General features: G+C 45.4%; 1 protein-coding gene across 1 annotated transcript; it reads right to left on the bottom strand.

Annotated features, from left to right (window-relative positions):
- Positions 1-14,906: 14,906 nt before the first annotated feature.
- On the bottom strand, positions 14,907-43,652 carry LOC141133683 (uncharacterized). The gene is made up of 6 exons (XM_073623181.1): positions 43,458-43,652; positions 29,894-30,582; positions 25,704-25,814; positions 24,249-24,303; positions 21,727-21,885; positions 14,907-15,305 (listed from the first exon to the last, which is right to left on the bottom strand). The coding sequence occupies exons 1-6, from the start codon at positions 43,501-43,503 to the stop codon at positions 15,157-15,159; spliced, it is 1,209 nt and encodes a 402-aa protein (XP_073479282.1). The 5' UTR covers positions 43,504-43,652; the 3' UTR covers positions 14,907-15,156.
- Positions 43,653-72,089: the final 28,437 nt, after the last annotated feature.

Genomic DNA, 72,089 nt, shown 5'->3' with positions numbered 1-72,089 from the left:
GTTGGGAATCTCCCCAATGAGGACACAGTCAGCAATGATATCCTGAGCAAGGTTCTAAATCTTCCCCACTCTACTAAAAACCTGCTTTTATTGCTTTTTACTTCCTGTTTTGGTAAATAGGAAGGATGCCATGATAAATAAGGACATGGGCTGCAAAAAAAGAGAGTTGGCAAAAGTTATATCCAAAAAGAACAATTTTGGCTGGAGTTAAAGTGATAAAAGGGCCATAAAAACAACAAATCTGTCAGAGCTGTTTGCAAAATTGTTGTGGCCGACAATCCAAAACTGAAGGTGCAAGTGTTGGAAACACACACAGGTCTCTCACAGATCTTTTGCTCCAGTGTAAATGAATTAGGTTTTTGCTATGTAAGTGTCTGATTCTGTTTCTGTCCCCTTCTATCCCTTCTATGTTGCCCTACGCCTATGTGACAGCACTGAGGCTTGTCGACAGGTGTGCACTGTGTCTCGTTTCACCCCTTACCCAGAAGCAGAGCTTTTTTTCAGCTGGAACTCAGTTCCACCACCTCTAGCCCCTGAACTCTGTGCAGCGCTCTGTGTGTAACGCACCCCTGAACTCTGCGCTCTGTGTGTAGCACACCCCTGAACTCTGCGCTCTGTGTGTAGCACACCCCTGAACTCTGCGCTCTGTGTAGCGTACCCCTGAACTCTGCGCTCTGTGTGTAGCTCACCCCTGAACTCCGTGCTCTGTGTAGCACATCCCTGAACTCTGCACTCTGTGTGTAGCGCACCCCTGAACGCTGCACTCTGTGTGTAGCGTACCCCTGAGCACTGCGCTCTGCGTGTAGCATACCCCTGAACTCTGCACTCTGTGTGTAGCGCACCCTTGAACTCTGCGCTCTGTGTGTAGCACACCCTTGAACTTTGCGCTCTGTGTGTAGCACACCCAGGAACTCTGCGCTCTGTGTGTAGGGCACCCCAGAACTCTGCGCTCTGTGTGTAGCGCACCCCAGAACTCTGCGCTCTGTGTGTAGCACACCCAGGAACTCTGCGCTCTGTGTGTAGGGCACCCCAGAACTCTGCGCTCTGTGTGTAGCGCATCCCAGAACTCTGCGCTCTGTGTGTAGCGCATCCCAGAACTCTGCGCTCTGTGTAGCACACCCCTGAACTCTGCGCTCTGTGTGTAGTACACCCCTGAACTCTGCGCTCTGTATGTAGTGCACCCCTGAACTCTGCGATCTGTGTGTAGAACACCCCTAAGCACTGCACTCTGTGTGTAGCACACCCCTGAACTCTGCACTCTGTGTGTAGCGCACCCCTGAACTCCGCGCTCTGTGTGTAGCACACCCCTGAACTCTGCGCTCTGTGTGTAGCACGCCCCTGAACTCTGCGCTCTGTATGTAGTGCACCCCTGAACGCTGCACTCTGTGTGTAGCGCACCCCTGAGCACTGCGCTCTGCGTGTAACATACCCCTGAACTCTGCACTCTGTGTGTAGTGCACCCTTGAACTCTGCGCTCTGTGTGTAGCACACCCTTGAACTCTGCGCTCTGTGTGTAGCACACCCAGGAACTCTGCGCTTTGTGTGTAGGGCACCCCAGAACTCTGCGCTCTGTGTGTAGCGCACCCCAGAACTCTGCGCTCTGTGTGTAGCACACCCAGGAACTCTGCGCTCTGTGTGTAGGGCACCCCAGAATTCTGCGCTCTGTGTGTAGCGCATCCCAGAACTCTGCGCTCTGTGTAGCACACCCCTGAACTCTGCGCTCTGTGTGTAGTACACCCCTGAACTCTGCGCTCTGTATGTAGTGCACCCCTGAACTCTGCGATCTGTGTGTAGAACACCCCTAAGCACTGCACTCTGTGTGTAGCACACCCCTGAACTCTGCACTCTGTGTGTAGCGCACCCCTGAACTCCGCGCTCTGTGTGTAGCACACCCCTGAACTCTGCGTTCTGTGTGTAGCACACCCCTGAACTCTGCGCTCTGTATGTAGTGCACCCCTGAACTCTGCGATCTGTGTGTAGCACACCCCTAAGCACTGCACTCTGTGTGTAGCATACCCTTGAACTCTGCGCTCTGTGTGTAGCACACCCCTGAACTCTGCGCTGTGTGTGTAGCGCACCCCTGAACTCTGCGCTCTCTGTGTAGCGCACCCCTGAACTCTGCGCTCTCTGTGTAGAGCACCCCTGAACTCTGCGATCTGTGTGTAGTACACCACTGAACTCTGCGCTCTGTATGTAGCACACCTAGGAACTCTGCACTCTGTGTGTAGCACACCCAGAAGTCAGCGCTCTGTGTGTAGCACACCCCTGAACTCCACGCTCTGTGTGTAGCACAACCCAGAACTCTTCGCTCTGTGTGTAGCGCACCCCAGAACTCTGCGCTCTGTGTGTAGGGCACCCCTGAGCACTGCGCTCTGTATGTAGCACACCCCTGAACTCTGCGCTCTATGCGTAGCACACCTCTGAACTCCACGCTCTGTGGGTAGTGCACCCCTGAACTCCATTCTCTGTGTGTAGCGCACCCCTGAACTCTGCGCTCTGTGTGTAGCGCACCCCTGAACTCTGCGCTCTGTGTGTAGCGCACCCCTGAACTCTGCACTCTGTGTGTAGCGCACCCCTGAACTCTGCACTCTGTGTGTAGCGCACCCCTGAACTCTGCACTCTGTGTGTAGCGCACCCCTGAACTTTGCGCTCTGTGTGTAGCGCACCCCTGAACTCCATGCTCTGTGTATAGCGCACCCCTGAACTCCATGCTCTGTGTGTAGTGCACCCCTGAACTCTGAGCTCTGTGTGTAGTGCACCCCAGAATTCTGCATTCTGTGTGTAGCGCACCCTTGAACTCTGCGCCCTGGACTTAATGCACTTCCGGTGTTTAATGCCCCTTTAAGACCCTCCTACTGTTAGTGAAATTTAGCCATACCTACTATTTGATGCCATTTGGTGGGAGGGTGTGTGTGTGGGGGGGGCATGGTTCAGTTCCTGCACCTATTCGCTGAGAAAAAAAAGCCCTGCCATGAAGTAAGGGGTACTGTCAGAAAGCAGGGAGCACACAGGGTGTTGAAAAGACTATAAAGTCCATCCTTGAAAGCAGGGGTCTCCAAACTTTCTAATGGAAGGGTCAGCTTACGGTCCTTCAGACTTTAGGAGGGCCAGACTATGGCTATGTGGAATTTGAAATTGTACTGGCATCAGTGGGTGTAGACAGTGTGTAGGGTATGAGTGGAGGCATACCGGAAGTGACGTGATTGTGGAACGAGCTCGGAGCTATGAGTGCACTGTATGATGTTATTATTTTAATAAATTCATTCTAAGTTACTACACTACGAGAGCGCTCTTCTTCCTTTATATATACCCCTTTGAGAGGACATTAGAGGGAACCCCCTGGGAGAAAACAGAGACACAACATACGTGAGAGCAGATTATCGGAACCAACTATAGAGGACCCCAAGAGGTGACTACATGTCAGTACACCGTCTGAGGAACCATAGGCTATGCTGATCTAATACTCACCTGAGGTGAGAGGCTAGAGAGCACGGAGGTGATGTGGGAGCAAGATTGTCACCTATATTACGAATAATCACCCCTAAGGGTGTACGGATATTGTGCACTACCACACAAAAAGGACTTTTTATGTACAGACTTGTATCAATGGACATGCACCATTAATTTGTTGTTTAGATTTGTGTGTTAGGAGTCCAGCCTTGAGACACAAGTTATTATTTATGCCCTAGGATCACTTTTTTTTTACATGTTTTGGATCATTATTTATATTGCATGTTTCTACACCTATTTTTTATTGCTGCTGATTTAACACAGTGTGAAGAGTGTGGCGATCGCTGGATGATTAGGGGCATCAAAGAGTGATTGCTTTTAGCCTTGAGGTTACACCCATTAACGTCCAATTGGTTTATGCACTAAAGTCACTTTATATTTATATTTATTTTGATGGTTATCTATTAGGAATGATTAACTAGGTTTACCTACCACAAGTGTTCACGTCACATATTGGGTTAGATTGAGTTAACTGTCAGTGCCTCTCTACTCTAACAATTTATTTATGAATAGTCAAGGATAAGCTATGTAAGTGAAGGCGTGAAGGCTTGCTATACATTTTTTTACCCCACACAGAGTGGTAGCGTGAGAGTAACACATAACAAATATCACGGGAGTAAGCAGTGCGCCATCGTTGGTGTCAGTGGGAGGAATAGTGCCCCATTGTTGGTGTCAGTGGGAGGAATCGTGCCACATTTTTGGTGTCAGTGCGAAAAATAGTGCCCCATTGTTGGTGTCGGTGGGAGGAATAGTGCCACATTTTTGGTGTCAGTGGGAAAAATAGTGCCCCATTGTTGGTGTCAGTGGGAGGAATATTGCCCCATTGTTGGTGTCAGTGGGAGGAATAGTGCCCCATTGTTGGCGTCAGTGGGGGAATAGTGCCCCATTGTTGGTGTCAGTGGGAGGAATAGTGCCCCATTGTTGGCGTCAGTGGGAGGAATAGTGCCCCATTGTTGGTGTCAGTGGGAGGAATAGTGCCCCATTGTTGGTGTCAGTGGGAGGAATAGTGCCCCACTGCTGGCGTCAGTGAAAGGAATAGTGCCCCATTGTTGGTGTCAGTGGAAGGAATTGTGCCCCATTTTTGGCATCAGTAGGAGGAATAGCACCCCATTGTTCGCGTTAGTGGAAGGAATAGTGTATTGCATCAGTGGCAGGAAACGTGCCCCAAGGGCCGGATAAAGGCAAGCAAAGGGCCACATCTGGCCCCTGGGCCATAGTTTGGAGACCACTGCTTTAAAGTGAACCTGATATTTTGTCAGGTGAGATGAGAATTTCCGTGGACACAGACGGAAATAATATCTTGACAGAGGTTCTAGATCTTCTTCATTCCACTAGAAAATGTAAAGTCTCTGTTGTGAAGTGAACCTGTTATTTGCCTAACAATGTTGGTCATTACCTTAGTTGGCGAGTGAAACAGGTATTCGATTTACAGATACGATGGGCTGATGTAACTTCTGGCTTTGAGCCATAGATATGAATGATGGGCCATAGATATGATGGGTCATAGATATGATGGGCCATAGATATGATGAGCCATAGATATGATGAGCCATAGATATGATGGGCCATAGATATGATGGGCCATAGATATGATGAGCCATAGATATGATGGGCCATAGATATGATGGGCCATAGATATGATGAGCCATAGATATGATGGGCCATAGATATGATGGGCCATAGATATGATGGGCCATAGATATGATGAGCCATAGATATGATGGGTCATAGATATGATGGGCCATAGATATGATGAGCCATAGATATGATGAGCCATAGATATGATGGGCCATAGATATGATGGGCCATAGATATGATGAGCCATAGATATGATGGGCCATAGATATGATGGGCCATAGATATGATGAGCCATAGATATGATGGGCCATAGATATGATGAGCCATAGATATGATGGGTTGAAGTACCCACTAGTTTGAAGCTTAGATCTGATGGACTGACGTACCCGCTGGCTTTGAGAATTGACCTGATGACTAGGTCAGATAGGTAAGGTAGGCCACTACGGTACTAAGTTAGTAGGTAGGTAAGGCCACTAATAAATGTATCTGAGCCATAGATATGATGGGCTGATTTACCTGCTGGCTTTGAGCCATAGCTATTACTGTACCATGCAATCTGGTGCAGGCAAATGCAATGCCTTTGTGACCTACGTTTGGGGTGTTAAGTTAACATTGACACCTGCTGCAGATCGTAACTGCAGTGCGGGGAACTAGCATGGAATGCGGGTTTCCCACAGCCTGTTATGGTGTGACCGGGCCTTTAGTTCAGATTTGCAAGATTTTGTTCATATCTGGGGAAGGTCCCACCAAAACTAAGACAGTTGGGAAATAATGATTTACATTAGAAGGAGAGGGTCTGTACTGGGAGGGGGGATTTGGGTGGGAGTATTTGTGATACAAATGTGGGGGATTTGTTGTGCTGGGTAGTGGAATTGGGGGGGGGGTGGATTTGTGCTGGGAGGGTTTGGAAAGGGGGAATTGGGTGGGAGTGCATTACACATTCCTGTCCCCTGCATTCTGTGCATAACAATTCTGTTCCCTGCATTCTGTGCATGACACTCCTGCATACCTCTCAACCGTCCCGTATTCCGGCGGGGCCGTCCCGCAATTTGAAGTCCTGTGGATCCGGACTCTCACACACAGCACCAAGTGAGGATTCCTAGGAGAAGATCTGGCTGGCAATCTGTGCTCCCCCCCCCTCAATGCAGTCACTGGATGTTAGGACCATTGGCATCCTCAGCTCCGTCTTCGGCTCACAATGCCTCTCAGCGGCCCCCGATCCTGTCTGCCAGCGGCCCCAGTTTCATCTGCCAGTGTCTCCGATCTGCCTCTCAGTGGCTAGTGAAAGGTAAGAGGATATATTTCTCACACAGAAGCGCTCCACCTGCTTCTGTGTGTTAGTGCCAGGCACCCAGTCCTGACACTCTGAGCTGTCAGCAGCACTGTGCTTAAAAAAAGCACCTAGCATTCTGCATTTGCGAGAGAGCTGGGGGGTATTAGTGAGAGAGGAGGGGGCATTGGTGAGAGAGGAGGGGGCATTAGTAAGATGGGGATTAGTAAGAGAGGGGGGCATTGGTGAGGGAGTTGGGGGACATTGGTGAGAGAGCTGGTGGGGCATTAGTAGGAGAGGGGGGATTAGTAAGAGAAAGCGGCATTGGCGAGAGAGGAGGGGGCATTAGTAAGAGAGGAGGGGGCATTAGTAAGAAAGGGGGGCATTGGTGAGAGGTGAGGGGGCATTAGAAAGAGAGTAGGGGGAATTGGTGAGAGAGGAGAGGGCATTAGTAAGAGAGGAGGGGGGCATTAGTAAGAGAGTAGGGGGCATTGGTGAGAGAGGAGAGGGGCATTGCTGAGAAAGCTGGGGGGGCATTGGTGAGAGCTGGGGGGCATTAGTAAGAGAGGAGGGGGAATTGGTGAGAGAGCGGGGGGGGCATTAGTAAGAGGAGGGGCATTGGTGAAAGAGCTGTGGGGGCATTGGTGAGAGCTGGGGGGCATTAGTAAGAGAAGAGGGTGCATTGGTGAGAGAGCTCGCAGAGCATTAGTAAGAGAGGAGGGGGGGCATTGGTGAGAAAGCTGGGGAGGCATTGCTCAGAGAGCTGGGGGGCAGTGCTGAGAAAGCTAGGGTGGGGGCACTGGTGAGAGAGCTGGGGGGGGCATTGGTGAGAGAGCTGGGTTTAGTTTAACCACACCCCTTAAGCCTCTCCCACCATTAAGACTTTGGCCACCCCCACATTTTGCCGGTATGTGCCGCAGCTCACTTACTCCCTCAATTGTCGCTCATTCTGAAGTTTAAAAGTTGGGAGGTATGATTCTATGCGCTGCATTCTGTGCATAACACTTCTGTTCCCTGCATTCTGTGGATTACACTCCTGTCCCCTGCATTCTGTGCATAACACTCCTGTCCCGTGCATTCTGTGCATAACACTCCTGCCCCCTGCATTCTGTGCATAACACTCCTGTCCCCTGCATTCTGTGCATAACACTCCTGTCTTCTGTATTCTGTGCATAACACTTCTGTTCCCTGCTTTCTGTGGATTACACTCCTGTCCCCTGCATTCTGTGCATAACACTTCTGTTCCCTGCATTCTGTGGATTACACTCCTGTCCCCTGCATTCTGTGCATAACACTCCTGTCCCGTGCATTCTGTGCATAACTATCATACCCCCTGCATTTTGTGCATAACACTTCTGTTCCCTGTATTCTGTGGATTACACTCCTGTCCCCTGCATTCTGTGCATAACATTCCTGTCCCGTGCATTCTGTGCATAACACTCCTGACCCTGCATTCTGTGCATAACACTCCTGTCCCCTGTATTCTGTGCATAACACTCCTGTCCCCTGCATTCTGTGCATAACACTCCTGTCCCCTGCATTCTGTGCATAACACTCCTGCCCCCTGCATTCTGTGCATAACACTCCTACCCCCTGCATTCTGTGCATAACACTTCTGTTGCCTGCATTCTGTGGATTACACTCCTGCCCTCTGCATTCTGTGCATAACACTTCTGTTCCCTGCTTTCTGTGGATTACACTCCTGTCCCCTGCATTCTGTGCATAACACTTCTGTTCCCTGCATTCTGTGGATTACACTCCTGTCCTCTGTATTCTGTGCATTACATATTCCTGTTTCCTGCATTCTGTGCATGACATACTCCTGTCCCCTGCATTCTGTGCATGACATACTCCTGTCCCCTGCATTCTGTGCATTATATACTCCTGATCCTTGAACACACCCTTCACCCCTGCAGCCTGCGGTATGTTTCCTAAACGCGACACTGACTGCAGCGCTTTGTGCTCTGCCTTACACGCTCTTGCACTATATACAATATACAATACTGTACATTATATACTTCTCTCCAAAGTCTTCATTGTCTCAACAGTTTCCGGTTGCTCTGCAGTCCCTGACTATTTTAATGAAGTTCTTCTTTAACCTCTCGGCGCCAGCCGCACGCAAATATGTAGCCTCTCAGCGGGTGGACCTTGGTACTGAGTGACCGCATATTTGCGTGCACTAATGCAAAAACAGGTGAGCCAAGAGCGTGCTCCCTGCGTGCTCTCGACACAGTTACCGGCGGCTAATGGAAAGCTTACAGCCAATCACTGTGGTCACATAATCATAAACCCGCCTCCCATAATCCTAAACCCCGTAAAGAGCCGGGGAGGTGCCGACTCCAAGGGGTTAAGGTAGGCTCAGACAAAGCATTCTGAAGCATATTTTATAGGTACAAGAAAGCCCGGGTTTTGTTTAACCAAGCACCTTAAGCCCCTCCCACTGTTAAGAGTTTGGCCACACTCACACCCCCTCATTCTGAAGTTCGAAAGTTGGGAGGTAGGTATTCATATCAAACATCTTAGGAGGCTTCAGGTCCCTAAGTACTGACATTTTTCAGGATTCCGCACCTGTGAAGAAGTTAGCTATAAAGGTGCAAAATCTCACAATACTTCGGCCCTGGCCAAGCCATCCTCCTCCTGAGATAGGTTTTTCCATCTGCCTTGAAGTTTTTGTCCTGCCTGCAGCCCATTGTAATTTCTTTTCCATTTCAAAGCTGAAAGTTACAAACATCTGGAATCTTCAATCGTTGCCGAGTTCAGGAAACGCAACCTTAAACTTCCTCTATGGAGTGCCGCATGATGGATTTTGTAACTGTTGTTGCAAAACGGGGTCAGGACCACCGAAAAAGGGAAATCGTTTTCAAGAGATAAGAATTCACGCGGATACCTAAATTGTCCACTAATTGATGAAGCTACAGTGGAACTTAAACCCTTCATATTTTCTTTTTTAGCTAGTCTTTTTTCATAGCTGAGGTCCTCCATGATCCATATTCATGTGGGTGGCCTTTTCTGCACTTTCTCCAGTTCTCCAATATCTTTTTTGTGAACTGGTGACAAAAACTGGGCTTCGTAAGTAGGCGGGTGCAGTCTACTATCTCCACTGCAGGTGATGCTCTTCTGCAGCGGCACCGCAGCTGAAGAGGAAAAGGAATACAGTTCCTCTATAGTTTCCTGGGTCACTGGGGAAGCACCCAATTGGATGCTGCTGCCCAGTGTGACTCTGGCAGCCATCTGGGGTCAGGCAGAGCCTATTTAACCACGTGGTTCGGTTATCCTGACTGGACGTCATATGGCATCTTTCAGGATAACTGCTGGTGCGCGCCCATGGAGGTGCGCAGCGCAGCGATCGGTGGTGCGGTGTGTCAGTCTGACACACCGCTCTCTGTAAAGAGCCTCCGATGGAGGCTCTTTACCACGTGACCAGCCGTGTCCAATCACGGCTGATCACGGTGTAAACAGGAAGAGCCATATATCGACTTTTCTTCACATGGGTCTGACAGACGTAAGTAGAGGAGAGCCGATCAGCTGCTCTCCTGACAGCACACACTGGACCACAAGAGATGCCGCCAGGACCACCAGGGATAACCACAACGGATGGATAACCAGGGATGCCACCCATGGCCACCAGGGGTGCCCAAAAGATGCCAGTAAGTGCCCACACATCTTGCCAGTCAGTGCCAACTATTATTGCTTGCCAGATGTCTCCTCATCAGTGATTCCCAGCAGTGCCACCTATCAGTGCCATCTATCAGTGCCACCCATAAGTACCCATCAGTGCAGCCCTTCAGTGCCCAACAGTGCTGTCTGAGTGCCCATCAGTGCTGCCTATCAATGCCCATCAGTGCTGCATACCAGTGCCGCCTATCAGTGCCAATCAATGCCACCTATCAATGCCCATCAGTGCTGCATACCAGTGCCGCCTATCAGTGCCCATCAGTGCCACCTATCAATGCCCATCAGTGCTGCATACCAGTGCCACCGATCAGTGCCGCCTATCAATGCCCATTAGTGCTGCATACCAGTGCCGCCTATCAGTGCCCATCATTGCCGCCTATCAGTGCCACCTCATTGGTGCCACCTCATCAGTGCCGCCTCATCAGTGCCCGTTGGTGAAGGAGAAAACTTACTTATTTATAAAATGTTATAACATAAGAAAAACTTTTATTTTTCAAAATTTTTGGTCTTTTTTTTATTTCTTGCTCAAAAAATAAAAACCCCAGCAGTGATCAAATACCACCAAAAGAAATTTCTATTTGTGGGAACAAAATGATAAAAATATTGTTTGGGCAAAGTGTAGCATGACCGCGCAATTGTCATTCAAAGTGCCACAGCGCTGGAAGCTGAAAATTGGCCTGGGCAGGAAGGGGCGAAAGTGCCCGGTATTGAATTAGTTAAAGTGGTTGTAAAGGCAGAAGGTTTTTTTATCTTAAAGCGGAGTTCCACCCAAAAGTGGAACTTGTGCTCATTTGTCTCCCCCCCCCCCCCCCCTCCCTCCAGTTTCACATTTGGCACCTTTTGGGGTGGGAGCGGATACCTGTCTTTTAACAGGTATCCTGTTCTCACTTCTGGGAGTCACTGCCATGGGTATTAACGTCACCGCTTGGCTCTCTCCTCATTCCCCGTCCGCCGGGCCAGTAGGAGAGAGGAGCTTCCCTGTGTGAAGCCATAAGGCTACACTGCCGGGTTCCCTCACCGGCAATGGCGGCGGCACCACCCGACAGCTGATGGAAACATCAACTGCGGTGCCGACATCGCTGAACTCCAGGACAGGTGAGTGTCCGATTATTAAAAGCCAGCAGCTGCAGTATGTGTACAGTATGTGTAGCTGCTGGCTTTTAATTTTTGCAGCGGTGGGCGGGCCTCCACTTTAATACATTCTATGCATTAAGATAAAACGCCTTCTGCGTGCAGCAGTCCCCCCTCAGCCCCTTAATGCTTACCTGCGTTCGATCTATATCCAGCAATGTTGCAGGACTGTCCCTGCTGCCCGGGACTCCCCTTCTCATTGGCTGAGACACCAGCACCATGCCATTGGCTCCAGCTACTGTCAATCAAAGTCAGTCAGCCAATGAGGAGAGAAAGGGGGCGGGGCCGGGCTGTGGCTTTGTGTCCATTAGGGAGCTGTGACTTGGCTTGGGTGCCCCCCATAGCAAGCTGCTTCCTGTGGGGGGGGACCCAACAGGAGGGAGGAGCCAGAAGCACTAAAGAGGGACCTGAGAAGAGGAGGATCTGAGGATCTGAGCTGCTCTGTGCAAAACCATTACACAGAGGAGGTAAGCTTCGTTATTTTTAACGAGAAAAAAAACTAGACTTGAATATCACTTTAAGTCCCTGGCTCCCAGGTTTGGCACACTTTATGCCAGTCAGTAGTGTAGGGAAAGGTATCTCACCTGTTCGGGACAGTACTAGCAGTAGGGAAAGGTTCCTGACGAGGAGGGAAAGCGTAGGGTCCCAACTCCTTTGGACATCTTCCTGCTTTGGGCACGAAATGACCAGGTCGCTTTTCCGCACTCTTAACAGATGCTGTGAATCCAGCTGATACTGATCATCTTCACATCATTGGAAACCGTGCGTGTACCAGGCTGGGCAGGCATCTCTCTCGGTTGTTGTGAACTGTCGCTGCATTACTTCAATACAAGCTTTCTATTGCACCTGTCTGTGTTAATTATTGCCACCACACCACGCTGCACTCCCACCTACGCATAATTCAGATGATAATGTGTACAGGGCTGGATTAACGTAGGGGCTATTGGAGCTGCAGCTCCAGGCCCCTACCATAATAGAGGCCCAGCCACCCAAAAAGAACACACTGCTCATGAAAAGCAACGGGCCAACAGATTTCTCCCCTGACGGGCCTTGCATTCCGCATGCACCTCCTGAGCAGGGTGGTGGGATTGATAATGGGCGCCGCGTGAGCAGTCCTAACAGAAGCCTGGGGCACGCCAATGCAAGGCTCTTGCAGAATTCTGGGGCTTCCATAGTGTTAGGCCTGCTCGGCTGCACTCATTCAGCTCAGAGTGCACGCCAATGCATGGCCCTTACGGCAACCTGGCAAATCAAATGCCAGGCATCCCTAGTTGGAATGCGCCCTTTAGAGTTTGGGCGCATGCCAACACAGGCTCTTAGAAACACAGAAGGGTGCCCAGTAAAAGGTCCACCAAAATCCTCAGCACCAAGCACATGATGCTCTTAATCCGACCCTGAATGTGTAGCACCCTCCTAGATACCCTGTTTCCCCAAAAATAAGACCTAGGCGTGATTGTCAGTGATGGCTGCAATCTAAGCCCTATCCCCCAAATAAGCCCTACCCTATTTTCCCAGAAAATAAGCCATAACCTGAAAATAAGACCTACAAGGACTTTAACTAGGGCTTATTTGGGGGGTAGGGCTTATATTGCAGCCATCACTGACAATCACGCTAGGTCTTATTTTCGGGGAAACAGGGTAGGTGCTAGGGTTTAAGTCAATTTAGTGGGCTGGGATAGTCAAATCTATAGTATGAATATTTATGTGGTCTCAGCCAATCCCCGGGAGAAGAAGAATCTTTAAGAGGAAGAGTGGGGGGTCCTCAAGTTACAACTATCACACAGTTACCCTGAATCTATCCAAGTCCAAGTTTTGCAATAAAGCATAAAAAAAAAAATACCCCTAGACTGATCATTGAGCCAGAAGAGTGACTCAGACTTGGTGCTCTTATTGCGGAAAGGAACCTTGAAACCAAACCAGAGGGCCCTTTTGGGGGAGAGTGCTACAGATCCTTTGCATAGGACATTTTCTCTCTCTATCTCTCTCTCTCTAGAGTTTATATCTCTTACTGGTATTGCATGCTATTATTAGGTCTATGATCTACCAGGACATCCACATCCTTCTCCACAATTGATCCAAATGCACAATTTCCCAACTCACATGTTTTTGAAGAGATGGTTGTGTGTAAGTGGGTGCTGCAGAGACCACCAGCTGGAACCCGAGGATAGTCAGAGCAAGAGAATGTCACCAGCACACCATGGGTCTTCCAGAATATGTCCAAAGATTTATTCAGCGATCACATTGTCACATCAGAAGCAAGGTTTTCGGAGCCACGCAGGACCCCTTCATCGGCCATGTGATGTCACAATGTGATCGCTGAATAAAACTTTGGACATATTCTGGAAGATCCATGGTGTGCTGGTGACATTCTCTTGTTCTTCACCACTGACTTCCCCAGTTGTACTTCCCCTACATTATATGACAGAGGTCTCCAAACTGCGGACCTTTGCTTGCCTTTATCCGGCCCTTGAGGGACTATCCCTCCCACTGATACAAGACACTATTCTGCCACCTGACACCACTGATGGGGCACTATTCCTTCCTATGATACCACTAATGGGGCACTATTCCTTCCTATGATACCACTAATGGGACACTATTCCTTCCTATGATACCACTAATGGGGCACTATTTTTGAAAATTCAAAGTTTTGTAATTTTGGAAACCCGGAATTTTGGAAAACCGGAATTTTGGAAATTCTGAATTTTAGAAATTCGGAAATTCGAAATTTCAGAGATTTCGAATTTCCGAATTTACAAATTTTGAATTTCCATATTTTCAAATTTTCGAAAATTCTAAGTTTTGGAATTTCGGAAATTCAACATTTCGGAAATTGGAAAATTCGAAATTTCAGAATTTGAAATTTCGAAAATTCAAAATTTGAAAATTTGAAAATCCAAAAATAAGAATGAAAATTCAAAAGAATGAAAATCTGAAAATTCGAAAAACTTAAATTCTGAAATAATAACTAACTAATAATAAACCTTAAATTATAGGTATTGGAATTTCCTTTCAAATTTGGCTGCTAGTGAACGTAACGAGCACAAATTTATCCGAAGTTACGAATTATCTGAAATAACGAATGGAACGTAACAATCTAATAATAATAAATAATAATAAAAAGGTTTTATTATTATTATTGTCATTATTTATTATTCATTTGTTCTATTCCGTTTGTTTAGACGCGGCATTCGTTATTTCGGATAATACGTAACTTCAGATAAATTTGTATTCGTTACATTCACAAACAGCCAAATTTGAAAAGTAATTCCAATACCTATAATTTAATATTTATTATTAGTTAGTTATTATTTCAAATTTTACTGATTTTCTTTTTTTTTTTCAGATTTTTGGATTTTCGAATGTCTGAATTTCCGAATTCCGAAAATCCGAGAATTCGGAAATTCGGAATTGGAAAATTCGAAAATTCCGAAATTTGAAAATCCGAATTTTCGTATTTAGGGATTTTCAAGTTTTCGAATTTCCGAAAAAAAGCAAAAAAACGAATAAACGAAAACGAACACATTTTTTGTCAGTGCACATGTCTAATACTAGGAACATTTCCACTCCTGCTGGCCAAAGTCTGTGATATGGTGTATGAATGTTTTTACCCCCCCCCACGTTCAGAACTTTTTATAATTTATCAACATTAAACCTCATTTGCCAGGAAGTTGCCCAATCAGTCAGTGCATCCAAGACATCGTACATGGATTGTAATTTACTACATCAATGAGTGAACATCGTCGTTGGTTTCCCTTTATTTTAAATAACAAACATAAATAACCTACAGCTTTTCTAAATCACTCACAAATAAACAGGCCAGTTGATCGTTTGAGATTGGAAAAAAGGGTTGAAAAATATACAAAAAGTAAAAAAAAGACACAAATGGAAACTGTTTAAAAAAAACACATAACAGGAAAAGTTATCTTTTTTTTTTTTTTTTGAAATTGTGGAGCTCAGATCTATGTTGGTTTGTCCTCCCAAAAAAGGTGTTACAGAGGTTGGTATCCGTCAGATCTGTGGCGTAATTTACGAGCAATCAGGTACGCAGCCACCACAACGATGATCAGCACCAGAAGGATGACCCCCACCACGATCGGCACCGTCTTACTGTGAGAGGAGGAAGAGGAGCAGTTCATCTCTGCAAAGGAGAAAGAGACGTACTACTGTTACATCTTTTCACAACTTTGTAACATTCGTCATCGCTCCATAATACAGTGGGGGGGGGGGGGATAACGATTTGACCCCCTGCAGATTTAGTAAATTTGCCCACTTACAGAGAAATGAAGGATCTATAATTTTTTTTTTATCATAGATGTATTTTAAATGATAGAGGCAGAATATCAACCAAAAATCCAGAAAAAAAAAAAACACATAAAGCAAATGCTATAAATTAAGTTGCAGTTCAGTGAGTAAAATAAGTATTTGATCCCCAAGCAAAGCATGACTTAGTAGTTGGTGGAGAAACCCTTGTTGGCAAGCACAGAGGTAGGACGTTTCTTGTAATAATGAGCCGAGCACCCCCCGGTTCGGTTTGCACCAGAACTTCCAGATTCTGATAAGTCCCCCGCCCTCAGACCCCCACAACCACCGGGCAAGGGTTGTGGGGAAGAGGCCCATGTCCTGATGGGCCTGGTATGGATTTTAGGGGGGACCCCCACGCCATTTAAAAAAAAAAATTTGCAGCAGGATTTCCCTTTAATATCCATACTAGACCCAAAGGGCCTGGTAATGGACTGGGGGGGGGGAGACACCCATGCCATTTTTTTTCAATGATTTTTATCTATATTGTCAGGCATTGACACTACATCACAGCTGCGAGCAGTTTTAAATGCCATTTTTCCCTTACAAATGTCATTTTGCTGTTCTCATTCATAAAACTTAGTACAGCCCCTATGTAAGCAGCCCAACATAGTGTGGGGCGTGGACTCAGCCCCCTGAGCCATGATTGGCCAAAGGCATCCTGCCTTTGGCCAATCATGGCTCTCACAGCAGAGCACGCTGTGATTGGCCAAAGCATGCAGGTCAGGTGCATGCTTTGGCCAATCAGCAGTCGTCAATGCACTGCGATCTCACAGTGCATTGATGGTCTCACCTTTCATTATGGGGCGCTCAAATTTCCCACGAACGCCCCCATAATGTCCTAGATTCGACTCGAACATCGGGCTCATCCCTAGTGACCAGGTTTGCACACATCTCAGGAGGGATTTTGGTCCACTCTTCTTTACAGATCTTCTCTAAATCCTTAGAGTTTCTTGGTCGTCTCTTGGCAACTCGAAGTTTCAGTTCCCTCAATACGTTTTCTATAGGATTAAGGTCTGCAGACTGACTAGGCTAATCCATGACCTTAATGTGCCTCTTCTTGAGCCACTCCTTTGTTGCCTTGGCGGTATGTTTTGGGTCATTGTCATGCTGGAAGACCCATCCACGACCCATTTTCAGTGTTCTGGCTGAGGGAAGAAGATTCTCATCCAAGATTTTACAATACATGGCCCCATGCATTGGCCCCTCAACAAGGTGGATATAAATTCCGATTTTTTTTTAATTTAAATCAGATTTTGTTTATTTTTATTAAATGTATTTTAATAAAATGCTTTTGGAGTAAAAATCTATCTAAATCTATCTTTAAGATACATTAATAATTTCGTTTTTTTAAAATGAAGTGGAGCTTAGTTATGTAGCACGAGGCTGTATATTCTGCAATATTTACATTCTTGGTAAATTTTGGTAACATTTTTGGTAAAAGCTGAGATAACATGTACTGCATTGATGCATTCCCACAATTCCACAGTAACCATGAGATAAAACAAAGTTCAGGAATATTCCTTTATCCCATTGTTTTGCAAATCTATGTACACTACAAACTGTATGATTGAATAGGTTTTGATATCGCTGTTTTACTAACATGCCAGATTATTATTCTAAATAGGAAACCTTCATTTTGTTTGCAAATATTAAAGAGTCTAACTACCAGCAAGAACGAGTCCTTACATTTAAAGAGCACCTGTCATTTCAGATCCATCATGGCAGCGCCTGTTAGCGGGAATCCACTCACCTGCTGCCGCCACGTCTCTCACCTTGTTGTGTCACCGCCACATCACCAGCCGTCCCATTAAAGTGAATAGGACTGTCGGTGAGTCAACAGCGAGTCAGAGGAGGAGCCGCTGCGGGACAGAGATGACAGTTGCGCTTTAAAAGTTATGATATAAATCAAGTTGATTTAAATCAAGCTATTTTACTAGTGATTTAAATCATGATTTAAATTGTGATTTAAATCGACTTGATTTAAATCAAATCCACCCTGCCCCTCAATGCGGCAAAGTCGGCCTGTACCTTTAGCAGAGAAACAGCCCCAAAGCATAATGTTTCCACCTCTGTACTTGACTGTAGTGATGGTGTTCTTTGGGTCATAGTCAGCACTTTTCTTCCTCCAAACACAGCGAGTCGGGTTAATGCCAAAGAGCTCAATTTTGGTCTCTTCTGACCACAGAACTTTCTCCTAATCATTCTCTGAATCATTTAGATGTTCATTGGCATGACTGTACCTCCTTGAAGAGGGAGACTCGACGTGTTTGGAAGAAAAATTCTGGCCATTACCCTAAGAGCACCATCCCTACAGTCAAGCACGGAGATGGAAACATAATTCTTTGGGGCTGTTTCTCTGCTGACGGTAGAGACCGACTTTGCTGCATTGAGGGGCCAATGGACGGGGGCCATGTATTGTAAAATCTTGGATGAGAATCTTCGCCCTCAGCCAGAACACTGAACATGGGTCATGGATGGTTCTTTCCGCATGACAATGACCCAAAACACACCGCCAAGGCAACAAAGGAGTGGCTCAAGAAGTAGCACAATAAGGTCATGAAGTGGCCTAGCCAGTCTCCAGACCTTCATCCTATAGAAAATTTATGGAGGGAGCTGAAACTTCGAGTTGCCAAGCGACAGCCAAGAAACCTTAAGGATTTAGAGAACATCTGTAAAGAAGAGTGGACCAAAATCCCTCCTGAGATGTGTACAAACCTGGTCACCAACTACAAGAAACGTCTGACCTCTGTGATTGCCAACAAGGGTTTCTCCACCAAGTACTAAGTCATGTTTTACTTGGGAATCAAATACTTATTTTACTCACTGAACTGCAGCTCAATTTATAGCATTTGTATCATGTATTTTTTCTGGATTTTTGGTTGATATTCTGTCTCTATCATTTAAAATACACCTATGATAAAAATAACAGACCCTCCACTTATTTGTAAGTGGACAAACTTACAAACTCTGCAGGGGATCAAATAATTATTTCCCCCACTGTACGTATTGCAAAATTGGCAGTTCTGAGTAATATGAGTGAATGAAAAATGGCATTTTCTATTTCAATTTAATTAAACTAATTTAGCATATACCACAAAAAGAGAAGAGGGGAAACTTCCAATAGGGACACATGTTCAGGTGACAACTGTCCAAGAGGTGATTTCCACTCACTTCATAGAGCTCTCACTAGAGGGGTCACCGGCAGAAAGAAGGAGGTCCGGTTTCCTCTATATAGATCTTTATATCACTAGAAGGGTCACCAGCAGGAGGAAGGAGGTCCCGATTCTTCTTTTTAGATTTTTATATCAATAGAGGGGTAACTAACAGGAGCAAAGAGATTCTGATTCCTCTATATAGATCTTAATATCACTAGAGGGGTCACCAGCAGGAGGAAGGAGGACCTGATTCCTATATATAGATCATTATATCACTAGAGGGGTCACCAGCAGGATGAAGGAGGTCCCGATTCCTCTATATAGATCTTTATATCCCTAGAGGGGTCACCAGTGGGAAAAATGAGGTCCTGATTCCTCTATATAGATCTTTATATCACTAGAGGGGTCACCAGCAGGAGGAAGGAGGTCCCGATTCCTCTATATAGATCTTTATATCACTAGAGGGATCACCAGTGGGAAAAATGAGGTTCTGATTCTTCTATATAGATCTTTATATCACTAAAGAGATCACCAGCATGAAGAAGGAGGTCCTGCTTCCTCTATATAGATCTTTATATCACTAGAGGGATCACCAGCAGGAGGAAGGAGGTCCTGATTCCTCTATATAGATCTTTATATCACTAGAGGGGTCACCAGCAGAAGGAAGGAGGTTCTGATTCTTCTTTTTATATTTTTATATCACTAGAGGGGCAGCCAACAGGAGGAAAGAGATTCTGATTCCTCTATATAGATCTTTATATCACTAGCGGGATCACTAGAAGGAGGAAGGAGGTCCCGATTCCTCTATATAGATCTTTATATCACTAGAAGGATCATCATCAGGAGGAAGGAGGTCTCGATTCCTCTATATAGATTTATATCACTAGAGAGGTCACCAGCAGGAGGAAGGAGGTCCTGATTCCTCTATATAGATCTTTATATCACTAGAGGGATCACCAGCAGGAGGAAGGAGGTCCTGATTCCTCTATATAGATCTTTATCTTTCAATAGAGAAGCGAGCAATGTATAATCTACCTCTGGTCCATAAATAGCAACGGAAGCACACCGTGTTGGTGACCATGGTCCATTGAGAATATGCTAGTTCCCTTTTCTATAGGTAGAAGAGGAAATGTGTGGTGAGAGGAAAGAACTATTCTAATTACAAACCATTGTGAGCAGTAGTGCAGGTTGTTCTCTCTCTCTCTCTCTCTTTCACATTTAAATTAAATTCAAATAGGCTTTATATCTCTGAACGAAGTCTTGTCTTTGTAGCCAAGCAATACACTGAGACAGAAGCTGGTGCATCCCAAAGATCCAACACTCAAACACAAGCAAAGTAACTTGGTATATGCAGTTCAGTGTGGTGAAGAATGTAAAGACCTGCTCATTGGAGAGAAACAACCGCCAAACAAAGAGATGGCCCAACATAAAAGGGTAAATTCTACAGGACAGAATTTAGCAGTCTTCCTACACCTTAAAGAGACCCCATCACCAGACAATTCAAAAATCTTTCCATAATATTCTATGTGCATTTAACATATTCATGTGTTTTGCCTGTAAATCCGACTTTGTATGGACATCCAAAAGCCCTGAGACCCTGTTGGGTGCCGCCATCTTAGATGTGATATCAGCAGCCCCAGAAGACTCAGGGTTGTTACTGGAGTGACACTCTAGTTCCCCTTTGCTTCTCCCTTAGTAGCTGCATAAAAGGTTATGTAGGGAAGTGAAGGGAGGGGCAGAGGAACTGGGCTAAGATAGACAGTAATTATACACATTTGTTGAAATGGAGAGGGCTATGACATGCAAGGAGGGTGGGGGATGTGCTAGAGAATTGACTCTTCCTGGGGTAGTCACATTTTCCAGCACATTTTCTGTCTTTAACCAATTTTTTTTTTTTTTGACGGTGACAAGGTCTCTTTAAGAAGAAGGGTCATTCTTTCGAGGACAGTGAGGTCCGGTCACAGTAACCCCGGCTCTGGAAGGGGTTGGGGGGGGGCAAATAAACATTTTCACTGCCACTATTTCACCTTAAAGCTGGCCATACACTACAATATCCTACTCAAAGCACTAGAACAGTGTCCTAGGAGAAAATCGAATGAGGGCAATGGGGCAGTGCCTAAGAAAATCTGCTCAGTGTACTGAGACAGTGCCTAAGAGAGAATGTACTCAGTGTAGTGGGACAGTGCCTAAGAAAATCCACTCAGTGTACTGGGACAGCGCCTTAGAAAATCCACTCAGTGTACTGGGACAGCACCTAAGAGAGAATCTACTCAGTGTACTGGGACAGCGCCTAAGAGAGAATCTACTCAGTGTACTGGGGCAGTGCCTAAGAAAATCGACTCAGTGTACTGGGACAGTGCCTAAGAGAGAATCTACTCAGTGTACTGAGACAGCACCTAAGGGAAAATCTACTACTGGTTCCATAGCTGCAGTCTTACCTGTTGTGCCACGGGGGAGCTCTGGAGTTGTTGCAATGTTCTCCCAGCTTGATGCATTGCCTTGGACTCACTAGCCCCACCTGCTGCCAGCTGCAGACAACGTACAATCAAGGAGCCCATAAATAGCAGCACTTCCCGTTACTCAGTGCCTGTTTGTGTGGACTAGCTCCCTGTGTGTATTGATAGCTCTGCGATTCTGATTACCATGTACCATGTATGGACTTCTGCCTGAATCTACTCAGTGTACTGGAACAGTGCCTAAGGGAAAATATACTCTGTGTCCTCAGACAGCACTTAAACCAACTGTGAAGTACAAGGGCCAGCCAGGCAAACAGTATTTTTTAAGTGGAAAGGTCAGAAGTTGTAGGCCATGTTGTTCTCTTAGAACGAGTTTCATCTGGATTGTTTGGACAATGAGGGGGAGAAGGTTAGGATAAGGCAAGAGAGCCGGGGCACAAACACTGTATCAGAAAATGCTGTACCCCAACATGGGTGTATCATTATAAAGCAAACTTGTTAATACATTTTGAAAACTGTTACAAGCAACTTGATGGGACGATTTGGCAGAGTTTGTTGATCCTGCCTGCACTAGCGATTTTAGATTGTCATTAGCTAAACATGCAGATAACACACTTATCAATATTATCTCCCCAGCATAACTTACCTGGTCCAAAATTGCCCCCTTTCAGTTCAATGGCCTGAGCCTGGACATCCTTTAATGCAAGTTTCACACTGGAAGAAACCTCAAAGTCCACCTCTTTACAGGTAAAAGAATGCCCAAGTGGGGTAGATATTCCATCTAGAGATACTTTAGAGATCCCCTCTGTGAAGGAAAAAAAGAGAGCGTATGTCTAAGTATGACTGTACAGGTTAGGAAGGCAAATGATGTTGGGGGGCTGGTATCCAAGGTTGGACATGGCTAAAACTAGTAGACAAAGTGAACAGTACTACTGTGTATACCTGCCTAGACTGATATAAAGAGAGTACAGTGACCATCACCCATATCATAACCCACTAGACTTTTCCATCATGATCAATAACACAACTATCAGTCCCTCTCGTAATGCCAGGATGCTAGGTGTAACCCTAGACCCTGACCTCTCCTTCCGACCCCACATCCAACCATTGTCAAAATCTTGCCACTTTGACCTCCGTAACATTTCCAAAACAAAATGCCCCTTCTTTGCCAATGATACCACCAAGCAACTAATTCAGCCCCTTTTTGTCTATTGCAACTCCCTCCTCTTTGGAATACCTCTACATAGGCTATGTCCCCTTCAGCCTCTCATGAATGCCACTACTAGACTTACCCACCTTACCAACCGCTCGTTGTCCATTACACCTCCCTGCCAGTCCCTCCACTGGCTTCCAATCACCCAACAAATAAAATTCAAACCACTAACAACATACAAAGGCATTCATAACCCTGTCCCGAGCTACATCACTAACCTTATCTCAAAATATCACTCAAATCTTCTTTGCTCCTCAGAGGACCCCCTGCTTCCTAGGTCCTTCTTCACTTTCTCCCAAGCTTGCCCCTCCAGGACTTCTCCAGAACCTTTTCCCTCCTCTGGAACGCCCTACTCCAATCTGTCCGGCTATCTCCCACTCTGTCCACCTTTAGGCAATCCCTGAAAGCTCAGAGAAACCTATCCCACCTCTACCTAGCAACTGAAGTTTTACCTTCTCCATAAACTTAACTCCACACAGTTAACACCTGCCTGTATAACTAATTTGTCCCTTTTAGATTGTAAACTCTCACAATCAGGGCCTTCCTAACCCTCATGTCTTGATGTTTGTGTTAATTTTACTGACTCCTTTTATATATAAATCCTATATAATAATATTATTAATAATAAAACACAAGTAGGGCAACAAGGAAATGAGTCGTAATCCAGCCTAGACTAATGCATGGAAAAGAAGGGCCATTACACCAGAAGCCAAACACCAGGACTAGTAAAACCAGAGAAAGACCAGGACTATGACTGAATACAATATTGTTGGGCTAAGGGGGTTGCTGTGTCTAGAGCAGTGTTTCTCAACTCCAGTCCTCAAGGCACCCCAACGGGTCATGTTTTCAGGATTTCCATTATTTTGCACAGGTGATTTGATCAGTTTCACTGCCTTAGGATTTACCACAGCCGTTTCATCTGAGGGAAATCATGAAAACATGACCTGTTGGGGCGCCTTGAGGACTGGAGTTGAGAATCACTGGTCTAGAGTGAGTACTGGTTGTAGCCAGGTCCAGCATACAAAGATGGTCATAGGTAATAATGGGCCACAACTATACAGTGCAGAGCAGAAACTATACTAGGACACAAGGGGGTTGATTTACTAAAACTGTACACTGCAAAATCTGGTGCAGCTGTGCATGGAAGACAATTAGCTTCTAATTTCAGCTTGTTCAGTTAAGCTTTGACCAAAAACAAAACTGGAAGCGGATTGGTTTCTATGCAGAGCTGCACCAGATTTTGCACTCTCCAGCTTTAGTAAATCAACTGCAAGGATATAATGGTGAGCAAGGGTTAGGATGAGTAAGCAATGAACTAGTGCTACACAAGGGTAAATCCTGTAGTTGTGCAGGAATTATTGGTATTAGCTAGGGCAACTATACAAGTCAACAACTGTGAAAGTTACTCTGGGTGTTAAGAGAACATACAATACTGAACATAACTAGAACAAGTACAGAACTATACCGTGATGAGCTTAAATGGTCAGTTCACCCAAAAATGATACAGATGGAGCCTGGTGGGAAAAGTTATCATCTGGCTTCTTATATGTCTTGGACACTCTAGTGGCGAGATCTCCCTCCCATATTTCTCAACTCCTCTTCTGTCCTCCTGGGAGTTTTGGGTGTTCCTGTGCTATGTTGTGTGGTCTAGCTTCTCCTCTTCTATTGTAGGTAATGTCAAATAAAAAAATTAAAAAACTAGCAAGGATGGTGAGAGCTCCTCATAATAGCCCTAGCAGAGTCAGGAACTCACCACAGAGATCTCACCAACAAAGTCCCCCAAAAAATAGAAGAAACCATCAAAAGAGGCCAACTTTCCAGCATCTCCCAGTCATTAAAATATCAGTTTTGGAAGGTGTAACCTTTAAAATAACACATTTGCATACAGTGCTAACCAAGGTTTGATTTTGTTGCTATCATATTCTAGAAGTTTGAAGTTGTTTTTGGTGTATTACCTCCAGATACGGTAACATTGATGATCGCCAAATAAAACGAACTTTTCTTCGTGTCCTTCAAAAAGAGTGAAAAATATTCCATAAATATAATTTTTACTGCAGAATACAAAACACCAAACTGTCCACCTTATCCTTTCTGATAGCCACTCTCTTATTAGAAAAGGCTTCCCGTGATAGCTACAACAGGCTACCTGCTGGATAGCCTGTGACTCCTCACCTTCATGTCCCATATACCAATGTAGCGGTACCCCCTGCTGAGTGATATGGCCCACCTTTCAACCTGCCATTCACTTCCAGACATTCCAAGACAATGAACAAGTCCATCAACTTTGTTTTTTTTGTATTTTTTGAGGGATTAGAACTTGGATGGGGTTAAGGAATTCATGGGATGCCCAGGAAAAAGATTCTTGCATGGTATGGGACAATTCAGATATCCTCCTTCTGCACAACACTTGCTGCAGACTATCTCTCCTTCTCCCTCCAGCACAATTCTTCAGGCACAACTAGCACATGGTTAGGCCTGACACTGGTTTCAGCCAGACCTTAGCAGAAGTGCCTTATTACAGGCAGGGACCGCGGGCCCCTATTGTGTAGCAAATGAAAGTTCTGATGCTAGCTGCCCTCTTTGGTGGACTACTGCTCCCAGTCAGTCCTCTTCAGACCCTGACAGTTCTCCTGGCCACAGCTGCCTGCTTCTACTGCCCATGACACCACAGTCCTTACTGGCTCTACATAAATCTCAGATTGCATCCTCCCAATCTGCTCCAGCATGCCTCCCCAGTGTTCCTGGCTGTGTGTCACTCACCAACACCTGGTGGATCCCTCCTGGAGACTTGCCCGGCAGTGTTCCCCACTGTCCTCTCCTGCTCCTGTTCAGGACACCCCTTAGGTTGTGTGGGGTTCCTGTTCAGCTCCGAGCCCCTGGCCCAAGGTCACCCTCCCCCCCCAGGGTGCTTCCTCAAAGACCCAGATAAACTAATACTCCACCTCCAGTTCTTCCAACCGAACAACTCCTCCCCAGCTGGGCTGAGTCTAGGTATTTAAGAAGGCCTGCCCCCTGCCAATCCAGGTTGGGGATTGGTCAGAGCTCCTTAGAACACCCCAGACAGCTCCACCCTTCTTCCCCACCTTCCTTCTAGAGGTTTCTAGAAGCAGAATGGAGTTAACCGAAAGGTGAAGCTAGGTGTGAGTCACCAGCCTACTCTAGGCCACTCCCAGCCCACAGATCAAAACAAACAGCCCTAGCTTTTGGCTAGGCCTGCTTCAATTTACCTGCATGACAAAGAAAAATCTTAATCTAGCACCTACCTAAGGTAGAGGGTGTTACACCTGTTATAACTCACCACCCAATAGACTCAGTTCAATGGGTACTCTCGTGTTTATGTATCTTTATTGCAATACTCCAAGGATTAAAAGCATTTACAAGTCTAACCATCCAATCTGCATCCTCCATACCTTTTTGAATGTCAGGGCAAGACTTCCTTTTGGAAAGGCCAATATCAGCTCTGCTGTGTCAGGACTACAACTCCCACTGGCCTTTGTGGTCGGAGGTGATGGGATGGTATACTGAAGAACAGAAGAAACACAAGGATCAGTGCAAGTTAAACTAACTGGCTTCCTGAAACCCAAGATTAACACATACATTCAGCAAAATTGTGATGTCTATTGATGGAATGTTTTAGTATTTGGTAGGACCCTTTATTATAGCTATGACTATGATAACTATGATAACTATAACTATGCATGGCCGTAGATAATTTTTTTTTCCTGGGGGGAGGGGGGGTTCAGCCTTGGGTACCCAGGTGACATAACATACTGAAGAGGCAGTGGGTAGTGGCGCTGCCCCCCCCCCGCCTCCTCAGTCAATGGGAAGCTTAAGTTCTCTCAAATCTCCCTCCCTCTTGACATCATCTCTGAAGAACTCAGGCTGTCCGACTCTCACAGCTGAAAGGCTACACTAGCCTAGCTGCTGGATAGTTGATGGATGCTCCGGGGCGGGGTTCGACCCCTTTGACTCCCCCCTTATCTACGCCCCTGTAACTATGAGATGATTAGAGCTTGGGAAGCATAATTCTTTCAACCAATTATATTATCAGGCCGTTTTAAGATACAGTATATGGTGTTGCCCTTTGTTGACAGCCCTGGATGTGACTATGGGATGTCATATAGTTGATTTGGTAATCACGGGTCTTGCCAGGACAAGCTAAATCAATCATCTTTGGCTTTCAAGGACTCTATTTGATCCACTGACTCTCATAGCAGATGATAGCAGAAAAAGACCATCTGGTCCTATAAATCCTTGCCTTCTATTGGTGGTCATGTGACTGCTCATGTCCCTCTTCTTCCCCCAGCTCTGAGGGTGGGAGTCGGAGAAAAGACACTTGGGGGGCTACCACCAATGTCATAGGTCCAAAAAATCTTTCACTCCATGGGGGCCAGTGAAGTATCTTCCAGTAGCAAACTGAATTCAGAACTACAGACATATTGAGCATCGCAATGGCATCCCATAGGTCCGAAATATGAGGAAAGGACACAAATTGATCATGCCAGGACTTATCTGCTCCTCTGCCTAGCATGGTCAGTTACAGTACAAACATGAAGGGGTTCCTTCAGAGGAAGACTGCAAGGATCAACAGGTATTGTATTTTCTGACTTTTACAGCTCTTAGCAACGTTACGGAGAATGCAATGGGCTTAAAAAGAGGCCGAAGTATGATATGCCTTTGGTTCCAAATACAGATTACTACTGGAGGACACTCGAATCCTCAACTTTGATTTTAAGGTTCAGATACACTTTACCTTCACTTACTGTTAACTGACTCACTGCCTCTGCTGGAAGTCTATTCCAAGCATCAACTATTCTTTCTGTAGAATAATACTCTCTGAGGTTAATTTTAAACTTTCCTCCTGCTAGTTTGAGGTCATTTCCCCGTTTTCTTGATCTTATCTTCATACTGAATGCCCTTTTTTCCCACAAATAGAGCTTTCTTTTTGTGGTATTCGATCACCTCTGCGTTTTTTATTTTTTGCGCTATAAACAAAAAAAAAAAGACCGAAAATTTTGAAAAAAACCCCAAAAAAAACAATATTTTTTACTTTCTGCTGTAAAACAGATCTACTAAAAAAAAAAAAAAAAAAATCAAATTTCTTCATAAATGTAGGCCAACATTTTTAGTAAAAAATCCCAATAAGCGTATATTGATTGGTTTCTGCAAAAGTTATACTAAACTATGGGATATTTTTATTAATTTATTTATTTCATACTAGTAATGGCGGTGACCAGCGACTAGATTGTGATATTGCAGCGGACATTCAGACACTGACTGACACTTTTGACACTTTTTGGGGGACCAGTGAGAGCAATACAGTGATCAGTGCTAAAAATATGCCCTGTCACTGTACTAATGACAGTGGCTGGGAAGGGGTTAACATCAGGGGCAATCAAAGGGTTAACTGTGTGCCTAGCCAGTGTTTTACTAAACTGTGGGAGGGGATTTTACTAGGGGAAGACATAGATCCTAGTTCCTGCTTTGCAGAGACACAGGATACATGCCTTCCCTCCTTTCAGGTCGCCGCTCTGCCTCTCTGCTGGATGATCGGTGGGTGCCTGCGGTACCCGCTGCTGGGCACCTGCTATGTAAAATCACAGCAAAAGCGAGCTGCCGCCGCCGCCCCCCTACCCGGTAAAGCCGGATCATGAATAAATACTTGATACGGTGCAGAGGTGCCTCCCTCTAGCAGTAAACCTGCTATAGGAAGGACCTTAAGCGATTAAAGTGTAACCGAACCCAAAAATGTGTTATATATTGCAGCTTACCAGTCTTTACATTTACTGGCTACCATAGTTCTTATTCAAACTATGAACATTATTGGTATAGGAAATACCTGCCTGTTGATCTCACTAGCAATACAATGCCCTTGTCACTTCCTGTAAGATGAGCTGGAAGAAAAAAAATTACTACTGTGCAAACTGCTACTAACCCCATTAGCCCACATGCCATGGAGATGAACAAAGGAAGACATGTTTCACTTGCTGCCTGGGTTAAAACCAGGGACATTGCCAGATGAAAATACAGAAACTCAAAACAAGGAAATCGATGCAACAACTACACCTAAGGAATGGTAGACTGCAGTATAATACCTTTTTATTTTTTGGTTTAAATACTTTGGGCTTCTCCAGTCTCTCCTAATATGTTTCATCCCTAAAGCCATCCAGAGATGGAGCAAAATGGCTCGATTCCCCTATCAACACATTGATAGGGGAATCAAGCCATTTTGTCCCTTGACCTTTATCCATTTTGACCCATTGTCCATTCTCAACTTGGGTACATTCAGCTTGTCCATACAGCCTGCTGAACCGGCCGAGACTTGAACCGTCTATGGCCGGCTTTAACGGGTTCCAAGAAAGAAAATCGCTTGTCAAAGGCAGTGTTGATGGGCGAGCCATTTTGTTGCCCAGCTTCTTCCTCCTGCTGGTGATTCCTCTAGTGATATAAATATCTATATAGAGGAATGAGGACCTCCTTCCTCCTGATGGTGATCCCTCTAGTGATATAAAGATCTATTCAGAGGAATTATGACCTGCTTCCTCCTGCTGGTGACCCCTCTAGTGATATAAAGATCTGTATAGAGGAATTGGGACCTCCTTCCTCCTGATGGTGACCCCTCTAGTGATATAAAGATTTATATAGAGAAATCAGGACCTCATTCCTGCTGCCGATGACCCCTCTAGTGATATAAAGATCTATATAGAGAAATCAGGACCTCATTCCTGCTGCCGATGACCCCTCTAGTGATATAAAGATCTATATAGAGGAATTATGACCTGCTTCCTCCTGCTGGTGACCCCTCTAGTGATATAAGGATCTATATAGAGGAAATGGGACCTTCTTCCTCCTGCCGGTGATCCCTCTGGTGATATAAAGATCTAGAGGAATTGGGACCTCCTTCCAGAATCAGGACCTCCTTCTTTCTGCTGGTGACCCCTCTAGTGATATAAAGATCTATATAGAGGAATCAGGACCTCCTTCCTCCTGCTGGTGACCCCTCTAGTGATATAAAGATCTATATAGAGGAATTGGGACCTCCTGATGGTGACCCCTGTAGTGATATAAAGGTACAGTGGGGCAAAAAAGTATTTAGTCAGCCACCAATTGTGCAAGTTCTCCCACTTAAAAAGATGAGAGAGGCCTGTAATTGTCATCATAGGTTGAGGTATACCTATGATGACAATTACAGGTTGAGGTATACCTATGATGACAATTACAGGCCTCTCTCATCTTTTTAAGTGGGAGAACTTGCACAATTGGTGGCTGACTAAATACTTTTTTGTCCCACTGTATATAGAGGAATCGGGACCTCCTGCCTCCAGATGGTGACCCCTCTAGTGGTATAAAGATCTATATAGAGGAATGGGGACTTCCTTCCTCCTGCTGGTGACCCCTCTGGTTTTGCACCCCACAGTTTGATTTCCCTGCTGCCTGGCAATATTGTTTGCTCATTGCGCAATCATATGGAATGAACACCCCCAAAATTTTTCCTCAGTTCTTGGTAATACTGTTCCCCAAATATTGTACTCTACGAGATCACCTTCTAGATTGTGCCAAGAATTTCTGCTAAATTACTCAGCTATGAGCAGTAACTTACATTTGGAAACTTAGTGTTGTTCAATTTCAACATGAAGACCGCCTTTATCCTTAGACAAACTTCTGACGTACCATTCACAAAATACTCTGTGGGAGGCGGTAGAGGGGAAGGTGTGGTATGAGGGGGAGTAGTTTGGTTAGTATGTGGTGTAGAAGTGTGCTTTCTAGGTGAAGTCGTGGATGCTTGAGTTGTATGATTGGTGTGTGCCGATGTGTGTGGAGCAGTGGTGTGATTGGTGTGTGCCGATGTGTGTGGAGCAGTGGTGTGATTGGTGTGTGCTGATGTGTGTGGAGCAGTGGTGTGATTGGTGTGTGCTGATGTGTGTGGGGTAGTTGTATGGTTAGTATGTGTGGTTGGATCTGCTGTAGATGTATGGTTGGTATGTGCCGTTGTGGGTGGTTCAGTTGTATGATTGGCATGGGCCGTTGTGGGTGGTTCAGTTGTATGATTGGTATGGGCCGTTGTGGGTGGTTCAGTTGTATGATTGGTATGGGCCGTTGTGGGTGGTTCAGTTGTATGACTGGTATGGGCCGTTGTTGGGGCAGTTGTAGTGTGGCTTGTAAGTAGTGTGGAATGTGTTGTTGTATGGCGTGTAGTAGTCTTTTTCGGACAATTGACACACTGTGGAGTTGTTGTAATCTGCATAGTAGCCGATGTTGGTCTGACAGCTTGATTGTCACCGAAGCACTCTGTAATAAAAACACAAAATGAAGACAGTTGAGTGACATCACAACGACAGCCATGGCAGATTAGGTTTTTGCTGAATATACAAACATTCAATACTGTAGATCGCTTTTCATGCATAATGAACGTAGACAAGTTATCACCCAAATTGTTAAATTGTTAAGACATTTTCCCTTTGTGAAGAACAAGAGACTGCAGAAACTGCATGTGCAAATAGTGACAGAACTGTAATTAAAATGGTCCATTCACATCACAACCATCTGACAGTAAAGTAAGAAGAAAAGATCTTAAAATCTTCCAGAAATGGCTGTAATGGAGCCCAGCGCTGGCATGGTACAAATCTGAAAAGATCAACCCAGAAGCAAGAAAAGCTTGGAGTCTGATGTCTATGATGGACCCATCCTTTAGGCCCCATTCACACTAGCGCGTTTTTTGATGCATTTTGCATTTTGCAGAAATGCACGGGAATTTTTTAACATGGGTTCCTATGGAACATGTTCACATCAATGCTTTTTTGTATCTCAGCGTTTTTGGAAAGGGTCGGGGACTTTTTTTCATGCAAAAAGCAGCGTTTTGCATGTAATGGTTTTCAATGGACAAGCATCAAAAACGCAAGTGCTGCGTTTTTGCAGCGTTTTTGATGCGTTTTTGATGCGTTTTTGGTGCGTTTTTGCCGTTTTTTTGTTTTTTTTTTATTTTTTTTTTTTTTTGTAATTTTTTTTTAAGACTGTAAAAAAAAATGAAAAAAAAAAAAAAACGCAAAACGCAAATCGCGGCAAAAACGCGGCAAAAACGACGCAAAAACGCGGCAAAAACACGGCTCAAAAACGTGGCAAGCATGAAAAAAAAACCTCCAAAAACGCTCAAAAGCAACATGCATAGGTGTGAATCGAGCCTGAAGGAGGATTGGGCTACCTCCAGGCCCACCTGCCCCATATCTAACTAATAGAAGGCATGTGCTCCCACTGTGGAGACTCTCATAAAGTTAGAAGGGTAAGGACTGCAAGTAATACAGGGTGCCGTGAAGGGGCCTTGCAGGTTTACGCATGCGTTTGCAAATGTATGCTAACTAAACCCCTGTTGTTAACGCATACTGTTGGACAGGTTAATTCCGTTAGTAAGCAGACTGGTTGGTGAGTTGGGCTGGGAATGTTCTCTGGTTTTGTCTTTCACGTGTTGCCTTTCCATGTGCTCCTTGCTGTGAAGGCCAGTTATAGGTGGGGGGCAGGGGCCATCTGTTTCTGATGTCTATGATGGACCAATAACACACATTGCTGGCTCTCAGCTGGTCCACCATGACAACTGAAGCTCCAAGAGGGACCACAAGGATGGAAAATTGCAAAAAGGAGGGCATACACAGCCACAACCATGGTAAACCCACCAGCAGCTACAAGCATGTTGGCATGAGCAGTTAGTTTGCCTGCCACTAGGTGGATCTGTTGCCAACGTAATATGGTAATGGGAAAGTTAATCAGGTGTCGGCCCCTCTTTTAGAGAAATCCCTCATCTAGTGAAGTAATGTTTGGAGAGCATGTTCTCAATTTTTGGTCGGGAAAAGTTCCTATCCGAAAATGCGATTGTCACCTTTTCTTCAAGTCAAACCCGAACACTTTAGCGGCGCACGGCAATTTTTTTTTTTATAGTATATACTATACATATATTTTGCTATTAACTAATATTTCTCATCATATGAAGTTAATCACAAGAGTCCCCCTTTACATCAGAGTCCACAGAGCTCCCCTTTTACATCAGAGTCCACAGAGTTCCCCTTTTACATCTGAACTCGCAGAGTTCTCTTACACTGTAAGGTGGGACTCTGCAGACTCTGATGTAAGGGAGAATTCTGGGGACTCTGACAAAAGGCATGCTCTAGGAACCCTCATTTAAGGGGGGAACACTGAGAACTCTGATGTACGGAGAAGACTCTGATGTTAGGGGCAACACTGTGGCCTCTGGTGTAAAGGGGAACTGTGATATAAAGGGTGCTCTGAGAACCCTGATTTACCTTAGTGTATTCACTCAGAGACAGGAGAGAGAAGGGGGAGACTTCAGTCACAGACAGGGATGGATGGTGAGCTCACTCACCCCTTGGCAGTCAGCACCTCTCATCCAGATGTATCTGAGGCTGCTGAACTTCAAATTTCCAGGCCCCCACTTTCCTTTTCTGAGGCACAGCGCTGGAGATTGGAGTGTGGACAGACACAGAGGGGTAGGGGCGGGAGGAAGAGGTACAGATCGAGCCCTCTCTCCTCTCCCATCTGTATGTGGGGGGGATTGTTAGTGTTGGCCTTAGGCAGTGTGAAAGAGAGTGTAACAGACACTCCCAGTTTAGGACAACTGCAGCCAGCAACCCTGCTGAGAAACCATAGTCCAGTCTAAATAATGTGTCCGGGTTTCAGGCGGTCGGAAACCCGGACCCATGATTCCAAACCCAAACTTTCCGGGTGAATCCTGGACAGGTGGCAACCCTACATTCCCCCCGCCTTCCCAGGCCCGGCTCTCCATCCCTTTTATATCACACAGGACCGTAGGGTCGGACTCAGCAAAAAACCACCAAGAAAAATCCAGGAACTACAGTTAACCCTCAACTTCCCACTGACACAGCAGCAACCACTATCTGCCTACAACAGGCCTCCACAGCAACATTAATGTCTACAGGTGCACGACAGCCAAAGGGAAGTAATAATAAACCAAGCTGTCATGTTGAATGTGGTCCTCATTGCTATAGTGCACTCCATAACATGACAACTATTGAGGTTTTTTATTTGCAGGGAAAATAAAGGAAACTGTGTTTATCAGGATTGGCTAACTGCTGACAGCTACTTCTGCTTATCCAAGGTTGATTCCTGCCCATAATCTCAGACAAGGGGAGCCATCGCCATACTGTCTGCCAGACTAAAAATTCTAGGGAATTTCCATTTTTTTGATTTTTTAGATTAAAGTTATACAACCAAATATAGGACATTTGGTTGTAAAAATGTATATTTGTTTCTTGTCTTTTTATACGAATAAAAAAATTACTTGATTAAAAAAAAAAAGATAGAACACTTTTAGGATCCAGGGAATCTTTTTTTCCCCCGGTATGTAATTTGGGAGGGTATCAAAGCTGGATCACCCACAAGGCAATCCTAGGCAGAAGCTGGGGTCTGCTAAATGTCTAGGTGGCCCAGGTACAAACTTTCACACTTCTGCAATAAACCACGGGGATAGTGCAAGTGATTACAGGCAGCTGTGTCCTATCACTTAACAAGGGAAGATGTACTTGTCTTGTAGGCAGTTGTTACCTGATGGGGCAAATCCCGTGCAAAGCAAATCAGGAGTAGGGATGGGTGAACATGAATATAGTTTTGGGTGTGTTACTGCCAGTTTAACTCCATATAGTTCTGTGTGCGTACTGCCAGTTTAACGCCATATAGTTTTGTGCGTTACTGCCAGTTTAACACCATATAGTTCTGTGTGCGTTACTGCCAGTTTAACACCATATAGTTTTGTGTGTGTTACTGCCAGTTTAACGCCATATAGTTCTGTGTGCATTAATGCTAGTTTAATGCCATATAGTTTTGGGTGTTACTGCCAGTTTAACGCCATATAGTTTTGAGTGCATTACTGCCAGTTTAACGCCATATAATTCTGTGTGCATACTGCCAGTTTAAAGCCATATAGTTCTGTGTGCGTACTGCCAGTTTAATGCCATATAGTTCTGTGTGCGTTACTGCCAGTTTAACACCATGTAGTTTTGTGTGCATTACTGCCAGTTTAACACTATATAGTTTTGTGCGTTACAGCCAGTTTAACGCCATTTACTTTTGTGTGCGTTACTGCCAGTTTAACGCCATATAGTTCTGTGTGTCACTGTACGTTTTGCGCATTATATTGCAGTATATTATAGTGCTTCCATGGAGTGTGTCTGTGTAGCTTGAGTACTCAAATTAAAGTGCACCAAACACCTCTTTACATTGATTAAAGTGCATCTACATACAGATTTCAACTTCTTCTTTACATTTGCTTATATGCGCCGCCCCTCCCTCCCAATAATGTCTGGGAGGACAACAAGGAGAGGCAGACATTCCTTTGGTATTGTAAGGGGGCCAGCAACAAATGTGTCCACAGGCAAAGGTGGACGTAGCGGTCAGACCTCAGGCAGAGCATCATTTCCTCTGTTTAGTAAGTTTGCCTGTGCTATCCAGCCACAGCATGCAGAGGAGGTGGTGGACTGGCTTACTAAACCTTCTTCATCCTCATCCTAGACATGGTACAGATCTGCCACTTTACAAGTACACTAAGGGGACCCCCCAGGCACTATATTGGAAGGAATTTTTCATTTTTAGGCTTTCACTTTAAAAAAAAAAAAAAAAATCACTGCTCATTTAAAAATAACGTTTTTCACAAACTTTTTTTTATTGATCCATGTCCCCCAGGGCAGGGCCTGGACCCCTATAACCATCGTATGCCCAATTACTTGCATATAAGCCTTCAAAATGGGCACTTTTGATTTTTGACGTTCGGGTCCGGTCAGCCCATCCCTAATCAGGAGTCTTCCCGGTGTCTTTTGCAATCCCTAAGGACCCGGCCTTTTTCTGACATTTGTTGTTTACAAGTAAAAATCTGTAATTTTTGCTAGAAAATTACTTAGAACCCTCAAACACATTATTTATATATATATATATATATATATATATATATATATATATATATATATATATACGGTATATATATATATATATATATATATTTTTTAGCAGCGGTTTTTGGAAAAAAGTACTTTAATGAATGGGAAAAAAACAAACATGATACAGTATCTCACAAAAGTGAGTACACCCCTCAGAGTTTTGTAAATATTTTATTATATCTTTTCATGTGACAACACTAAAGAAATTACACTATGCTACAATGTAAAGTAGTGAGTGTACAGTGTAAATTTGCTGTCCCCTCAAAATAACTCATCACACAGCCATTAATGTCTAAACTGCTGGCAACAAAAGTTAGTACACCCCTACGTGAAAATGTCCAAACTGGGCCCTTTAGCCATTTTCCCTTCCCGGTGTCATGTGACTCATTAGTGTTACAAGGTCTCAGGTGTGAATAGGGAGCAGGTGTGTTAAATTTGGTGTTATCGCTCTCACTCTCTCATACTGGTCACTGGAAGTTCAAAATGGCAACTCATGGCAAAGAACTCTCTGAGGATCTGAATAAAAGAATTGTTGATCTACATAAAGATGGCCTAGGCTATAAGAAGATTGCCAAGACCCTGAAACTGAGCTACAAACACACCTCCAAGATGACCACTGCCTTGCTAAAGAAACTGAGGGTAAAGGTTATGGACTGGCCAAGCATGTCTCCAGACCTAAACCCTATTGAGCATCTGTGGGGCATCCTCAAACGAAAGGTGGAGGAGCACAAGGTCTCTAACATCCACCAGCTCTGTGATGTCTTCATGGAGGAATGGAAGAGGACACCAACCTGTGAAGCTCTGGGGAACTCCATGCCCAAGAGGGTTAAGGCAGTGCTGGAAAATAATGGTGGCCACACAAAATATTGACACTTTGGGCCCAATTTGGACATTTTCATTTAGTAGTGTACTCACTTTTGTTGCCAGCGTTTTAGACACAGTGATGTGGAGAGGCCCCCAATGGACCAGACAGACAACTCCAAACCGCCGTATGGTGCAGCTGCTGTGGCCAGGTGGCATGCTGGATGTGACCTCACCAACACAAAGCATTGTTGGACCCACTCACCACAATGAGGCTTGAGATGGAACGCAGATAAGGTGGTAGAGCAGATGGAAAGCTGTCAGCAGGTTGTAGTCATGACAATGCGTTATGGGCGTGGTCCTTTATCAAATCAATTACGGTCAGGCAGAGCTTATTTAAGGCCCTGACTTCTGGGTTTGGCTTTCATTTCTCATGTGGGCAGTGTAGGGACAGGTTACCCATCTGACAGTGACAGTATTAGCGGCAAGGAGAGGTTCCAGATGAGTAGGGAAAGAGCAGGGACACGCTAACCTTTCTGGGAGCCTCCCCTTTTGGGCACAGACTGACCAGGCCACATTCTATCTCCTCAAGACAGACGCTGTCAAAGCATCCGAGATCTGCTGCTAGACTGTCTTCGGCAACATCTTGTGAGGGCACCCGGTCGGTTTACCTTCTCCTGGGTAGTTGTTTGAACTTTAACCACAATTCAGTTTTGTGACTGCATCTGGTCTCTGAGTGTTTAATGCCGCCACACCACGCTGCACCTCCCCACACCCATATATTAAGCAATGTCAGCTAAATCATCAAGCTCTCTCACAGGCAGAAACTTTAAGGAAAACAGGTATTTCCAGATTTGCCATTCAAGCTTGTTCTGCAGAAGCATTAAGAAACAGGCAACGCCGAGGACCAAAAACACAGTGGTTGTCCAGAGAAACTGAGAAACTTAGTGGAGCAAATGATAAAAAGGAAATTAAATGAAATGAAAGCAAATGTAAAGGTACCCTTTACAATCAGAAGATGTCCAGTGGCACCATCAGCTCAGACTTGGCAGAAAATAGTGGGACCCTGCTAACCCAACTACAGTCTAGAGAAGTCTGGTCAGAAATTATTAGGGATGAGCTAAACACCCCCCGGTTTGGTTCGCAGCAGAACTTGCGAACAGGCAAAAAATTTGTTCGAACACGCGAACAACGTTAAAGTCTATGGGACATGAACATGAATAATCAAAAGTGCAAATTTTAAAGGCTTATATGCAAGTAATTGTCATAAAAAGTGTTTGGGGACCTGGGTCCTGCCCCAGGGGACATGTATCAATGCAAAAAGAATTTTTACAAACGGACGTTTTTTCGGGAGCAGTGATTTTAATAATGCTTAAAGTGAAACAATAAAAGTGTAATATTCCTTTAATTTTCGTACCATGGGGTCTATAGTATGCCTGTAAAGGGGCGCATGTTTCCTGTGTTTAGAACAGTCTGACAGCAAAATTACATTTCAAAGGAAAAAAAGTTATTTAAAACTACTTGCGGCTATTAATGAATTGTCTGTCCAACAATACACATAAAAATTCATTGATAAAAACTGCATGGGATTTCCCCACAGGGGAACCCCGAACCAAAATAAAATAAAAAAAATGAGTGGGGGTCCCCCTAAATTCCATACCAGGCCCATCAGGTCTGGTTTGGATATTAAGGGGAACCCCACGCCAAAATAAAAAAAAAATGGCGTGGGGGTCCCCCTCAAAATCCATACTAGACCCTTATCCGAGCACGCAACCTGGCAGACCGCAGGAAAAGAGGGGGGAGGAGAGAGCGCCCCCCTCCTGAACCGTACCAGGCCAAATGCCCTCAACATTGGGAGGGTGCTTTGAGGTAGCCCCCCAAAGCACCTTGTCCCCACGTTGATCCCATCCCCACAACCCTTGGCCAGTGGTTGTGGGGGTCTGCAGGTGGGGGGCTTATCGGAATCTGGAAGCCCCCTTTAACAAGGGGACCCCCAGATCCCGCCCCCCCGTGTGAATTGGTAATGGGGTACAAATGTACCCCTTCCATTTCACAAAAAAAGTGTCAAAAAGGTTAAAAAACACAAGAGACGGTTTTTGACAAGTCCTTTATTAATTTCTTCTTCTTTCGGCTTCTTCCATCTTCTTTCTTCTGGTGTTCTTTTGGTGTTCTTCTTCCTCTATCTTCTTCTTCATCTTCTTCTTTTCCATCTTCTTCTTCCTCCTCTCTTCTCGTCCCGCATCTTCCTCCAGGCTTCTTCTCCGCTCCGTCCGCACGATCCGCCTCAGTGGGAGTCTTCAGCCGTGTGACGCTTTGCTTCTTCTGACATTTCTTATACAAAGGAGGGCGGGGCCACCCTGTGGACTTCCCTGTGGCTTTCCCCGTGTTGTCAGAGGGGGGCGGGGGTTACCCCCGCCATTTTTTTTTATTTTGGCGCGGGGGTTCCCCTTAATATCCACACAGGGTACTCCCATGAATTCCCCGTGCGTCAGAGGAGGGGTCACCGGGGGGCCCCACCCTCCGTTATATAAGAAATGTCAGAAGAAGCGAAGCCAAGATTGTACAATTGTAAATCTTAGCAAAGCCAAGATTGCCAAGCCAAGATTGTACGATTGTAAATCTTAGCAAAGATTGTTTCGGATTTGATACATTTTAAACTATTATCCCATTGAAAGCAATTTGTTATAGTGCCTCATCCTTATACGTCGGCCTTACCCAAATTCAGACTAAACAACGGTCGTTCGAACCCAAAATCCAGAAACCATTTTAGAGGATTTTACTAGATTTTACTCCACATTATATAGTAATCCAGAGAAGGTCAGCCAGGGTAAAACTGATTACTTTTTTAGCGACATTTCATTACTCACATTGACTCGGGATCACTCAGGATGACATGGAATTTTCAGAAACAGAAGTAGGACAGGCTATAAAAAGTTTGAATCCCTCTAAAGCACCGGACCCAGATGGGTTCACAGGCCAATATTATCGTAAATATCAAGAGATTTTGACCCCACATCTGTGCACATTTTTTAATGCAATTCGACGAGGCACAAGTCTCTGGTTCAGGTGAACAAAGCTTAAGTTATCCCCAAACTGGCAAAGGACAACAGGCTATGCACAAATTATCGTCCAAATAAATTGATATATACTGATTTAAAAATTGTGACCAAAGTCTTGGCAGTTATACTAAATTCGTTTCTTGCACAATATGTCCACCCAGACCAGGCGGGGGTCCTTAATGGTAAAGGGATATTGCTCTAGTCCCATTTTTATCCAAAGAGGAACTCGCCAGGGTTGCCCACTGTCCCCGTTACTTTTTATTTTAGCTCTAGAACCGCTTGCCATAAAAATAAGCGCCTCCATTAACATTCAAGGCATCATATGTGGCAATTGTGAACATAAATGTGTCCTTTTTGCAGACTACATCTTGAAGATGGTCTCGTCGCCGGTCACCACCCTAGCCAACTTATATGCAATACTCAAACCATTTACAGCAATCTCGGGTCTTAAAATAGATCATGACAAGGCACAGGCCATGAACATCTCTCTAAAGGAAAGTACGCTCTCAACTCTTAAACAATCTAATAATTTCATATGGCACACAGAGGTCCTCCCATATTTGGACATTAATGTCACTCCGACATTACGCGCTTTATACTCTAAAAAATTACCCTGCATTATTCTAACGGTTAACAGCTGATTTAGCCAGATGGCTGCTTCACCCACCATCGTGATTTGGCAGACTGCATTTGGTAAAGATGAATGTTCTTCAGAAAATATTGTACTTATTTCGTACGTTACCAGTAGCGATTGTCCGATCTGAACTGTTGGCATTCCAGAATAAACTTGTATCTTTTATCTGGGGGGATAAGAGGCCTAATGTGAACAAGCGTACACTATTTACCCCTAAGAGGAAAGGTGGTTTGGGGAACCCGGATTTGCAAAAATACTATTACGCAGCACAGTTGGCCCAATTAGCCAGGTTTCACTCTACTCAGTCCCACCCTATATGGATGCAGGTGGAGGCCTATGCATGCAGAGAAAGGCCGATATCCCATATCCTTTGGTTATCACATAAGGAACAGCCCCCAATTCTATGCCCAGCACTCTACTCCTCCTTGAATATTTGGGATAGGTTAACAAAATCTTATAACTTTAAATCCCAGCATACCCTACTGGTCCCTATTCTTGGAAATGCGAATTTCACCCCGGGCCTCACCCCCAGAACATTTGATTGGTGGACCAACAAAGGACTCCTACGTATAGCTGATCTATGTGATCATAAGGGAATATTGACAAGAAAGGTTTTAATGGAGAAATATCAAATGCCGGTCTCGGAATACTTCCGATACACACAGATAATGCACTTTTTAAGCGCTATATCACAAAATTCTGATATAGCAACTATGTCCCCAATGGAATACCTGTGTTAGAATTTTGATAAAATCGGAGGACATATTTCAGAAATGTATACTATCTTGACTAATTCCTCTATTAAACAGTGCTACATGAAAAAATGGGAGGCAGACCTCCGCGAGACTATTGAACTAGATGAATGGCATACTATAGCCCAAGGGGCCTCGAGGTCGCTTATAAATACTTCAATCATAGAAGCTAATTATAAAGTGCTTCTGAGATGGCACATGGTTCCAGCCCGGCTGGCAACTGATGTGCAGGCAGCATCCCCTTTGTGTTTCCACGAATGCAGACAGGAAGGAACCATGTTCCATTTGTGGTGGCAGTGCCCTAAGGTAAGGCGTTATTGGATTAGGGTGTATCATTTCATCTACACCCTCACCCAAGTCAAATCCCAGAGACAGGCGCTGCTGGGCAGTAAGGCGGAGACAGCATCAAAATCCCAGAGACATCTCATAACATTTATATTAGCAAAAATTATCATTGCAAAATCCTGGAAAACACCTGCCTTGCCATCCGCGCAACTAAAGCACAAACTTTCCTGGATTATGCCTAATGAGCACATGACAGCGATCTTACAAGATAGAATGCGGATGTTCGAGAAAGTCTGGGACCCATGGGTCAAATATTTGATGGGAGATCCCAGATCTATACCCGATTAGAGCTGTTTCTGGATTGTGGGAATTGGAGCACGGGGTCATGTTATACTTCTCTACTTTCCTACTTTTCTTTCAACCTTTCCTTTCTTTCCCTCTTTCCACTTTTTTTTTTTTTTTTTTTTTTCTTGGTCTTTACTGTAGTTTTACGAGGGTCGCCTGGCCTATTCCCTATAACCCCTGAACAGTGACTACTTCTTCGGAATGAATTCTGGTCTCAGGGAGCCGAGGGATGTAGAATCCTCAATATGCAGATGTTCACCCCTTTTGTTAATACATACAGTGGACAATACGTACATCTACAACATACAAAGAGTCACCAGCGGAAGGTCAATTTTAAGTTACAAAAAAGTAGAGGCTCTATCTCTAACAGTATATAGAAGATGCAATGTATTATATTTAGGTCACATCTGAAGCTCTAAACGAGAATTGGGGATACCTCATACAGACGAGGCTAGTATAATTTTTATAGACAGTGTGATATTGGGGGGGATGTCTAGCTCAGTGGTAGATGCATTTTCAGTGAGTTCACAGCCAAAAGGAACTTCAGTTTATGGGTGTGGTAGCCCACTTTTATTGAAAGTAACAAAAATGAAAGTTCATACATGCATGGGTTGCCCACACAAGGGGTAGTTCTCCCAAAAATTACAACACAAACAAAAATGCCAAGCCACCTGGCTCTCAAGGCTCACTCAGCCTTGGTCACAGTACAAAGCTGCGCAGGCCCACTCCTGTCCTCTAGGAAGGGGTTCTCCGGACACTCCAGGCTTTCACACTCCTCCAAGACTCACGGTCCCCTCTGGTCCCCAGGACTGTCTCTTCCAGTTGTCTCAGCTATGGTCTCCCCGACTCTCTCAGCTGGCCCAACTCTCTCAGTCCACTGACCTGGAACCTCTCCCACATGGAGCGCCGTCTCAAGGGTATTGCCTGGGTTCTCAAACGGTAGCACACCTCCCTCCTGGCTGCAGCAACTGCTCCAACACCAACTCTCCTGAGCTATACTCAGATCTGCCTTATAATATGTGTGTGCACCTGGACACACACACAACCTGCAACCAACTTCTGGAAAGCCTGGACGCAAGACTGAAGACTCCATCCCTCCCAATGCTCTTTGAAGTCTTCAAGTTTCCAGCCCCAATCCAGACTTACAAAATCCAGAGAAGGCTTAAAGCATAGTTTTCTCTGCTCACCAATCTTCTGCTGGAACTTCTCAAAATGCCTTTTTGAGAGTCCTGTGTCCATTTTACACTAATTGTCACCGAGACAGAGGCTCTCACTCTCACAACACTAAAGATCTATACTTAAAAGAACGTACACTGTAGGTGTATCTACATGTTTGCAAATTATTTGGATATCCATAGATTTAGTATATATTTTATACTGTACTTGTTCCTTATAATCAAGTTTGTAATCTCTTTTGTGAAAACCTCAATAAAAATATTGAAACAGAACGCACTTTATTATAGCTGTTTCAATAAGTGCGAAAAATACCAATCGATCTGCCAAAAATCTTGCAAGCTGATAACTTCCTGTGCTGCATTGTTATCAGTTACATTGTTCCCAGCTATCTCCATGGACCACAGAACCCAATTTCCTCCTATGATATAAAAATAAAAAGAAGGGGGTGTGTTCTCTGATCCTGTTCTGTCTTAGGGTGACAATGCTGCTCCTCCATGGAGACAGTACAGAGAACGTTGTCACCCTACGTAAGTGATGGCGAACTTTGGCACCCCAGATGCTTTGGAACTACATTTCCCATGATGTTCATGCACTCTGCAGTGTAGTTGGGCATCATGGGAAACGTAGTTCCAAAACATCTGGGGTGCCAAGGTTCGCCATCACTGCCCTAGGTCAATGGGAGGAAAGAAGCCTGGTGATGGCAAACTTTGGCATCCCAGATGCTTTGGAACTACATTTCCCATGATGCTCATGCACTCTGCAGTGTAGTTGAGCATCATGGGAAATGTAGTTACAAAACATCTGGGGTGCCAAGGTTCGCCATCACTGCCATAGGTTAATGGGAGGAAAGAAGCCTGAAAAAAACAAACAAACAAAAAAAAAAAACACGAATACATCTACCACCTCAAAGGACTGGTAAGGTCTTTCTCTTTTGAATGGACATTCAATCTCCCCAAGTTCAAACAACATGGCATCTTTGCAGGTTTTTCTTTATATAACAGGATAATTAATCTGTTCCTGGATCAGAAAGGACCAGTGGATTGCAGGTGAGGAAAATCCTGAAAAAGGGACCTGTTCTAGGTGGATAAGCAGCAGAATGGACAATCACTGATCTAATGACTCCATTGGAGGTCAAGATGGAAAATGGCGGAGACCTTACCTGCTATGAGGACAGAAATGATGAAAAATCTCCATAGATAATCCATGTCTAGAGTCGGGTGCTGTAATTAGCTGTTTCTCCCCCAGTCTGATGATTATTTCCCCGTCCCGTTATCTCTTCTACGAGGCTCCAAGCTCATGTGACCGCTCAGCAAACTTGAATGTCCCTTTTCTATCAGTTTGAGGAAGTGAGAGGAGGAAGCAGCGGGACAACAATAAGGGTTAACAGGAGTCATTCGTCAAAATGAAACCTGCAATCATTTAGCTTCACCGTATATGGGGGAAGAAACCGCGCTTACTAAATAACAAATTAAAGATCAAGATCAGCAGCAACTCTAATGTCTGATATACACAAGAACAACATAAAATTAACTTCTTCAGATCCGCGCTATACCTGAATGACGGCTACAGCGCGGACCTACTTTGCTGGAAGGGCATCAATAGATGCCCTCCCGTGCCCGAGCGGCCGGCACGCCACTTGCAGGGTGCGCGCAGCGCGCTCTGTGATCAGCGAGTCTATGAGACTAGGCTGATCACAGTCGGAGTCAATCCTGACCCCTTACCACGTGATCAGCTGTCAGCCAATGACAGCTGATCATGTGATGTAAACAGAGCCGGTGTCTTGCCGAGAATGTTCCCTCGGCGGATAAGTTCCCCCCTGTACTGCGCAGGCGCAACGCCTGCGCAGTACATACTACTCTCAGCCGCCGGAGATAGCCGAAGCTCAAATGCTTCAATCAGCTGTACACGGCGCCTGCGCTCTGGGTCCAGGTTCCTTCCCCACCATCCAAGTGGACCTAGAGGGGGAATCTAAAAGTGCCGAGGGCAGCGAGGCCGTGCCCGAAGCGTGGCGAGCGAAGCGAGCCCGCAAGGGCCCTCTTACAGGCGCCGTGTACAGCTGATTTTCAGCTGTTCTGCTTCGGCTATTTCCGCCGATACCTACTGCGCAGGCGCAGTAGAGGGGGGAACTTATACGCCGAGCGGAACTTTCTCGGCAGAACACCGGTAATCGGCTATTTTTTCTCCTCGTGCTGACAGCGTGAGGATAAAAAAAAAAGCCGATCACCAGAGGGACATCGGTCCTGATCAAGGAGAGCTGCCACCAGGTCATCTGTGCCCACCTGTGCCACCTGCCAGTGCACAACAGTGCCGCCTACCAGTGCCCCACCAGCGTCACCTACCAGTGCCCACAGTGCCACCCATCAGTGCCCACAGTACCACCTATCAGTGCCTACAGTGCCACCTATCAGTGTCACCAATCAGTGCCTCATCAACAGTGCTGCCCATCAGTGTCACCTATCAGTGCCACCTATCAGTGCCCATCAGTGCCATCTATCAGTGGTACCTATCAGTAACACCTATCAGTGCCCGTCAGTGCCACCCATCAGTGCCATCTTATCAGTGGCCATCAGTGCCGTCTTATCTGTCCCCATCAGTGTTGCCTTATCTGTGCCTATCAATGCTTCCTTAACTGTGCCTATCAGTGCCCACCAGTGTAGCCTATCAGTGCCCACCAGTGCCGCCTAATCAGCGCATAGCAATGAAGGAGAAAAATTACCTGTTTGCTAAATTTTATAACAAACTATAAAACATGATTTTTTTTTTTCAAAACTTTCCATCTTTTTTTGTTTGTTTAGCAAAAAATAAAAACCCCACCTGTAATTAAATGCCACCAAAAGAAAGCTCTATTTGTGTGAAAAAAAATATAAAAATTTCATTTGTGTACAGTGTTGTATGACCGCACAATTGTCATTCAAAGTGCGTCAGCGCTGAAAGCTGAAAATTGGTCTGGGCAGGAGGGGGGTTTAGGTGCCCGGTAAGCAAGTGGTTAAAACAGAGTCCCGCATATCATTGGCACAAAATAGCTGAACATAAACCTCTCAACATGTGCATCAAAGTGTCCAGTATTATAAACCCTCCTTGTTAAAAAAAAAAGGGGTTTGCACAAAATTGTATGGCATAAATGTCCAGTAAAACCGCAATCCTATATAGAGGAAAAAGAGGTAGCAAAAACACGATGAAAAGTCACAATTCCAAGCTGTTATTCCATAGGCACGCTCTAATCCTCTTGAGTCTTTTAAGTTTTTGACACCACGTGACCACCACCGTAAGTGAGAAGTGCCTGCTTACCAGATGCACTAGACCTGTAGAAGGTCAGTGACACTTGTGGCTGATTACCCTGCCAGGGCCTTTAGACTGTGATCTGGTCAGCGGTCTCTCTCTCTCTCTCTCTCTCTCTCTCTCTCTCTCTCTCTCTCTCTCTCTCTCTCTCTCTCTCTCTCTCTCTCTCTCTCTCTCTCCCTCTCCCTCTCCCTCTCCCTCTCCCTCTCCCTCTCCCTCTCCCTCTCCCTCTCCCTCTCTCTCTCTCTCTCTTCCAGAAGTGTCCCACTCAGAAGTGACCTGGACATTTTATAGCTAGGCAACTCCTATCCTCATATTGATCAGTGGTTCCAAATTAATAACTACTGCAGTAGGGAACAGACACAAAAGATACACTCCGCATCTTTACAAATAACTGTTTTGCTTTATTATGATGCAATTGAAGATTTTTATGCACATGATTACGTAGGTATCACATTAATATTACAATTGTACTTTTATGGTAACAAGGGGCGTAACATAGGCAGGCTAATTCTAATCAGGACTCGAAAGAATGCAAACATGTACTGAAAACATTATTAGTGCCGTGTGCACAGTGAGGGCGGTGTGCAATACGTACATAATAGAATACAATTATATACAGAAATTACAAATTTCCTTTACAGAAGAAATAATAAAGATTGCTCCACATCGTGTGAATCCAAAGCTTTGTTGTTAAAAATATCCCCCATACATGGAGGAACAAATAAAAATATACAAAAAAAATGAACACCTCCACATCCAGGACTTCGTAAGACGCGATGACGTCAGCACGCCATCCACCCTACTAGTTTCGTTAAAGATTAACCTCGTCCTGGAGCACCGTCACTCTTGTATCAACTGTTCGCACTTTTTCTTTTTCAAGTACTTTATTTGTTTGCAGGGCCTAACAAACTCGCATTGTCAACAATATAACAAAGGATTCCAGGTAAATGAGAGAACGATATTATACATCAAGACCGGCCTTTCTCAACCATTAAAAAATTCAGGTATCCAATGCTAAAAACACTTATCTGAGGTCAGTGGGAAGAATGAACCACCCTTGGGGGAGAAGTGAAGGTAAATGGAAGGGAGTGTAGTACTGGACCTCAGCAAAGCGGAGAATGGAGTAGAATGAGCCCTAGATGACTAATGCTCCGTACACACGATCGGATTTTCCAACAACAAATTTTGGATGTGAGCTTGTTCTTGGAAAGTCTGACCGTGTGTATGCTCCATCAAACATTTGCTGTCGGAATTTCCGCCAACAAATGTTTGAGAGCAGGTTCTCAAATTTTCCGCTAACAAAACTTGTTGTCGGAAAGTCCGTTCGTGTGTACACAAGTCCGTCGCACAAAAGTTCACACATGCTCAGAATCAAGCAGAAGGAGCCGCACTGGCTATTGAACTTCCTTTTTCTCTGCTCGTCGTACGTCTTGTACGTCACTGCATTCTCACGTTTGTAATTTTGGGCCAACATTTGTGTGACCGTGTGTATGCAAGACAAGTTTGAGCCAACATAGTTTAGAGAAAAATCCACAGTTTTGTTGTCGGAAAATCCATTCGTGTGTACGGGGAATAATAGGAGGTCTGGAGGAGACTTCTTGTATAACTCTCTCCTGAGTCATAGCATCCAATAGATATATCACTGGACCCACCTGGCAAGAACATTTGGTTGCATGTAAGATCTGATGGCACCAACAGACCCTTCAACTGTTCTCCAGTCCGTTAGAGATTGCCTAAACCATATGATTGACATATCTACAAACAAAGATCTACACTTACTTTGATACCTTTTGGTCTATTAAATATCCCACTGCTATCTTTGTGGACTACAGGGGTCAGTATGAAGAATGCATCCCCCTTGGGGGAAGAGGGATGGGGAAATGGAAGGGAGTGGTGTACTGGACCACAACAGAGTGGACAATGGGGTAGAATGGGCCTTGGATGACTAATAGGAGGTCTCCTGGAGGAGATTTCTTATGGGACTCCATAATTTGTATGGTGAAGTTGGGTTTACTGTTTTGGGTTTTCTTTTGTAAACTTCCTTTTTTTCCACAGACGTATACAGAATACATCAAAATGTGGTATAAAAAAACGAAGGCCTCTTTCAGCTTAGGACATGAGAAAGGATCGGTCAACCAAATCCACCTCATAAGGCAAGTGGCCACTGAGCCCTATACAGGCATGCTGTAAATCAGGGGTGTCGAACTCAGTTTAATGCTGGGCCGCATCAGCATTATGATTGCCCTCAAAGGACCGGTTGTATCTGTAAGACTAGATGTCCAGAGCACCCCCACCCTTACATCCAGTACCAGGACAGGGTCGTCTAGTGCCCAGGGCAAGGATCCAGAATTGCACCCCCCTCCCACACTGTAAATAAATATCATAGATTGGGTGTACCACCCTCCGTCTATTGTTTGTCCCCTTGCTCGTTTGCACCCGGGCAGATGCCCCTTCTGCCCACCCCTTTTACCGGCCCTGCCTACATTAGATGTCTAGAGCCCCCCCACCATCAGAAATCTAGATTCCCTCACCCTGCCTTATATCTCAGTGCACCCCCCCTACCTTGTGCTGCTACTGGAAAGAAGCTGGGGGCGGAACTGGGAAGCAGAAAATGTAGGGTCTGGAAGAGGACCAGAGGAGGGCTGGAGTCCCCTGCCGGAGTCTGCTGAATATTCAGACCAGAGGAGGTGGAGATGAGGGGGGGGGGGGGTGCTGCCATTGCACAGAGATGTGCATGATCTGAAGAGTTCTGTCCTCTTCTCTGCTGCCAACTGCTGAGATGGAGTGGGAAGAGACTAGCCTCTCCGTGGCTGCATAGAGAGACGCAGGATCTGGCGGCGGAGCTCTGTCCTCCCCAATGCTGCTGACTGCTGAGACAACATGGGGGTAAAAATGGGGGGTGCCCCACCTGCAGGAGAAGTGCGAGGGCCACATGAAATGGCCTGTTGGTCCGGATTCGGCCTGCAGGTCTTCTGTTTGACACATGTATAGTACATCATTCTTGTTCACGTGAAATAAAAGTAGAGCAAATGTGTAGGTCAAGGGCAAAGAGAAAAGTGGGTCAGTAAAGATCAAGGAAGTGATGGAGGGAAAAAGATAAATGATGTAGGGGATGGTATGGTGGGTAGGTAGGGGCACAGGTAGGGTAGGAGAAATAGAAGTAGCTGAAGGTATAAGGTGGGTGGACAAAGGGAAAGTAAGGGGCTATTGGGATCATCCATTTCTAGAGGGATGGGATCCCTCTGTTCAAAGGATTGATTTGTGTTCCTGAGAAATGGTGTAGTCCAACCAATAGTCCTTGTAGGCCCGAATTTCCCAATGTTGCTGTATATACATATACAGTGGGGACGGAAAGTATTCAGACCCCCTTAAATTGTTCACTCTTTGTTATATTGCAGCCATTTGCTAAAATCATTTAAGGTCATTTTTTTTTTCCTCATTAATGTACACACAGCACCCCATATTGACAGAAAAACACAGAATTGTTGACATTTTTGCAGATTTATTAAAAAAGAAAAACGGAAATATCACATGGTCCTAAGTATTCAGACCCTTTGCTCAGTATTTAGTAGAAGCACCCTTTTGATCTAATATAGCCATGAGTCTTTTTGGAAAAGATGCAACAAGTTTTTCACACCTGGATTTGAGGATCCTCTGCCATTCCTCCTTGCAGATCCTCTCCAGTTCTGTCAGGTTGGATGGTAAACGTTGGTGGACAACCATTTTTAGGTCTCTCCAGAGATGCTCAATTGGGTTTAAGTCAGGGCTCTGGCTGGGCCATTCAAGAACAGTCACGGAGTTGTTGTGAAGCCACTCTTGCTTTATTTTAGCTGTGTGCTTAGGGTCATTGTCTTGTTGGAAGGTAAACCTTCGGCCCAGTCTGAGGTCCTGAGCACTCTGGAGAAGGTTTTCGTCCAGGATATCCCTGTACTTGGCCGCATTCATCTTTCCCTCGATTGCAACCAGTTGTCCTGTCCCTGCAGCTGAAAAACACCCCCACAGCATGATGCTGCCACCACCATGTTTCACTGTTGGGACTGTATTGGACAAGTGATGAGCAGTGCCTGGTTTTCTCCACACATACCGCTTAGAATTAAGGCCAAAAAGTTCTATCTTGGTCTCATCAGACCAAAGAATCTTATTTCTCACCATCTTGGAGTCCTTCAGGTGTTTTTTTAGCAAACTCCATGCGGGCTTTCATGTGTCATGTGCACTGAGGAGAGGCTTCCATCGGGCCACTATGCCATAAAGCCCCGACTGGTGGAGGGCTGCAGTGATGGTTGACTTTCTACAACTTTCTCCCATCTCCCGACTGCATCTCTGGAGCTCAGCCACAGTGATCTTTGGGTTCTTCTTTACCTCTCTCACCAAGGCTCTTCTCCCCCGATAGCTCAGTTTGGCCGGACGGCCAGCTCTAGGAAGGGTTCTGGTCGTCCCACACGTCTTCCATTTTAGGATTATGGAGGCCACTGTACTCTTAGGAACCTTAAGTGCAGCAGAAATTTTTTTGTGACCTTGGCCAGATCTGTGCCTTGCCATAATTCTGTCTCTGAGCTCTTCAGGCTGTTCCTTTGACCTCATGATTCTCATTTGCTCTGACATGCACTGTGAGCTGTAAGGTCTTATATAGACAGGTGTGTGGCTTTCCTAATCGAGTCCAATCAGTATAATCAAACACAGCTGGACTCAAATGAAGGTGTAGAACCATCTCAAGGATAATCAGAAGAAATGGACAGCACCTGAGTTAAATATATGAGTGTCACAGCAAAGGGTCTGAATACTTAGGACCATGTGATATTTCAGTTTTTCTTTTTTAATAAATCTACAAAAATGTCAACAATTCTGTGTTTTTCTGTCAATATGGGGTGCTGTGTGTACATTAATGAGGAAAAAAATTAACTTAAATGATTTTAGCAAATGGCTGCAATATAACAAAGAGTGAAAAATTTAAGGGGGTCTGAATACTTTCCATCCCCACTGTATATGTCTTGAAAACCTCAATAAAATAAAATAAAAAAGTTTTCACCTAAACCCTATTGGCACAAAGTCTCAAACTGATAAGGTCTTTAGTCTGATAGTCTTTCTTCAACAAACAGGAACCCTTAAAATAGCTTTCCTGTCTCAAGGAACCCCTGCTAAAAAATACTATATCTACAACTCATTATTCATTAGTGTGATGGTCAGTGGGAAGAATGTTCCTTACATTGGTGGTCAGTGGGAAGAATGTTCCTTACATTGGTGGTCAGTGGGAAGAATGTTCCTTACATTGGTGGTCAGTGGGAAGAATTACCCCCATACAGATAGCTAAAAAGATCAATGGTGCCAGAGGGATCTTATCAGAGAGACAGAAATTGCTCAAGGAACCCCTAGCAACATCTGGAGGAACCCTAGGGTTCCATGGAACTCTGGTTGAGAACCCCTGCTCTATGATGTCAAGTGAAAATAGCACAATTTCCTCCATCAAATGTGATCTCCAGCTTGGGGGTAAACCCTACCAGGTCTTTTTGTATCAAGCAACCTTGGAAGGCATTGATTTTCTTGGCAAATATTTATGTGATGTCAATATTTATTATGGATATGGGAAGATGAGTAGGCCATCTTTGGTTGGGCTACCATATTTAAAGTACGTATATGTGGAGTGAAATGTTCTCCTCGATTGACCTGGTTAAATGGTTTTGAGAGATTTGGAGAGATTGTAGCAATTAACTTTTTATAGAATAGGGCTGAAGAACTGTTCCTTTTTTTAACTTTTTCCATCAAAAACTGATAGTTGAGTGCTTGGAGGATGGTGGAGGGTTTTACCACCTTGCGGTTTCTCACGTCTTTTCCAGATTCTGGCAGTGGGACCTCTGTACTGTCTAGAGGAGGTCTAACCTTGTCTGGGCTGCTGTTATTTCTCTGCGCTGGTACTATCTCCTGACACCTGCCTAAATTCTGTGTGCTGACTAAGGTCTCATACACACAGGGCATTTTTACAGCTGCTTTAATCAGCGTCAGACTTTTTTTTTTTGCAGCTTAAAAACGCCTCTCCGTGTTATTCTATGGCCTCATGCACACACAGGCTTATAGGAGCTGTAAGTGGCATAAGCGTTTTCAAGCTGCAAAAAAACCCCAGGGCCAGTGCGTTCTGAAGACCAGCATTACAGCTGTAAAAACATCTGATGCTGCTGAAGGCTGCTAAATGCGGCTTAACGCTGGATACAGCGTTAAGCTGCATCAAGCTATTTTTTTTTGACATGTCAAAATCAATATTTCTCTATGAGAGCCGTCCTAACGAATATGACTTTCAGCCTATTGATTTGAATGGAAGTCGCATCCAAGTCGGATCATCATGATCCGACTTGTGGTGCGACTTGTGCTTTGAGGATCTTGAAGGGAAACCCATGCCAAATTTATTAAAAAAACAAAAAACGGAGTAGGGTCCCCCCTGAGATCCATACCCTTATCCGACTATGCAGCCTGGCAGGTCAGAAAAGGGGCGGAACAGGCCCTGGCATGGATCTTGAAAGGAAACCCCATGCCAAGATGAAAAAAAAACAGTGTGGGGTCCTCCTCCAAGAATTTGAGGGGAAACCCCATGCCAAAAAAAAAAAAAATGGCGTGGGGTCTCCCTAGGTCGAAACGCGTCAGGGTCATTCACCATCCTCCATGTTGCCCATTTCTTTTTATTTACCGTGATCACGTTTTGATTGTTTATGGTTGTTTTAGAAATAAAAACACCCCTTTTTACCTGCACCCTGTGGAGGCATATTTTTTCTCTCTCCATATCTTCTGAATGAGGTTAAGTGCCTATAATAGCTCCACAAGTGACGTTCTTGCCCTCCTGATCCACACCTCGGCCGTCTACTGTGAGGACCTACCTGGTTGCTCCCTGAGATCCACGCAGGCTACAGCCTAGAGGATTCGAGTGTCAAGACTTCCCTTTCCACGCCTTTGGTGGCACACTGCTCATGCGATTCCCTGTCGCTGACATGGGAATCCACGGGATCTGGTAGGAGTCTTTTACACATTATTTCTGCCATGACTGGTCCATCCAGTTGAAATGTCGGTTTATGGTGAAGTTTGACTTCTGACAACTATCGGAATACCACCACCTCTTGGAGTATACTCACCCTCCTGTGCAGTGGGACATTATATCTCTCATATTCACATTCACTTATTGACTTTATGTCTACTATATGCCTTTTGGCTTTTGTTTTTTAAGCACTATTTTTTCAAGCACCAATTTGGAATTGTTCGAGTTTTGATTCCTCACACACTCATTATGCGCTGCATTTTTTCTATATAAGTCAGGAAAGGGGGTGGACGAGCGAGGGCACCCCTCCTCCTGGACCATACCAGGCCATACGCCCTCAACATAGGGGGGTGGGCGCTTTGGGGCAGGGGGGACTCTGTGCCCCCCACCCCAAAGCACCTTGTCCTCATGTTAATGGGGACAAGGGCCTCTTCCTAATAAACCTGGGCGGTGGTTGTGGGGGTCTTCGGGCAGGGGGCTTTTAGGAATCTGGAAGCCCTCTTTAAGAAGGGTGCCCCCCAAAACGCACCCCCCCATGTAAATGAGCGTGGGGTACATTGTACCCCTACCCATTCACCCTAAAAAAGGGCAGTTTAGTGTAAATAAAAACAAGAGACTATTTTGACAAGTCCTTTATTAAAAATCTTCCTTTGGTGTTCCCCCTCCGGTGTTCTTCCTCTGGTGTTCTTTTTTGCCTCTGACCCGGTCCTCCTCATAGGGAACCATTGACTTTGAATAGAGGCAGAGAAACTATGTTAAAAGCTGATGCGGCTAACCCGAAAATAACGCCAATGCAAAAAGCTACTAAAAGCACGTTTTTATAGCAGCTGGCGTTGGTAGTTGCATGAGGACTAAACACTTCCCCCAGTGCCTGAAATGTGAGACTGTCACAGGTGGTTAGCCAGGTCTGAAATGTCAGCTGGTGTTTAGCTGGTGGTGGAGATTTTACAGGCAATTAAAAATAGCAGCGAAAGAAAAAAAAAAAAAAAAGGAAATGATAATGGTTTGGGGTCATTAGTTATTTATTTTGGAGGTTTTTAAATTATGACTCATACTTTTTTTTATAACTGTTTATACAAATTCAGTTTTTTTCTTTTCAAATAAACAACAGAGTTCAGCTACGACATTGGTGTCGCTGATTACTATGGGTTATATATCAGAGAGCACAGCAGAAGCTGTTTGCCTTCAAACTCTTTTTTTAGGTTCATGTTCACAGCTGAAGAGAAGATAGGGAATCATTTATCTGGAGGGAGATTATTCACTTTCCTGGAGAGGGAGGGGTCATTGCCCTGGAGGGGGAGGAGTCATTAATCTGGAGTGGGAGATGTCACTGTTCTGGAGGGAAGGAGTCACTGCCCTGGACAGGGAGGGGTCACTACTCTGGAGAGGAGAAGTCACTGCTCTGGAGGGGAGAAGTGACTGCTCTGGAGGGGGAGGAGTCACTGCCCTGGAATGGAGGAGTCATTGCTCTGGAGGGGAGAAGTAATTACTCTGGAGTTGGAGGAGTCACTGCTCTGGAGGGGGAGGAGTCACTGCTCTGGAGGGGAGGATTCACTGCTCTGGAGGGGAGAAGTAATTTCTCTGGAGGGGAGGAGTCACTGCTCTGGAGGGGAGGATTCACTGCTCTGGAGGGGAGAAGTAATTTCTCTGGAGAGGGAGGAGTCACTGCTTTGGAGGGGAGGAGTCACTGCTCTGGAGGGGAGAAGTAATTGCTCTGGAGGGGGAGGAGTCACTGCTCTGAAGGCGAGTTCATTGCTCTGGGGAGATCCTTGCATTAAAGGGGAAGGTTTTACTTCTCTGGAGTGGGAGTCATTACTCTGGAGGGGGTGGAGTCACTGCCCTGAAGAGGGAGGAGTCATGGCCCTAGAGGGGGAGGAGTCATCATCATTCTGGAGGGGGAGATGTCACTACTCTATAGGGAGGTGGAAGTTATTGCCCTGGAGAGGGAGGAGTCAGTACTCTGGAGGAGATAAGTCACTGCTCTGGAGGGGGAGGAGTCACTGCTCTGGAAGGGGAGGAGTCACTGCTCTGGAGGGGAGAAGTAATTGCTCTGGAGGGGGGGGAGTCACTGCTCTGAAGGCGAGTTCATTGCTCTGGGGAGATCCTTGCATTGAAGGGGAAGGTTTTACTTCTCTGGAGTGGGAGTCATTACTCTGGAGGGGGTGGAGTCACTGCCCTGAAGAGGGAGGAGTCATCGCCCTAGAGGGGGAGCAGTCATCATCATTCTGGAGGGGGAGATGTCACTACTCTATAGGGAGGTCGAAGTTACTGCCCTGGAGAGGGAGGAGTCAGTACTCTGGAGGAGATAAGTCACTTCTCTGGAAGGGGAGGAGTCACTGCTCTGGAGGGGAGAAGCCACTACCCTGGAGATGCAGCCCACCTGCACCTACATGTAGATCCTTCCACTCCACACTCCTGCTGTGGCCTGCATGTAAAGTTATCAAATGTAGGCTGTAGACTTCCTCTCCCCAGGGGCAACACTGTTTCCCGGCAGGAAAGACATAGCCCCACTTCTAAAGCTGTTGAGTCACCAGGGCAACCCGAAACCAAGCATTGGGTTGCCTGTCACGGTATTGTACTGAACACGGGGGTATGTCGGTGCTCTTCCTCTCTGCTCCTTATGGATAATGACACTGCATGTGTACCTGGGTTGTGCCCCCCCAGGACCCTGTGCTTCCTGCCTTCTCCCTCTGATGACCCTGCCTTTGTTCGAATGCAAAGCAGCTGGGCCACACAGGCCCTCCACCAACCCCCTGTGATTTCCCCACCAGAGGCTCCCTGCTATCCCTTCCTGCAAAGCTACTACCTATGTGCACTTTGAACTGTGGCCGGGTGCAAAGGATCACCCCATCAACCTGCCTCCCCGAATGCCTCCTGTTCTCTGCTTGACCCTGCTGCACTGGGTGTCTTCCGAGTTGCGGCTGGGTATAAATGACCTGTACCCCTTTGACTGTGCTGCCCTGTGAGTACCACCTGTGTGTTCTTCTTCTGTGATGTGCTACCTGCATGGACCTCTGTTGAGGGCAAAGCACATGAGCCCATCCTACAGTGCCTCCCTCTCCTGTGATTTAGAAGCCTCTGGTTCCATGATTGCTATACCCTGTTGGCGTTTGTCCCTTGTGCTCGGATTCTTGTCCTGTGACCCTGGACTCGATATTTTCTGCAGTGCGTTGCTGTTGGCCCCGGTTGTGCCTGAATCTCTGCCCAGTGACCCCTGGACTCCATCCTTGTTGTACCATGTTGTTGTTTGCCTCTTTGTCACATATCTGGTTGGAGGCTGCAGTGATGAGAGGGCTCCCCTTGCGGCTGAGTGCAAAGCACCCCTGAAGGTGGTGAGAGGAGATGCTGCACCCAGAAGCACGGGTTGTCTGCTGTGTGGTTGCCTGAGGGTCTGTGATGATGAGACTCCTTATAAGGGTAGAGCCGGACCGGGATTAAGGCAGGCAAGGTGACCCTCTGGATGTGCAGGTGGATCTGAGCAGCAGTGCTAGAGCAGAAGACTTAGTCGGGAGTCTCTGCCAGGTGAATACACAGTGGATCAGTCAGGAGCAGGAACAAAGTCAGAAACAAGCCGGGGGCCATACACAGGAAAGGAAGCAAGCAGTAGCAAAGTCTGTGAGAGTAAGCCGAGGTCAGAGCCAGAAGACAGGCCCAGGAACAAACAAGTCAGTAACGGGTAATCCAAGAATACCAAGCACACGGGAACCCTGGTTACAGGAAACTGACGATAAACCAGCAAATTCTAAACAAGAGTGCGGTCCTTATAAAGGCTATTGGGCACAAGTAACTATTGCACATGGGATGTGCCTGTTTGCACATAGGCATGCCGTAGCGCACAAGTGTCCGCATGCATCCCTGTGCAGATTAGCGTGCCCATGTTGGATATTGGCACACATGCCAGGTCTTTGCTTATTCCTCTTCAGGTTAGGCCCCTGATACCCTTGCTAGGCTAGGATCCTTGTCCTGTGACGCTGAACTCAATAGTTGTTGCATCCTGTTGCTGTTTGCCCCTTGTGATGCCCAGATCTCTGCCCTGTGCTCCTGGGACCTATCCCCCTGCTGTCCTGTATTGCTGCCTGTGGCCCCAACCAGATAAACCCTATTTGCACCTCAGACTGCTATCATTGTGACTCTGGACTTATCCTTGATGTTCCATTCCATTTGTTTGTAATTTTGTAGTTCCATATCCCCTTCTTCTTTTTTATTCATCATTCAACCATGTTCTCCAACTGTTTTCCCTTCATTAGGTTTTTCCCTATTCTACCCCATCTGTACTCTATTATTATTTTCTTTTTATCATTTTCGGGTATACCCTACCAGCTTATAGCTATATTCATCTCCGTTACCTTTGGGCTAAACTTTTCCCACACACTATCTAAATTTATTTTTCTTGTGTGTATACATGTATACGTATATGCATAGGTGTGTTTATATATGTTTACCTACATGTGTTCCAACGATTATTTTAGGTGTTTTCAGAATTCTCAATCTTAAGTTAACCAGATTCATTTATTTACATGTGTATATTGATGCCTTTTGCGCATACATGTGTTTATTGTGTTTTTTTACATATACGTTCTCTACACTTATACGTTTTTCAAAAACAATAGTCAATATGTTTTAATTAATAGCCTTATACACATCTACCCTCCCTTTTCTACCCCTTTCCACCTTATTCATTTTTCATATTTCATTCTTTATATGTTTTTTCATTTTTTGTTTTTATTTAGTTTTCATATTTTATTTATCATTTTTTATTTTTATTTTTATTTTTACTGATCATTCGATCATTACCATCTTACATATCATGATTTATATATTTATTTGACATATACAACAATCTTTCCTATATATATATTTTTATATATATCTTTTATATTCTAGTAATTTATATACATATTTTTTTGCCATTTCATTACCATTATTCATTATTATTTTTTATTATTTTTTTATCATTTTTATTTTCTTACTTATAATTTTTCTTTATTATTATTTTTATTTTTCATTTTTCTTTCTTCCTTTTCTTTCCCCTTATTTATCTAATTTTTTAACAATTTATTCTTACATTTTCCTGGTGTTCTGAACTCAATCCTTTTATTTTCCATCTTCTCATTGTACTCTGTATGTTGTGCTCGGTTCTATTTGTTGCTTAGCAACTGACTCCACAGCTCCCTTATAAAGGACACTTGCTGCACTAGCCTGTTAGATCTGAAGAAAATGCGGAAGCATTGAAACGCGTCATCTGACACGTCTACACGTCACTTCCGCCCCTTGGTTCCTGGATCAGTGTTTGCGTTCCACGCCTGTCCCCATCCGGTTCCGGTCTACTGCAACGGCTCTGGCTCCTCATGTCCTGGTAGATGCCGGCTCTCCCTGTGGACACTTCCACCTCCATTGCAGCCCAGCACCCACAGCAGAGACCCCACGGACCACCCGTACATCACAGTGCTGACAGCGCCTCCACGTGAACCTACACCAGGCACCTTTACAACATCTGTGGAGGACGTCCCTGGACCCACTACTTGTCCTTGCTTTTATTAACCCTATCCTTGTGAGTAGCCATTTGGCTGTTGTTCTTTTATATAACCTAATTAAAGTTTTAATGATACTGCACTCAGATTGGCGCTTCTTGCCTTTTTTTCACATTTCCTTGATGTTCCATGTTGCTGTTTGGGGCCCCTGGACTCACTACTTGCTGTACCATGTTGACACCCTGGACTTTTCCTTTGTTGTGCCCTGCTACCACCCTTGATCTGTGATTGCTGTCCTGTGAATTTAGCCCTTTGCCCAGAACCCTTTTTTTTGTTGTACCCCTCAATAAAAGAACCCCTTAGCAGGGACCTAAAAACTACATGGCCCCTTTTGTGTTATACTCCTCCCACTCCTCCATCACAAACTGCTTTTCATAACCCTTCATGTTGATTTTTAGGGTAAATCGCACATGAGAAATGTGAGTCACCATTCAGTTTGCATTGTTTTAGATCAGGGGTATCCAAACTTTCTAAAAAAAAAGTGGCCAGTTTACTGTCCTTCAGACCTTGGGGGGACCAGAGCCTGGCCAGTGGGAGTAGAAAATGTCACAGCATCAATGGGAGTAAACCATGCCCCATCTTTGGAATCAGTGAGATGAATTAAGCCCCATGATTGATGTTATTGGGAGGAACTGTGCCCCATGATTGGTGTCATTGGGAGGAACTGTGCCTCATTGTTGGTGTCATTGGTAGGAATTGTGCCCTATTGTTCGTGTCATTGGGAGGAATTACGCCCCATCGTTGGTATCAATAGATAGATAAATAGGTAGAAATAGTGCACCAAGGGCCAGGTAAAACCAAGTAAAGGGCCACAGTTTGGAGACCACTGTTTTAGAGGCACTGTTGAAGGAAATGTTTCCTTTGAGGGTCTCTAGCACTCTATAGTAATGACTTGAAGGATGAACTGGCCTCCTCACTAGTTGGGTAGATTTTTTTTTTCTAAGAACTTACAAGGATTGGAACTGCGATTCTGAACACTTGCCATTTTTGTAGAACGATGCAGCAGAGTTTCGTTTACCAAGTGTTGTGGAGACCCATCAGATCTTCTGACAGCACATGGCAGGATGACTTGGTTGGTTCATGTGATGGCCAGTCAAGAGATCCACCATCACTTGTGACACTGGGGTTGTGTCACGCTGAGTCTATGCGGTTACTGTTGCCCCGCCTGCTGTCTACGAGGCTCTATCAGAATGATGAACATATCCCTCTCTTGATACATAAGGGTTGACTCATTCTGGTCGTGTGACCATCCAAAGGGGAAGTAAGAACAGATGCTCTCTGAAAATTCCTTACGCAGAGATTTCCCAATCACCTTCTGCGTCTATGATGAGTTTGTAAGTTGTAAGAACTGCAATTGTGCAAACCCTCTTATATTGTAACATCCTTTCTCCTATATACCGTACTTGTTCTTTAACGAAAACCATACAAGACCATTGGTTCCATTTGCCTATTTATCAATCACAACTATCAACCATCAACCACTAGAGAGACCTTAGTAGCCTAAATAAGCCACTAGATTCACCCACATAGCTCTGAAGTCTCAGGTGATGGTTGGTAACCGGGTGGCCTATGCACCAAAACCCACTGACACTATCACCCCCATACCTTGTACCACCTTACCCCCATAGTAAAATTATTGTTATTTTTATGCTTGTGGACAATTCACACCTATGCATTGAGCTTGGCATGCTTTCCCAACACAGTTCCAATGCACAGTCAAGCTAATTTGCTATCTTACCACTTGCCAACTACAATACGTACAGTATACACTGTATATGTTGAAGTGGTTTATAGCGTCAGCCATAACCCTGATATTTTTTTTTTCAGCCAGCGATTCTGTTTTTCATAAAATCAATCCAAGAGGCTGATTAACCGCTGGATCGCTTTTAGAAGTAGCAGGAGGGGTAGACCCCCTCCCGTTGCTCACCGGTGTTCCTACCTTTCTTACCGGCGAGCCCAGGAAACGGTCCAACGGTTCGCACGGCTGGCCATAAAGGTGAACAACAGAGACCAGATCATCTCTGATCACCTCTATGATCTAGGAGGACTAGAGCGAGGTCTCATTTCCGCTCTAGGGCGGAAGCAAACATTTTTATTTTATTTTTTAAAGCAAAAGATCTTTTTTTTTTTTTTTTTTTACTTTTTTCTTTTAAAGGTAGAGGAGAGATTTGGGGTCTTATAGACCCCAGATCTCCCCATAAAGAGGACCTGTCATCATTACTTCTATTATCATGGATGTTTATATTCCTTGCAATAAATAAAATAAATAATACCATTTTTTTTTAAAGCACCCCCATCTCTTTGTGCTCGCACGCAGAAGCAGTCACATACATAAGTCACGCACACATATGTAAATGGTGGTCGCACCACACATGTGAAGTATCAGCGGGAACGTCAGAGTGAGAGCAATAATTCTAGTGCTAGACCTCTTCTGTATCTCTAAACTGGTAACCTGCAAAAAATTTTAAAGCATCGCCTATGGAAATTTTTAAGTATTGTAGTTTGTTGCCTTTCCATGAGCGTGCGCAATTTTAAAGCGTGACATGTTGATTATATATTTACTTGGCGTAACATCATCTATTATATTTCACCCCAAAAATTGGGTTATATATTGTGGTTTTTTTTGCATTAAAATTCATTAAAGTGTATTTTTTCCCCCCAAAAAAATTGTGTTTAAAAACCGCTCCGCAAATATAGTGCGACATAAATAATTTCAACCAGGGCCGAAACTAGGGGGGGCAGGGAGGGCAGACACCCCTGATCACGCATCTAGGGGGGGTTGCCGCCAGGGGTTCTGCCCTCACCCACACTGGGAGATTGCACAGGCGCCCCAGCGCTGAATCACTCTGCTGCTCCCGCCCGCCAGTGCTATAAAAAGGCATTCCAGAGTGATGCTTCAGCTTGGGTGAGTTTTCCTGGTACTGGAAGGCATTTATTAGAACAAGGAGAGGGATTTGTGTGCAATAGGCCCTGGACTAGGTGCCTGAAGGACCTGCCAGCTTCAGGGAGGAAGAGCCTGGATCTAAAGCTTGGGCTAAGGAAGAGCCTGCCTGGGCCCTGGAGTTCACAACATAAATAGGGACATTTATCAATTATCGCAAGTAATGCCAATGCCAAACAGGAGCAGAGAGACAGGTCGTGTGATAGATTTAATGGTTGCTTGGCTGTACTTCTCTTGTGGATCACAGCAGTGCAGATTGTTTTGCACTCCTGTGACCCACAGTGGACTGTCGGCTGACGTCACAGAGCTGGTCCAGGCTGGGGAAAGATCACAACCATATGGTCAGGATCCACCCACATGCCTGGACCAGCACCAAGCTCAGCCTCTCAGCAAGCCGCTGAGAGCCTGAGCCAGCCGCTTCCACCCCCTCCAGAGCCCAGTGTTTCAGTGGGCACTGGGGGGGTGGGGGCGAGATCCAGAGACTGACAGTTACCAGCTCTCTGCTAAGGGAGCTCTAAGAACTAAGTGATTGGCGGTGTTTGATTACTCGGTTCTCAGCCTTAGAGCTGGCGGGGGGACAGATGCAGCCTCCACCTAGGTAGGTATGATTAAAAAAAAAAAATTCCCATACTTCTCTTTTAATTGCCCAACATCTCCTCTTTCCTGATATCTGGCCCCATTCACATGGAGCATATGCCCCCATGCCCTGTATGATGGCCGTGTGCTGTGTGGGGATACTTGGTGTCCTGTGCATCCCCGTGCAGGCAGTCCAGCAGCTGTGCATGGCAACCAATCAAGTCATAGATTTCATTTTCAAAGCTGAACAAGCTGAAGATAGAAGCTGATTGGTTGCCATGTGCGTCTGTTCCAGATTCTAACTGCACCAGTTCTGATAAATTCCCCTCACTGTGTTTTACATTTCTTACTCCTGACTAGGGATTCGCACCAGAACTTGCGAACAGGCAAAAAATTTGTTCGAACACGCGAACACCGTTAAAGTCTATGGGACACGAACATGAATAATCAATAGTGCTAATTTTAAAGGCTTATATGCAAGTTATTGTCATAAAAAGTGTTTGGGGACATGGATCAATGCAAAAAAAAGTTTTAAAAACGGACGTTTTTTTCGGGAGCAGTGATTTTAATAATGCTTAAAGTGAAACAATAAAAGTGTAATATTCCTTTAAATTTCGTACCTGGGGGGTGTCTATAGTATGCCTGTAAAGGGGCGCATGTTTCCCGTGTTTAGAACAGTCTGACAGCAAATTGACATTTCAAAGGAAAAAAGTCATTTAAAACTACTCACGGCTATTAATGAATTGCCGGTCCGACAATACACATAAAAGTTAATTGATAAAAACGGCATGGGAATTCCCCACAGGGGAACCCCGAACCAAAACTAAAAAAAAAAATGGTGTGGGGGTCCCCCTAAATTCCATACCAGGCCCTTCAGGTCTGGTATGGATATTAAGAGGAACCCCGGCCAAAATTTAAAAAAAAAATGGCGTGGGGTCCCCCTCAAAATCTATACCAGACCCTTCAGGTCTGGTATGGATTTTAAGGGAAACCCCGTGCCAAAATGTAAAAAAAAAATGGCGTGGGGTCCCCCCAAAAATCCATACCAGACCCTTATCCGAGCACGCAACTTGGCAGGCCGCAGGAAAAGAGAGGGGGACGAGAGAGCGCCCCCTGCTCCTGAACCATACCAGGCCACATGCCCTCAACATTGGGAGGGTGCTTTGGGGTAGCCCCCCAAAACACCTTGTCCCCATGTTAATGGGGACAAGGGCCTCATCCCCACAACCCTTGCCCGGTGGTTGTGGGAGTCTGCGGGCGGGGGGCTTATCGGAATCTGGAAGCCCCTTTAACAAAGGGACCCCCAGATCCCGGCCCTATCCCCTGTGTGAAATGGTAAGGGGGTACAAAAGTACCCCTACCATTACACAAAAAAACTGTCAAAAATGTTAAAAATTACAGTGACTCCGCCCCCCTCTGACGTCACGGGAATGTCAAAGGGAAGTCCCCGTCAAGTCCCTGTGCGTCAGAGGGGGGTGGGGTCACCGGGTGGCCCCGCCCCCCATAATTTAAGAACCGTCAGAAGAGGAGAAGTGTCACACAGCGGGAGCCTCCCATCATGCCATCATGGATGTGGAGCGGCCCGAGGGGAAGAATGGAAGAAGACGCCGCGGAGGAAGATGCCGGACGAGAACACTGGAGGAAGAACCAGAAGAAGAAGAAGATGGAGGTAGAAACCGAAGGAAGATAGAAGAAAGAAGAAGCATTTAAATAATGGAATTGTCAAAAACTGTCTCTTGTCATTTTTAACATTTTTGACAGTTTTTTGTGAAATGGTAGGGGTACTTGAATGGTCTGGTATAGATTTTGAGGGGGACCCCACGCCATTTAAAAAAAAAAAAAATTTGGCCGTGGTTCCCCTTAATATCCATACCAGACCTGAAGGGCCTGGTATGGAATTTAGGGGGACCCCCCACTTCATTTTTTAAAAAAAATTTTGGTTCAGGGTTCCCCTGTGGGGAATTCCAATGCCGTTTTTATCAATGAACTTTTATGTGTATTGTCGGACCGGCAATTCATTAATAGCCACGAGTAGTTTTAAATGACTTTTTTTCCTTTGAAATGTCATTTTGCTGTCAGACTGTTCTAAACATGGGAAACATGCGCCCCTTTACAGGCATACTATAGACACCCCCCAGGTACGAAATTTAAAGGAATATTACACTTTTATTGTTTCACTTTAAGCATTATTAAAATCACTGCTCCCGAAAAAATGGCCGTTTTTAAACTTTTTTTTGCATTGATCCATGTCCCCTGGGGCAGGACCCGGGTCCCCAAACACTTTTTATGACAATACCATGCATATAAGCCTTTAAAATTACCACTTTTTATTTCTCCCATAGACTTTTAAAGGCTGTTCCGCGGGTTTCGAATTTGTCGCGAACACCCCAAATTGTTCACTGTTCGGCGAACTGGCGAACAGCCGATGTTCGAGTTGAACATGAGTTTGACTCAAACTCGAAGCTCATCCCTACTCCTGACTACTGCATTCTAAGTACAGCACATTCTTTGTTAAAGTGGTTGTAAAGGCACAACGTTTTATGCATGAAGGTAAAAAACCTTCTGTGTGCAGCAGCCCACCCCCCCCCCCACACTCAGCCCCACCTAATTCTTACCTGAGCCCCCTCTCAATCCAGCGATGTCCACGAGAGCCTTGGCAGTCTGGGGACTCACAATCCTGATTGGCTTTTGGCAGCAGCAGGAGCCATTGGCTATCAATCACAGCCAGTGAGCCAATCAAGAGACGGAGTGGGTGGGGGTGCACCAGTTTGGATCCCCCCATAGCAAGCTGCTTGTTGTGGGGGCGCCAAGGGATCCGAAAACAGGAGGATCCGGGCTGCTCTGTGCAAAACCCTTACACAGAACAGGTAAGTATAACATGTTTGTTATTAAAAAAAACAAACAAAAAACAAGACTTTAATATCACTTTAAGGTTAGCTGTGTGTAGTAAAGAATATGCAATAGAACATTTCTATTTTATTAAAATGAGTATACTGAGGTTTGTACTGTCTGGTACATACTTCGCTTGTGGCATAGTCATTAAAGCATATGGCCATTTAAGCCCCTCCCACTGTTGATGCAATCTGAGCACACCAATATTTTTGGTGCAGCGCTGCTATATTGCCACATACCATTTTTCTTGGGAGGGGTGCCAAAAAAAATGACCACCCCCGGGTGACAGATGTGCTAGCTACGCCACTGATTGCAACCATTGCCATTTTATTCTCTAGGGTCTCTGCTAAATAAATATATAATGTTTGGGGGTTCTAAGTAGTTTTCTAGCAAAAAGTATTGATTTCAACTTGTCAACAAAAAGTGCCAGAAAAAGCCTGTTCATATTCAGATATGGCTTCTCCTTTGCATGATAGAGCTTTACCTTCCATGGTTACCAAAAAGGAGTCTGAGTGTCTCAGATGTAAAGATGAGCAGAGGTTCACCAATCTGTTAAAAGCGGCATCTAAAGATTGCTGAATGATTTCAGAATAATTTTCCTCAACCTAAAATTGCAAAGACTTTAAATATATCATCATCTCCAGTACATAATATCATCAAAAGATTCTGAGAATCTGGAGAAATCTCTGTGCACAAGGGACAAGGCAGAAACTCAATATTGGTTGGCGATGATCTTCAGGTCCTCAGACAATAAAAACAGGCCTTGCATTAAAAACAGGCATGATTGTGTGAAGGACATCACTGAATGGGCTCAGGAATACTTCCAAAAATCTCTGTAAACACAGCTCACCGTGCCATCCAAAAATACAAGGTAAAGCTCTATCACGCAAAGAAGCCATATCTGAACATGATCCAAAAACCCTGCTGTCTTCTCTGGGCCAAAACTCAATTAAAATGGTCTGTTGCAAAGTGGAAAACTTTTTGGTGTTCAGATTAATTGAAATTAATTAACCATTTAAAATGGTCTGTTGCCAAGTGGAAATCTGTTCTGTGGTCAGGCGAATCGAAATTTGAAATTCTATTCGACAACCATGGAAGTTAAAGCTCTATCATGCAAAGAAGCAGCCATATCTGAACATGATCCAGAAACCCCACTGTCTTCTCTGGGCCAAAACTCATTTAAAATGGTCGGCTGCAAAGTGGAAAACTGTTCTGTGTTCAGATTAATTGAAATTTGACATTCTTTTTGGCAACCATGGAAGGTAAAGCTCTATCATGCAAAGAAGCAGCCATATCTGTACATGATCCAGAAACCTCACCATCTTCTCTGGTGGGGTTTCTGGATCATGTACAGATATGTCTGCTTCTTTGCTCCTGATAGGTTCAAAAGTCAGTTTTTGAAGTATGAGAACCAGATTTAGATCCCACTTGGGGAGCCACATGACAGACACCTTGTACAAAAATCTACATGAAAGAGTGGAAGGCTAGTGGCTTGTGGAACAAGATTGCAATGCCGAGATCTACTGATTGATGGTATTGAAGGTCAGGATTTATGCCGCTGGGAAATTTTTGTGATGAAAGTTTGCTTACCATGTGTGATAATAAATCTTGTGGAAAGTGGACTTCCTCTAATTCAGTATAGCAGAAATCACCGATTCAAAGAGGCCTCTGTTCCTCAAGATCTGAACTTCAACCACCGTATGGTTAAAGCCAGTGACCGCGAAGCAGGGAGGTAAACTGAGCCTTGGAACAGAATCTGGCCGATCTAGAAAAGCCCAAGGATCAATTGTCAGGAGTCTATACCACATTTTCCTGGGCCATTCCAGAGCTAAGAAGGTCACAGAAATGGCCTCCATTTTGATCCTGCAGATTTCCAGGGAATCTAGGTGTAGGGCAGGCTGTACTGACTCCCCGTCTGCTGTACATGGGGACAAGCATATCCAGATTACTGTTTAACCTGGAGGCCAGGAGTAGGTCCACATCCAGCGTCCCCTACCTGTGACACCCCTGGGTGTAGGGACCATTCACATGTGGTGACCATTCCTGTGCTGAGTTCCCAGGTCTGTACACCTGCTGTGCCCATTATTAGGGGTTCCCACCATCCCTGTACTGAGCTCCTGGCTCTGTACACCTGCTGTGTCCATTATGTTCCTACCATTGCTACCATCTCTGAGCTGAGTTACCAGGTCTGTGGGGTTACCACCATCCCTATGCTGAATGTCTGTGTCTGCACACATGCTGTGTCCATTATGAGGGGTTCCCACCATCCCTGTGCTGAGTTACGTTGTCTTTACATCTGCTGTGCCTATTATGAGGGGTTCCCACCATCCCTGTGCTGAGTTCCCAGGTCTGTACACCTGCTGTGCCCATTATGAGGGGTTCCCACCATCCCTGTGCTGAGTTCCCGGGTCTGTACACCTGCTGTGTCCATCATGAGAGGTTCCCACCATCCCTGTGCTGAGTTCCCGGGTCTGTACACCTGCTGTGCCCATTATGAGGGGTTCCCACCATCCCTGTGCTGAGTTACGTGGTCTTTACATCTGCTGTGCCTATTATGAGGGGTTCCCACCATCCCTGTGTTGAGTTCCCGGGTCTGTACACCTGCTGTGCCCATTATGAGAGGTTCCCACCATCCCTGTACTGAGCTTCTGGGTCTGTACACCTGCTGTGCCCATTATGAGGGGTTCCCACCATCCCTGTGCTGAGTTCCCAGGTCTGTACACCTGCTGTGCCCATTATGAGGGGTTCCCACCATCCCTGTGCTGAGTTCCGGGGTCTGTACACCTGCTGTGTCCATCATGAGAGGTTCCCACCATCCCTGTGCTGAGTTCCCGGGTCTGTACACCTGCTGTGCCCATTATGAGGGGTTCCCACCATCCCTGTGCTGAGTTACGTGGTCTTTACATCTGCTGTGCCTATTATGAGGGGTTCCCACCATCCCTGTGTTGAGTTCCCGGGTCTGTACACCTGCTGTGCCCATTATGAGAGGTTCCCACCATCCCTGTACTGAGCTTCTGGGTCTGTACACCTGCTGTGCCCATTATGAGGGGTTCCCACTATCCCTGTACTGAGTTCCTGGGTCTGTACACCTGCTGTGCCCATTATGAGGGGTTCCCACCATCCCTGTACTGAGTTCCCGGGTCTGTACACCTGCTGTGCCCATTATGAGGGGTTCCCACCATCCCTGTACTGAGTTCCCGGGTCTGTACACCTGCTGTGCCCATTATGAGGGGTTCCCACTATCCCTGTGCTGAGCTTAGTGGTCTGTACATTTGCTGTGCCCATTATGAGGGGTTCCCACCATCCCTGTGCTGAGTTCCAGGGTCTGTACACCTGCTGTACCCATTATGAGGGGTTTCCACCATCCCTGGGCAACAGAGTCGGGAATAGTGTCTGGGAGACCTCACTGTCAGAGTATTGAAGACACAGACGAAGTTTCATGTGCTGAATAAAACATAATAAAAGACTCAGCTACAGTACAATACTCAGCTCACTGTGCTCTGTCGCCCCCTGCTGGTACAGCAGACTATTGCACTTACTTTTCTGCTGGTATAGATACTGTGTAACAAAATGTTTCGTACTCTCTGCTTATGGTGATCATATAACATGTATAATAACAATGTATCTATACATAGTCTCAGACCGAGCAGACTCTATATGGTGGTCTTATATATATATATTATTGTATCTATACATGGACTCAATAGATCATAATAACTCCATCTAAGTACTGTATTTGTAATGTAAGTCTCCCTCATCCAGTGATTGACAGAGGAATTCTTAAACCATTAGGTTATAGTGCCACCTACAGGAGGAATGGACAATGCCAACTAGAAAGGCCCCAGCCTCCACCATAACCCCTTCTCTACCCAGTCTCAGTTTTGCCCCATTGCTGGTGTTATTGGGAGGAACTGTGCCCCATTGTTGGTGTCATTGGGAGGAACTGTGCCCCATTGTTGGTGTCATTGGGAGGAACTGTGCCCCATTGTTGGTGTCATTGGGAGGAACTGTGCCCCATTGTTGGTGTCATTGGGAGGAACTGTGCCCCATTGTTGGTGTCATTGGGAGGAACTGTGCCCCATTGTTGGTGTCATTGGGAGGAACTGTGCCCCATTGTTGGTGTCATTGGGAGGAACTGTGCCCCATTGTTGGTGTCATTGGGAGGAACTGTGCCCCATTGTTGGTGTCATTGGGAGAAACTGTGCCCCATTGTTGATGTCATTGGGAGGAACTGTGCCCCATTGCTAGTGTTACTGGGAGGAACTGTGCCCCATTGCTAGTGTTACTGGGAGGAACTGTGCCCCATTGCTGGTGTCATTGGGAGGAAATAGTGCTCCATCATAGGTGTAGGAGAAACTGAGCCCCATCATTAGTGTCATTGGGAAGAACTGAGCCCCATAGTAGGTGTCAGTGGGAGGAACTGAGCCCCATTGTTAGTGTCATTGGGAAGAACTGAGCCCCATCATTAATGTCATTGGAAGGAACCGTGTCCCATAGGTGTCAGTGGATGAAATAGTGCCCCATCATTGGTGTCATTAGGAATAACTGAGAAAAGATATACCTGTGCTCAAATCCCAATAGTTTGTACATGTATTTGAACTATCAGGTGCTAAAGGGGTGTGACCACATATTAACACTACAAATTCTGGATGGACCCTCTGCACACTGCCAGTGGCGTGGCGTGGGTTGTCAGGGCTCGGGGCAAGGCAAGTAATTTGCGCCCCCTAACCTGAGGACTTTTTGCACTCCCTGAGTCCCTTCCCTTCCTACAATAGTACTGACCAACCTGACCACTAATCTACCTACTATACTGACCACTACACACTAACCTACCTGATTCCTAAACTGACCTACCTGACCACTAATCTACCTGATTCCTATAATGACCATTACACACTAACCTACCTGATTCCTATACTGACCACTACACTATACTACTACACTATACAATACATTGACCTATCTCATTCCTATACTGACCCTTACACTAACCTACCTGATTCCTACATCGACCATTACACTACACACTGACCACTACACTATACAATCCACTACACAATCCACTATACACAGACCACTACCCTACCTGATTCCTATACTGACCACTACACTACCCACTACACAATACACTATCCACTACACACCACACACTGACCTACCTGATTCCTATACTAACCATTACACTATACTACTACACAATACACTACACTACACACCACACTGACCACACCAAACTAACCTACCCGATTCCTATACTGACCACGACACTACACACCACACTGACCACAACACACCAACCACTACACACCACTAACCACTACACACTGACCACTACACACTACTAACCACTGCACTACACACTGACCACCACACTACACACCACTACACTACGCACTGACCACACTACACACTGACCACACACTGATCACCACATTACACACTGACCACTACACTACACACCACTACACTACGCACTGACCACACACCGCACTGACCACTACACTACACACTGACCACACTACACACCACTACACTCTGACCACTACACACTGACCACACTACACTACACACCACACTACACTATACACTGACCACACACCGCACTGACCACCACACTACACACTGACCACCACACTACACACTGACCACCACACTACACACTGACCTGTACACTACACACTGACCACCACACTACACACTGACCACACCACACTACACACTGACCACACTACACTACACACTGACCACTACGCTACACACTGACCACTACGCTACACACTGACCACTACACTACACACCACACTAACCTACTTGATTGCTTTACTGACCACTACACAATACACTACCCACAGACCACTACTACTCAATACACTACATACTGACCGCTACACAATACTCTACCCACAGACCAATACACTACACACAATACACTAACTTTCTGGCAGCTCCCTCTCCCCAGACCATATCTACTCCCTCCGGGCAGAGTGAGTCTCTTACCTTTTTTTTTCTTCCAACTGCTCTGCATCTGCACCACCGACTGTCACAGTACCAGACTGCCTGCCCCGGCAGGGATATGATGATCGGTGACCCGGGCCAGAGAGGAGGAGGAGGAGGAGCAGGAAGAGAGAAGGAGAAGACGGCGGCCACAGACTACCTGCCGCGAGGGGGACATGACTGGTGACCCGGGCCAGAGAGGAGGAGCAGGAGAAGACGGCGGCCACATTGAAGGCCAGCCATGCTCCCCCGCAATTGAGGACAGGCCAGCCGCACATGACCCATTTTGCCCAATCACAGGGCGCCAGGGGCTGGCCTGAGAATTAACATGGCAGCCGGAGCGCGGGGTCACAGAAAATAGAATTTAGATGTATGGAGCATCCCCCCCGAAGACAGATGGGAAGGCAGCGATCAGAGGCCTCCTTACTTTAGGAGGCAGATGGTAGGACTGCTGCTCCCCGCTCTGAGGCTGTTGCTTCTCCTCCCGGCAGAACAGGAAGTGGGTCCTGAGACCCAATTGGCCGGGAGTCCTAAGACTCCCGGCCAATCTGGTCTCAGAACCTGCATCCTTATTGGCCAGGATGAGAATCAGGAGGACAATAGCGAGTATTAATTTGCTATTGTCACACAACTGGGTGGGCTCAGTGCTCTGCATTCTGAGACATTTTTATTTTTTTTCAAACGACATTTTACATTTTTTTATTGCATTTTAGTGTAAATATGAGATCTGAGGTCTTTTTGACCCCAGATCTAATTTTTTAAGAGGTCCTGTCATGCTTTTTTTTCTATTACAAGGGATGTTTAAATTCCTTGTAATAAGAATAAAAGTGACACATTTTTTTTTTAAAGAACAGTGTAAAATTAAAAAATAAAATGGTAAAATAGGAAAAAGAAAACATTTTTTTTTTAAACGTGCCCCGTCCCGACAAGCTCGCGTGCAGAAGCGAACGCATACGTGAGCAGCACCCGCATATGAAAACGGTGTTCAAACCACACATGCGATCGGTAGAGCGAGAACAATAATTCTAGCCCTAGACCTCCTCTGTAACTCAAAACTGGTAACCTGTAGAATTTTTTTAAACGTCGCCTATGGAGATTTTTAATCGCATGCCGACCAGCCGCCGCAGTTGTACTGGGGCAACATGGCTTGGCTGCGCAAATCACCGTCATGTTACGTCAGTAACATAGACGGCCACTAGGGGGCGTGTGCGCGACGCCGGGGGCGCGCACGCGCGCCCCCTGCCCACTCACGGAGCCGATGTGAGTGCCTAGCGGTTGCGATCACCGCCGGGCTCCCGCGATCGCTCGGGGCACAGGGAGTACCGGGATCTGTATGTGTAAACACACAGTTTCCGGTTCTCTGAGGGGAGAACAGACAGATCGTCTGTCATACAGAGCATGAACAGCGATCTGTCATCTCCCCTGCACAGTCCCCTCCCCGTTCAGTTAGAACACGTACTAGGACACACTTAACCCCTTCACTGCCCCCTAGGGGTTAACCCCTTCACTGCCAGTGACATTTTTACAGTAATCAATGCAATTTTATAGCACTGATCGTTG

This window comes from Aquarana catesbeiana, linkage group LG03, assembly GCF_042186555.1.
Source record: "Aquarana catesbeiana isolate 2022-GZ linkage group LG03, ASM4218655v1, whole genome shotgun sequence".
NCBI classification, from domain to species: Eukaryota; Metazoa; Chordata; class Amphibia; order Anura; family Ranidae; genus Aquarana; species Aquarana catesbeiana.
The sequence above is the reverse complement of the archived record's forward strand: the minus strand, read 5'-3'. Positions and strand labels throughout refer to the sequence as shown.

Bases quoted from the DNA above. Each gene is read 5' to 3' on its own strand.
- LOC141133683 (XM_073623181.1), bottom strand. From the start codon at position 43,503: ATGGATTATCTATGGAGATTTTTCATCATTTCTGTCCTCATAGCAG. The intron at 30,583-43,457 runs GTAAGGTCTCCG...TTTTTATTACAG, and splicing joins CATTTCTGTCCTCATAGCAG to AGTGCTTCGGTGACAATCAA. The intron at 24,304-25,703 runs GTATGGAGGATG...CTCTTTTTGAAG, and splicing joins TTGCCCTGACATTCAAAAAG to GACACGAAGAAAAGTTCGTT.